The sequence below is a fragment of the Crotalus tigris genome, unplaced genomic scaffold (assembly GCF_016545835.1).
Source record: "Crotalus tigris isolate CLP2741 ecotype Arizona unplaced genomic scaffold, ASM1654583v1 scf7180000018491.14276545383:2951260, whole genome shotgun sequence".
In the NCBI taxonomy this organism is placed as follows: Eukaryota; Metazoa; Chordata; class Lepidosauria; order Squamata; family Viperidae; genus Crotalus; species Crotalus tigris.
The window spans coordinates 1544067-1614574 of NW_024097037.1; the positions used below are offsets into that span (position 1 = coordinate 1544067).

At 39.0% G+C, this 70508-nt stretch overlaps 2 protein-coding genes across 4 annotated transcripts; both read left to right on the plus strand.

The window, feature by feature from the left end:
• Positions 1-18848: 18848 nt before the first annotated feature.
• Positions 18849-28707, plus strand: HMOX1 (heme oxygenase 1). Its single transcript, XM_039353068.1, has 5 exons — positions 18849-19077; positions 19505-19625; positions 24354-24845; positions 26317-26425; positions 28055-28707. Exons 1-5 carry the CDS (start codon positions 19058-19060, stop codon positions 28168-28170), a joined length of 858 nt encoding a protein of 285 aa, XP_039209002.1. The 5' UTR covers positions 18849-19057; the 3' UTR covers positions 28171-28707.
• A 3430-nt stretch (positions 28708-32137) lies between these two features.
• Positions 32138-49150, plus strand: MCM5 (minichromosome maintenance complex component 5). Of its 3 annotated transcripts, none has more exons than XM_039353069.1 (17): positions 32138-32293; positions 33249-33421; positions 33612-33738; positions 34190-34318; positions 35801-35973; positions 37119-37274; positions 37626-37792; positions 38156-38327; positions 39761-39872; positions 40691-40834; positions 41438-41503; positions 42725-42901; positions 43631-43743; positions 44528-44656; positions 46144-46286; positions 46740-46867; positions 48047-49150. In XM_039353069.1, the coding sequence occupies exons 2-17, from the start codon at positions 33255-33257 to the stop codon at positions 48146-48148; spliced, it is 2205 nt and encodes a 734-aa protein (XP_039209003.1). In that variant the 5' UTR covers positions 32138-32293; positions 33249-33254; the 3' UTR covers positions 48149-49150. The 3 variants fall into 3 exon arrangements, with proteins under 3 accessions (XP_039209003.1, XP_039209005.1, XP_039209004.1); XM_039353071.1 differs by having other exon boundaries at positions 32141-32289; XM_039353070.1 differs by lacking the exon at positions 32138-32293 and adding an exon at positions 32739-32891.
• The last annotated feature ends 21358 nt before the right edge of the window (positions 49151-70508 follow it).

Sequence of the window (70508 nt, forward strand, 5' to 3'; positions counted from 1 at the left end):
AAACAAATTATCTTAAGAGTTTTTATGATATATAAATTAGATCATAGAAATGTTGAAGAGTGACTCCGAGTTTATTATGAATAAGGCTATCCCAACCAGGTGGTTGTTAGATAGTGTTTTGAATATAATAACAGGTTTTTCTCCACCTGCGCTTAACTCACAGCATAAATGTGTCTTCACAATATTTTTCCTGCTGTGTTCCCATGTCCTTATTTTCATCTCAACACAAGCCCATAAATGAGAAAAAAATTAAGCCACTCTTAACTGCACTAATGTTAAAGTGATGTTAGGGTCCCAACACCATCCTTGAAATCTGGACAATCAGGTTTTATTGCCCATTACTATGAATAGAAGTCAGAAGATTTCAGTGATCTGAAACAGACATGTGACAAATGTTATTTTAGTTCTGTTTTTTGCTAATTCAAGCTCAGTAGGGAGGAGCACAAGGAATGATACTAGCTAGCATCGGTCAGATATTGTCTGACCATGGGAGCAAAATGTTAGAAAGTAGTTAGAAAGTAGTCCTACGCTAGGATGTTGCTGGCTTGGTAAACTGTAAGAATTCCAGCCAATGTTTTTAGTTTACAGTGCAGCACATGATGCACACTCAGGCAACTGAGTTAATTCTGTAAATTTGAATACCATGTTATGAATTTTGATTCTTACCTCTGTATTAATCAGCACAGAGAGGAAAGATATTAGGAGGGTAGATCTGGAACAAAAGGAATTAAATCTCTTTTTTGAGATTTGAGGCAGGCAGAGCTATCTGTGATCAGTAGGAACATGTTGCTTCATATCCCCACCAAAGTCTGGTGGTATTTCTCACAGCTCAAGTGTGGACACACATAAACAAAAACGGTCATACATTCAACTTCGCAGGGGCCGAAGTCATTGCCCATGATCCAACGAAGGGTGGCCACCTACTGAAAGAAGCCTGGCTGTCTAACCAGCACTCTATCAACCGGCACAGAACTATTACCAGCATATCAAGCGCTGAAATAACAGTCACGCAGAGGATCGGAATGAACAAACTATCGACCATCTCTCTCCTGTGTAAATAGGAGGATGAAAGATCCTGGTCGTACATCTGTAGAACAGCAGGGACCTATAGGGAATGGAAACATGGAAGTACGAATTGGACCCATCATGAGATCAAGGAGGGGAAAACAGACCAACGCAACCGGTGTGACAAACAACAGCAAGAAAATTACCAACCATGATAACTACATGGCAGGTTGACAGCACGGCCAAACATGACAGCGGGGGGGGGGGGGAGTGATCCAGCAATGACATTGGACAACTGTACGTTGCAGGACGGATATGACCGACAGACGGGGCAAGGAGAGGGGGAGGCAGAACAGCAAAATTGAAGTGGATGCTGGCCAGCGCAGCCAAACCAGGATCAATACAGTTAATTATGGAAGAGCAGGGGGTGGGTAGACGTATAACACGCTCAGTGACTAGATCATTAACATCTGAAGAGCTATAAAAATGAGAGCCTCCAGATACTAGCTTACACTTTGATAACGTCAACAGTGGTTTGATGAAAGCTTAGTATTTAATAAAGTTTTTCTTGTCCCAGAGATCAGTGGTTTTAGCAGTTTTTAGAATACATATTTACATATACACATACACACACACACACACACACACACACACACACACACATACACATATGCATACATATATATCCTCTGCAGGATGAATGCCTCTTCTGCATGTTTCCAACTGTGTGTGTGTGTGTGTGTGTGTGTGTGTGTGTGTATGTGTGTGTGTACATGTATATACACATACACTTTGCTTATTAGATTTAATATCTCTATTTTCATTTATGAAATTATGGTTGTGGGTAGTAGAGAAAATAGACTAAATCGAATGATTGATCAAAGCCATGAAGGGTTGTATTTGAAATACTATAGAGTCACTAACATTGATTGTTGAATGGGACTGTTTCTGTACTGTCGTTTGATCAACAACTAACAGTCTTCAGGTCTGTGTTTCAAGTAGAGGACCATACTAAGATATATATGTGACCTTGCATTCCCAAAGATTATTAAAAATACATTCAACAGTATCCATTTCTGGAAACTGTTATTTTTAATCAGAAACCGGATATTTTAAATCCTGGTTAGAAATTAAACATACTTGTATTCACTGATCACATACTTATTACTACTATAATGAAATATAACTTTGATACAGTTTACAATGAATACTGTAATGTAAAAGTTGTGTGTGATGATTTGTCTCCAGGGATCTTTTCTGAGTTAGGATTCTTTCCAACCACAAATGAGCTCTTTTGCTTGCACAAAAAAGCCCTTTGTTTGAATAATGCTGACTAATCTGCTGGGGAGGGGGGAGTCCCAAGCCATGTGCCTATTTCTAATTCTGCTGTGTCATGGTAGATCTTGTTTGTGTCTTGACATTGCTGAGTAAAGGTTTCAATCTCTATTTTTGCTGAGTCACAGATGCACGTGTTTTCCTGTTAGCTGTTCTGAGATTGCAGCTGTTTGAGTTGGCTCACATCCTGATTGGGAAAACAGTTCTTTGAATAAACTGCAAGCAATTTTCTCATAAAAATGAGGTTCAAGTTCGTTTAACAGTTTCTGACCCAACTAACAGCTAACGCAGGGAAAAAGAAATACATTTGTAACATACTTAAAAAGATCACACTGACTGAACTATCAGTTACAGAAGAAACTTTTTGTTTAGTTTTGTTTTTCTTTGGCTTGATTAATTGTTTTGAAAATAATCTTTTTTGAGAAAAAAATCCTGCCACAACGGCAACTGTATAAAGAGCAAATATTGCAAAGCAATAAAAATAGTAACCATTTCTTTGAAGCAGACTGTGAACTGTTATTAAAAATATCTATATATTTATTAAAGAAAGCTATGGATTGGGAGATGGGCTTTTGGTAATAAAGTATTAAGTCCTTGACAGTACAATTTATTTATTCTAACCTTGTTGCTGCTAGACTGATAAAGGGACTTCTTATGTGCTACAATTTTGTTTTTCTTGGGGGGGGGGAATTATAATCATCATAGTAGGTAGCAATGACACTTTTCTTTAAAAAAATCACCATGACATCCTCAAAGAAGGGGTCAGAACATCTGTTTTGCTACCATTACAAGAAAAATATAGGGAAAACAGAGAGTAAAGAAACAAATCAGAGTTGAACCATGAAAGAAATATCCATTAATTGCATGAAAAAATGTGATTTTAACAAGTGAGAAGCAAACTCAGAAATCCAAACATTTTTTTAATAAGTGTTATACTTCCTTCATGTGAATTAAATCCATGCAAAGCTTTTATTGTTCCATTTCCCTGCCTGATTCTTTCCAAATGTCCTTCACATTGCCTGTCTTTTTCTCTCACATGCAAAAGAATTCCAGTGCTTCCATGAGGGGAAGCTAAAAAGATATCAAGTTATTTTTCTGTAGAGTCCTTGGTACTTCCTGAGCTTGGTTGTTTTCTTGAAGATGTTTCATTACCCAACTAAGTAAAACAATCGGTGCCCTGAAAACAACCAAGCTCAGAGAGCATCAAAGACCTCATAGTTCAACCCTGAACTTCACATCTTCTCTTCTATTATGTATTTTTCTATTTGAAAGGCCTGAAGTCCAGGAACTGAGAGACAGATGCAATAGGAATTTTTGCATGTCCCAAGACACAGCACATCATTTCTTTCATTGTGATTTCAAATACACCAGAATCAAAGTTTCTCAATTGTTGAACATAGCTGATACTACGATATCAAAGAGTAACAGAGCCATTTGCAAACTGGCACCGTCTTTAAACCAAAGGGCCTCATTATCCTAAAGAACAAAGTGTATTCTCTCTTCAGATTACAGTTGACAGTTTTCTGGATTGCTCATATTGCTTCTATTTCATTTGTTCATATTATGAATCACTGGGTAAGGGTGTGTGTTTCAGCAGTGCACAATCTAATTCTATTGTGCATTTCTGTCACACCTAAGCCATTAAACTCACTTAAACCAATATTAACATAACGTGATAAAGTAATTAGCATCAAGTTCATTGAGCATTTTATAAGTGATTATGCTGATGACTGATTCAGGACACAGCGCCTGATTTTACAGGAATAAGCAGTAGATTAAGGGCACACAGCTTTATTTATAAAGTTATTTGCAACCCCTAGAATTTTCTCACTCCAGGGACTGCCTGATGTGTAAAATAAGACTGGTCAGCTATAAAAGTTGTGGTTGTCCAGAAAAGTATCAGAGGTTAGGAAGGTTGTCTTTAAAATATTTCACACTCTATCCCGTGTGCTTGATGCTGTTCATCCCACATGTGAGGTTAAAATGAGCTCTGCCTATCTTTGCTTCATAATCCAATGACTTAGTGAAAATGTTGCACTTGGCATTCTTATGCACTGTGACTCCAGAAGAAGCACGTATGCCTTCCTATTTAATTTGCAATATGTGCATGTATTTCTGAATCATGCCCACAAAGCCTATAGCACTGGTTAATACCAAAAACAATAATGACATAATGTACAAGCCAAATGACAGCAATGCATTGAGAAAAAAAGATCAGAAGACTCAACTAACAAGTGCTGACATGAAAACTTGCTGATGTGCAAGTCAAGAGTCAAAACTGTATTCTCCTTTTCTTTAATACCAAAGATTGCAGAGACCCAGCCTTCTATTTCTTGACCTAACTGTAGCTTGATTGATTTGTAAACACTATCTGTTATTTTATTCCCAGACATATATTTTCTCTATTGGGTTTGCTGTTTTATAATTGAATATTGTTTGTATGTTTCTAATATAAACAAGAAAGCAAGTATCCAATATGCAGCTGCCATTAATAATTTTGCTTTGTCAATCTAAGACATAAGATTTATCCATTGTCATGATGCCTGGGAGAAGCAACAGTTTTCAATACAAATAGCTGTTTCTTTAAAATTGCTCTTCACTGTTGTTATGTCCTGAGCCTGCTGAAGCATTCAGCAGGCTCAGAAATGTTGCAAAGGGCCCCAGGCAGACCAAAAGCTGCCCGGAACCAGGCTGGCTGTCTCCAGCCTTGCACTCATGCACAAGGTGGGAAACAGCCTCAGCAATCATTGGTTGACGTTGTCTGGGAATAGGACACTATAAAAGGCCTGCGAGCCATTTTGCAGTTGTTGGTTGTGGATGAGAACAATAAAGAAAGGCTTGTTGTTACACGACGCGTCTCCTCTTAATGCCTCCAACCTGCTAACATAACAGTGGCAACGAGGATGGGATCACTGTAAGCCACATTTAACAACGAAGAAGAGAGGACTTACCTTGAAGTCCTGGGAAGTTCGGCATCCAGCACAGTGACTCTGCCTGCCAGTACAGCATCGCTGGAGGTGAGCTTGGCCAAGGGACCCCTTCCCCAGATAATAGGCTTGCAGCGAAGGCATTAATGAGGGTTACAGAAGATGTCTAAGATTGGCTGCTTGTCAGAGTTTGAGATGGACACCCGGAGCGCTGGAATTTGTACGTGGCACAGGTGGAAAATATTTCAGGGTCAATCAGATAAGGAAAGACAGCTTAAAGTGACTACCCTGCTGTGTGTCTGCGGACAGGAAACGTTTGACATAGCAGAGAATATGGTGGCCCCAGCACTTTTGGAGTCAGTGACTTATGCAGACTTGAAGAAAATGCTGAAAGGACATTTCCAAACTTTCTGTGATTGCTTGGCGACACGCATTCAAGCAGAGGGACCAGAGGCCTGGTGAGTCTGCTGTGGATTTTATTGCTGCCTTAAGGCAAGCAGCGAGACCTTGTGAATTCAAGGACTTAGAAGAGAGGCTGCGGGATCATTTTGTTTGTGGCCTAAGGAGTCGTGAGCTGCATCAGAAGATCTTCGCCAAGGAAGATGTTTTGTTCCAAGATGCCTTGAAAGAGGTTGCAGCTGAAGAAGCAGCAGGTGGCACTGTGAAGGCTTTGTGGCTCGCCAGAAACCCTCCAGCCACCATGATCGTCCATCAAGAGGTCGCTCGAGAAGATCCAGAACAGGATCCTGAAGAGGAGGTGGACCAGCTGCACCAGCCAGCAGAGAGAAGGCCGAGCAAATGTCCAGACAAGGCCCCAGCATCTCCTCAGTGTTTTGGGTGCAGAGGACGTCACAAGCGAGCTGACTGCAAGTTCCGCTCTGCCATTTGCCGGGCATGTGGCAAGCAAGGCCACATTGCCTCTGTCTGTTTGGGTCGCCAGAAGGTTCAACCTCAGGAAAAATTGCTTCAGAAAGGTACCAGGGTCCCCAGCCAACACAGAGTGGGTTTCTGCATGTTGCGCAGGAGCATTTTGAAGACAGGGACACACAAGCCCCTTAAGAAAAAGCTTCACAATGGAGTTGGACACAGGGTCCGCTCTATCGATCATTTCACAAGACACCTTCAAAAGGATTTGCAGCAGTAGTGGCCTTCGAGTCAAACTCAGGCCATCAAACTTAATTCTCACTGACTTCCAGAATTCCAGAGTCAGTGTGAAGGGGGAGGCTACACTCAAAGTGCAGCGTAAGGCTTTTGAGGGCCTACTAGATGTGGTGATAGTTGGGGGTGATCGCACAAGTCTCATTGGACTCGATTGGTTCGAGGCCCTTGGGATCCAAGTAACTGGGCTTCACAGCCTGCAAACTTTAGGCCTTGCAGAAGTCTGCAAGGAGTTTGCTGATGTGTTTAGCACAGAGCTCGGTTCATACAAGGGGCCTCCCATTGCCCTACGCTTAGACCCAGCTATCACACCTATTAGGATTAAGCCTAGAAGGGTGCCTTTTGCTCTCAAAAGCAAAATAGATGCAGATCTGGACTGTCAGACCCAGCGTGATACTTACCTTCCGAACTCCGGAATGTTCCAGTTAACCATGTGTTCCAGCTGAGTCCGGTATCTTCGTGAGCTACATCGCCAACAGCGGCGGCCAAACGGGTCACGTGAACATCCTATGTTGCCAGCATGCAACCGGACGGAGGCTACGTAGAAATGGAATATGGAGAAGCCGAATGCTGTTAAAGCTGTTATGGCTTATGTTGCTGGAACCGTGACTCTGTGAATGATGGGAACTGAGACGCTGGGTCTGACAACACTTGGATACCGGGAGGGGGTATTATAGGAAGAGATTGAGTGGGACATTAGGAATGAGAATGGCGTGAACGGAACGCATGGACTCAATATAAGTTTTGTACATAAGTACTAGCTGGATCGGGGTGTCGGTGGGGTGGAGGACTATCACGAGGCAAGTATGGGGAGGGGGACAGGTGGATTCTGGATGACCAATTAACCATCAATTGGGGTGTGTACTCTGGGTGTGGTTGGAGGAATGTATTTAGGGCAATGAATGGAGCTTCGTTCCAGTGCTAACTTAGTTTCAACTTAGTGAATAAAGCTTGTTGAATACTGCAACGTTCCTGTTTCCTGGCTTTCGCGAAGCGCGGTTAGGACGTTCTGTTAGTAAGTTAGCACTCACCCAAAGCCATCTAGCTTACAGCATAATGGCGGAGGGGACACAGGGAGTGGAGCCGTTGGAGGAGGAGCAGTTAGAAGCTGCTGAGCAGATGGAGGTGCCGGTAGCCAGGGATACAGAGGCTCCTCAACTGGGGGTTCGACCAAAGGAGAAGCTGCAGGTTCCCGAGGCTACGGAGCATGCAGGGAAAACACGAATAACCACAGCGTCAGACGGAGAGTGGTGGCTGAGTCCTGCATTGCGGCATCCGGAGGAGCGCGGAGACAGGGGATTGGCGCCAAGTTTGAGCGGATGGAGGGAACGGCGGGTCACTGGAGACGACGAAGATGAGTGGAGCTATTCCACGGCTCCGGGGCAATACACCTTGGACGTTCTTAGAGACCAGTTTGGGGAGAAGGGTTATTCAGTTCCCACTAGTATCCCTCCCCAGTCTAGGGCTGCCCCAGGGGCGCGTATAACATCCGAATCCTCCCGTTTCCAGTTAGCAAGTCTGAGGCTCAAATTACAGCCAGCCGCTTTCCCTTGCAGAATACCATGGGGAGGCAGGGCACAGCTGAACGTTCCCAATACCGGCAGGAGGCACGAGGGGCCGGAGTTCCGCCGGTGGATTCAGGTAGGCAAGGGGCGGGCCCAGTAGGCTCAAATGACCGACCCATGTTACTTCCAGAAAATATCCCATATGGAGGCCAGATACCAGCTCCTTGGCCACAAGCCATGATGTGGAATCCACCTCCCATTACCCTTACTTTTGATGGCAATCCAGATCATTTGGCTGTATTCTTAAGCCATGTGCTCAGCCACTTGGATCGTTTTACTACCCTATATCAGTCTAATTGGGCGATGGTGGTTGCAGTGACAGTCAGCCTACAAGGGGAAGCTGCTGCTTGGGCCGCTGACCTGTATAGCGACCATGCCAGAGAGCTGTCAGATATAGGACTATTCTTGGACGCCCTGAAAACGAGATTTGAGGATCCACCCCGACTACAACGGGCGGAAGCACAGTTAGTAGGTCTGCAACAGGGGGGCAGGCCGATACAAGATGATATACGGGACTTCCAAAAAGTGGCAGGAAGGCTTAGATTGTGGCCAGATCGTTTACTGGTCCATCATTTCCGCATGGGACTAGATATTAACCTACGCCGGGCATGTGTGGTTAGAGGGATCGTAGGACGCCTTTCTGAATGGTTCAAGGCGGCGGTGGAGTTAGATGTTGGGCTAAGGGAATTGACTGGAGCATGTGAAGTACGGTTGCAGCCTCATAGGGGCCAGGATCAATCCAAGGACAGTACCAATCAGATGCCAAGTAGTAATGCACGTCCTAAAACGGTTTTCCGGTGTTTCCGTTGTAACTGGCCGGGTCACCGTGCGGCGGAGTGCACATTCCCCAAGTCAACTAACATACCAACAGCCGTGGGCAGACCTGGTACTATGCCAAAGAAGATGACGGAGAAATCACGAGTCGCCCATCAAGTAGGACAAACAGGTGATATTTCTCCGGCATTGGAAGAATATGAAGAAGAAGGCCCAGTGGAGGATCCGATGGTGAGTGATCCCATAGTTTCATTCACCATCCCAATAACATTAACGAGTCCGGTAACCGGGGAGTCAGGGTCATTTCAGGCATTGCTTGATACCGGGTGCACTAGGTGTCTGATTAGTAAGGAGGTGGCCCGGCAGATGAGTATTAGGGTGACCCGGTTAAAGTCTCCGATACGTTTCGAACAAGTAGATGGCTCCCTCTTGGGGGGAGCTCCGACCAACTGGGTGACGGAGCCTGTGAGGATGGAGATAGGTATTCACTGGGAGGTGATACGGTTTATAGTAGTGCCTTCTATGTCCGAATCCATCATCCTTGGTCTAGCGTGGTTGGATAAATGGACCCCGAACATGTGGTGGGCGGATGGGTCCCGGCATTTAAGGCTTGCAGTAGGTCCCCAGCCACCCCATCCGGGTGAGCATAGTGAGGATAGGGTGGTTGAAGACTCGAAATCAGGGCTGATTGGGAGTGATCCTGGATATCCGGCGGTGTATAGTGATCTGGCAGCAGTTTTTAGCGAGCAAGAATGTAATAGTTTACCACCCCATCGGTCAACGGATTGCGCAATAGAAATTGTTCCTGGTGCGAGGTTGCCAAAACCCAGGATGTATCCGATGACATCTTTGGAGCTACAGGAAATGAGGAAATACATAGATGAAAATCTGGCCAGAGGCTTTATAGAACCAGCACGTTCCCGGATAGCGGCCCCGGTATTATTCCAAGGGAAAAAGGATGGAGGATTAAGGTTATGTGTGGATTTTAGGGGTCTTAACGCTGTATGCATAGAACAGACATATCCTCTGCCATTGATGAAAGACCTCCTTGCCCATCTAGTTGCTGGGAAAATCTTCACGAAATTAGACCTTCGTGAAGCGTACTATAGGGTGAGGATTAAGAAAGGGGATGAGTGGAAGACAGCGTTTAATTGCCCGCTGGGCAGCTATCAATTTAAAGTGATGCCTTTCGGGTTGCAAGGGGCCCCAGCTGTATTCATGCAGCTTATTAACGAAGTTTTGCACGAACATCTGTACCGGGGTGTGCTGGTATATCTGGACGATATACTCATCTATTCCCAAACATTGGAGGAGCATGTGAAGTTGGTGTGCACTGTGCTGAAAAAATTGTTAGACGCTCGGCTATATTGTAAGCTATCAAAGTGCGAATTTCACAAGGAGCGCATTGAATACCTAGGATTCCGAGTTTCAGCAGCCGGTATAGAGATGGATCCCAGTAAAGTATGAACTGTATTAGAGTGGCAAGCCCCAAAGACCCGCCGTCAATTACAACGGTTCTTGGGGTTTGCTAATTTCTACCGGCAATTTATTCCCTCTTTTGCTGATGTGGCACTTCCATTGACCCAGTTATTGCGTACCAAGCATATTGCAGGGAAACCCCGCCCGGGACAATCCTTGAACTGGACTGTTGCTTGTCAAAGAGCATTCGAGTCCTTAAAGACATTATTCGCTCAAGAACCTGTATTAGTACATCCTGATCCGGGCCAGCCGTTTGTTGTACAGGCCGATGCGAGCGATGTAGCAGTCGGAGCGGTATTATTGCAGCGTAATGACCAAGGTACTCTACAACCTTGCGCCTATACCTCCAAGAAGTTCACTGATACAGAAAGACGCTGGGCGGTATGGGAAAAGGAAGCGTTTGCCATGAAATGGGCCCTGTCCACGTGGTGCCATTTGTTGGAGGGCGCACAGCATCCCTTCGAGGTGTGGACAGACCACAAGAATCTAACGGTCCTCCAGACACCGAGGAGATTAGCTCCCAAACATGTCCGTTGGGCGCAATATTTCCAACGTTTTAGGTTCCATTTTAAAGTTGTTCCAGGAGGGAAGAATTTCTTAGCGGACGCACTCTCACGTCTACCACAATACGACAGCAAAAAGAAAGAGGTGATCCAAGCTATTATGCCTTCTGGCAGTGTTGAAGTCATACGAGCAGATGCCTGCGAAAAAACGACAGCATTCGAGGATGAAGTAAAGTCTGCTTTGTTAAATGACTCTTGGTCACTAGCTAATCCTGGATTGTTGACCTACCGAGATGGTTTAGCCTGGTACGGTGATAGGTTATACATTCCACAGGGGTTGCGGGACCAAGTGTACCACCGGTGCCATGATTCCAAATTAGCAGGCCATTTTGGTTTTTTGAAAACATTACATTTGGCGAGACGGCAGTTCTGGTGGCCGAGTTTGCGGAAGGACATTGAAAGCTATGTGAAAAGGTGTCATATTTGTGCACAGGCGAAGGTAATTCCTAAAAAACCAATGGAATTACTCCAGTCAGTGTCTAATCCAACTCGGCCATGGCAGGATATTGGGATGGACTTTATAGTAGATTTACCAAATGTAAAAGGATATACAGTTATATGGACGGTGGTTGATTTATTTTCAAAGCAGGCCCATTTCATACCGTGTAAGGGACTACCATCGGCGAGGAAATTGGCTAAAATGTTTGTACACCAAGTGTTCCGGCTGCATGGGGCGCCTCGCCGGATTATTTCGGACCGAGGTGTCCAATTTACAGCCCATTTCTGGCGGCAATTTCTGAAGTTTATTGGTACCACACAAGGGCTGAGTTCTGCATATCACCCTTGTACTAATGGGGCGGCGGAGTGGGCCAATGCGGCTATAGAGAGATATCTTCGATGTTACGTGTCCTACCAACAAACCAATTGGGTAGATTTGGTACCATTTGCGGAGATTGCGTATAACAATGCGGTCTAACCCCATTCCAAGTGGTATATGGACATGATATTGCTCCACTACCGGAAAGTAGAAACCGGGAAACCCAGGTCGGTCAACCAAATGAGTGGTTGTCGCGAGAAGGTAAGGTTTGGAGTACAGTACGACACGCTCTGCAGCGGGCAGCTCAGACATCAAAGTATCAGGCAGATAAAGGTCGCAGAATGCCATTTCAATTGCGGGTAGGCGACCTGTATATTTGTCAACCAAGTATATTAAGTTGCAGGTGCCTTGCAGGAAATTAGCACCAAAATACATCGGACCATTTCGTATACTCCAGATCCTCAATCCTGTGACGGTGAAGCTCCACTTACCGAAACTACTTGGTAAGATACACCCGGTTTTCCATGTAAGTTTGTTGAAACCCATGGGAGGACCATTCCATGAGACACCCCCAGGACCTGTTACGCCAGGATGATATGAAATACAGGACATAATTGATTCGCGAGTAAGGGGGGGTAGACTCTATTATCTGATATTGTGGAAGGGATACCCTCTGTCCGAAGCCTCTTGGGTAGAAAAACACGATATATCCGCCCCTGATCTAATCCATCGGTATCACAGAGCGCTACCACACAAACCAGGGGGTGACTAGAAAGGTTATTGTATCAGAACATTGGCATGATTAATCAATTTCCCATTTCTCACCTTCAGGGGGCCCTGTGGTGAGGGGGGCCGAATGTCAGACCCAGCGTGATACTTACCTTCCGAAGTCTGGAATGTTCCAGTTAACCATGTGTTCCAGCCGAGTCCGGTATCTTCGTGAGCTACATCGCCAATAGCGGCGGCCAAACGGGTCACGTGAACATCCTATGTTGCCAGCACGCAACCGGACGGAGGCTACGTAGAAATGGAATATGGAGAAGCCGAATGCTGTTAAAGCTGTTATGGCTTATGTTGCTGGAACTGTGACTCTGTGAATGATGGGAACTGAGATGCTGGGTCTGACAACACTTGGATACCGGGAGGGGGTATTATAGGAAGAGATTGAGTGGGACATTAGGAATGAGAATGGCGTGAATGGAATGCATGGACTCAATATAAGTTTTGTACATAAGTACTAGCTGGATCGGGGTGTCGGTGGGGTGGAGGACTATCACGAGGCAAGTATGGGGAGGGGGACAGGTGGATTCTGGATGACCAATTAACCGTCAGTTGGGGTGTGTACTCTGGGTGTGGTTGGAGGAATGTATTTAGGGCAATGAATGGAGCTTCGTTCCAGTGCTAACTTAGTTTCAACTTAGTGAATAAAGCTTGTTGAATACTGCAACGTTCCTGTTTCCTGGCTTTCGCAAAGCGCGGTTAGGACGTTCTGTTATGGACAAGCTGCTCCAGCTGGGCATCTTAGAATCTGTGGACTCTAGTCCAGTGGTTCTCAACCTTTTTAATGCCGCGACCCTCCAACCGGTCGTAAGTCGAGGACTACTCAACTGGTGCAGCACCGCCTGCAGAATGGGACTTTTGGAGGGCTCAGCAGGGCAGAGACAGCCTGGACAATTCCTATTGGCTTTTGAAAGCCAATAGAATTAGACTCTATTCAAGAGAGTCTATTCTATTGGCTTTCAAAAGCCAATAGAATAAAAGGAAGTAGCACAGCTAAGGAAAAGGGGGAAAAAATGGCGGACTGCGTTGTTTGGCGACCCCCGTGAAATGGTCGTTTGATCCCAAATGGGGTCCTGACCCACAGGTTGAGAACCACTGCTCTAGTCCATGGGAAACCGCCATTGCAATGCCTCTAAAGGCTAATGGAGAAGTCCAAATTTGCACGGACTATAAATGTACATTGAACAAAGCGCTGCAACAGGATGCATATCCAGTGCCTGTGGTAAGCCACATTCTGGCCTCCCTCAAGGGGGGGCGAAATTTGCAAAGCTTGATTTGGCACTGGCCTACCAACAGTTACCTGTTGATGAGGCAACAGCTGAGGCTCAAACAATCGTAACGCACAGGGGAGCCTTTAAGGTCAAAAGACTGCAGTTTGGGGTTAATGTAGTCCCTGGCATCTTCCAAAGTGTAATGGAGTGCATGCTCCATGGTATTTCTGGAGTCTGTCCCTACTTCGATAACATCCTCATTGCTGGGGAGTCATCTCTAAACTTAGCTGAAAGATTAAGGGCTGTCTTGCTTCGTTTCCGCCAAGCGGGTCTGAAACTGAAGCAAGATAAATGCAAAATTGAAGTCACTTCCACTGAATTATTAGGCTTCAGAATTGATGCTCAAGGCATCCATCCTGCTGAATCCAAGCTTCAAGCAATTCATCAGGCCCCAAGTCTCAAAGCTAGCTTCAGGCTTTCCTGGGACTCTTAAATTTCTGTCACGCATTCCTTCCCCACAAGGCTGCAGTGGCTGAGCCGTTATACCGGCTTTGGATAAGCAGGCTCCATGGCAGTGGACTTAGGTCCATGAAAGGAGTTTCAATGAGGTTAAGGCCTTGCTCTCTTCAAATACAGTCTTAGCGCATTTCAATGAGCAATTACCAGTGTGCATCGCATGTGATGCATCCCCTTATGGGGTGGGAGCAGTACTTAGTCACCTGAAGGCTGATGGGACACAAGTCCCTGTAGCCTACTATTCAAGGACTTTGTCATCTGCAGAGCGTAATTATGCTCAGATTGACAGGGAGGCCTTGGCCATAGTGGCTGGTATAAAGAAATTTCATGATTTCTTATATGGCCACCACTTCACGGTCTATACAGACCATAAGCCACTGCTGGGTTTGTTTACTACTAACAAACAAACCCCTCATATAATATCTCCCAGAATGCTGAGGTGGTCAATTTTCCTATCAGCATATGACTACACACTGATTCACAAAACTGGAAAAGAAATGGGCCATGCAGATGGCCTCAGCAGATTACCTCTAAAACAGATAGAGGCAAATCCTGCTCCTGCTATTAACATTCTCTCCATTCAGGAGTTGCCTGAATCTCCCCTCAATGCTAGGGACATGGCTGCAGAAACTGCCACTGATCACACGCTTACACGCGTGCTGACATGGGTGTTGTCAGGATGGCCTGACATGTGTCCAGATACTGAGTTTCAAAGCTTCTGGCAGAGGAAGCACGAGCTTTCCACATTCAAAGGGTGCCTGTTATGGGGTAGTAGGGTAGTCATCCCAGCCTCATTGAGGTCTAAAATCTTGATCTCTCTGCATGAGGGACATCCAGGGATAGTCCGGATGAAAGCACTTGCGTGCAGCCATCTCTGGTGGCCTGGGCTCGATAAAGCCATTGAGGCCCAGGTGCACAGATGTCAAGTGTGCCAACAGACAAGGCCTGAAATGTCTCAGGCCCCTGTACATAGGTGGAAGGAAACACAAGCCCCTTGGTCAAAGGTACATATAGATTATGCTCGGCCCTTTCAGGGGCAATTCTTCCTTCTCATTGACAGCCATTCCAAGTGGCTAGAGGTTGTGCCTGTTTCCTCCACTACAGTCTTCAGCAAGTGCTCCAAACAGGGAGTCTCCAGAAAGGGGGCTTGCCATGGAGGCGGCTCCTGACTCTGGCACCTCCGGCACATACATGGGGGCCATAGGTTACTGGGGCACATCAGCCACTCAGGTCACTCCAGCTGCTGGTCTTGGGCTCGAGGGACACTGCTCCCAAGAGGAGTCCCTTGTGGATTTGGGGAATTCCACCCCATCACTGGACTTGGGGAATTTCACCCCCCCCCCAAGGAGCTCTAGCTTGAATTCAGAGGATCCAGCCAGTCAGCAGCCAGGTGGGTCACCTGGGTCTTTGGGGCATCAAAGCCCTGGTCTGCCTAGCCTGGCAGGCGAGCTGGCAGGCCAGGCACACTCACCGGCCATCAGAAGGTCACAGCGAGCCAAGGGCCCACCCAAACATCTTGGGGACTATGTGAGGTTTCTGTCAAGTCAAAGGAACCTTACTAGTCCTTAAAAACAAATGCAGAACAAACATTCAATAGAAGGTGTTCTTCCCAGCATATTATGTTGTGAATTCAGGAACTGAGTTCACCCATTTTAAATTTGTCAAGGTTGAGAAACACTGAACTAGTTTATCTTGTCTGGGCTTGGAAAATTGCTAAGCAAATATGGGACTGATTAATACTTGGATGAGAGGATGGTTTTAGGTTGAATATGAAACTGAAATACTGTACATCTTAGAAGTAAACAGTAGCAAACCATCTTTGTATGTTGTCAAGAAAATTTCAAAAGATATATATTTCATTTAAACTAAACTGTACAATCAAAATAATTTATGAAATTAAAATTGCTCTCTTCTTAATTCCATTAGTTCATGGATTCTCCAGGCTATCTTCTCTTCCCCTAGCTAGGGAGTTTTTACAAAACAATTGCTAATTCCTCTCCCCACTCCATCCCTGGAACAGCTGTTGTTTCCTGTCCTATAGCATAACAATGTGCACCCTGAGTCAGTATTTCCTTCAGAGGTGCATAGAACATTTTGCTGTGTCATTGCTGAGTTTCCTTGCAATGAAGGCACTGTTATTGCTGAGTAATGTATCTGTCTTTCTCTAAGATTAGCTTCCTGAAGTGTTTCTTACCAAGAGAAGCAGCCATTACTGGTAGAAACTTAAGCATGATTTTACTTCACATTCATGTGCCAAATAACGGGCCGTTCAAAATTTCAGATATACTGTAAGTGCTAACGGTGAATAACTAATCTTGTAAGAAAGTTAAGAAGAGAGTAATTTTAGGAGGTTAAAAAGTTAGAAGGGTTTCTAAATAAAAATGATCTGTAACAATAACAAAAAATCCTCTTGTATAGTGCAGATTTCCCCAACCTAGCACACAGCAAATCAAATGGCAAGAAAGGAAGTTGTCTTTGCTTCTGTGCCAATAACTCTAAGGAAGGAAAGTTGTTTCTCCCTCTTTTTCCAATCTTCAAAGGTGGTTGTCCTTACTGATACTGCCAAAATGACATGACCCACATATACAAAAGAGAGGTTTCATCAGTTGCGGGGTATCCCAATAGTTCCTAAATACAAGTATTTCATAAAACATTGAATAGAGACTTAGTAGGTTGATCAAGCACCATTTTATAAATATTGGCAATATAACGAAGAAAATGTTTCTTTTCTCTTGCACATCTGGTATCATCTTCATTTATAAAAGGGTCTCTCAAACATTTTTCAAAAATTAAGTGCAATCACCATGGAAGGTGGTTGTACCCAGTATCTAACTGGAAATATTCCATCCAATTGAAAGAAGATAAAAGGCATAAATAATATGTCAAACTAGATGGCTTGGAACAGTGATTCTTTTTCTTCCTTTTTTTTTTCTTCCCCATGTTTGATTAAACAAGTAAGATCTAAAAATGGCTTTCTGAGAAACAGTTATTTGGGGTCTTGGCCTATAGTAGCCTTTTTGTAAATAGGTTAAGTCCCATGATCCCAAAAATCCTATCCCTGTCCAAAGATCGTCTTGACAGTAATAAATTGGTCTTTATTGGTTTATATGTAGAGTTTTATGACAGCACAGGCTTACATAACAGTTTCCTATAATGCTGCTTTTCTGACCTACTCAATGAACTAGTGTAGCCACTATGATACCAAAGAATTTGAGAAAATAATGATAATTAAATAGACATTAGCAAAAGGTTATCTCAGTAAAGGATGCTTACTGGTACCTAAAACTGCCCACTCGGTGATTCTAATGGCCTGTGGCGAGAATTATCACTTAGATATTTCTAGTTATTTTCCTTTCTTAGACTGGACTTTCTTCAGAATCTCTGCTACAAGGTCCAAATAGCACATATCACAAGAGACAATTAACAGTTAAATAACAATTAATCATCCTGTGTAATGTCTCATTATATCATCTCACAAGAAGCCTCACCAGGCTGATAGATAATCTGTATTGTTATATAATTATTTTATGTTACATGTGAGAATAAAATCAGTGATGATATAGCCAGATAGGGAAAAAAGTGACAGTCATTTGTCACCATGGTCTGGAATAATCTGACTAATGATATTTTGAAGAAGATGAGCTGAGTCAAATGACATATCAGCACAAGTAGGTCCTCTTTCTTGGATTCTGTATGTCTGCCTCCAAGTTAAAACAAATGAAAATGGATTCCTTTTACACTGATCATTTTCTAAAGCACCCAAGGACTCAGCGTTCCTCTAAAATTGCTACAGTAAATCAATCACAGAAACATTTTTCTGCTTCTTCATGGGTAATTGTTAAATGCCATCTGCAAGGATGGCAGACAAAGCCAAAACCTGACAGTCATCCATTATTCAATGTTTCTAGACCTTTTTCTTTATAATATTTTCTTTCTTTCTCCATCCAAAGTGTTGACAAAAGAGAAAAGGTTCAATTTTTGCCAGAAGGCAGAACTGATCACTTGCAAAGGATTTGAGGGGTGCAGCTAGGCTAGCTCTGTCACAGATAAACAAGTTTATTTTAGTACACCATTAATAGAACTATTGATTTCAGTCTGGCAATTAATTTACCCGCCCAGAGTATTCCAATGAAACTGCCTCATAAATAAGAGTTTACTCCCAACATAATGCAAAAGGAGGATTATACATGCACTATAATCAAGAGAGGGGCATTATTTTTCTCTCTTGTTGACTATAGCAGGGAGAAAATTATCCTACAATAAGCTTACATATTTTGAGACCATGTGGGGGGAGGGAAACAAGGTGGATTTGGTTCTAGTGGGTCCACATTCAGTCACCAATAAGTATCTTTGGATTCCCCATGAAGATCTATCAAATCAGATCTACACTGGCAGAACTTTGTGCCAGCAGAGTGAGAGAAACCTCAACAACATAAGTTTCCCACTGCCACATGTAAATCAAAGATTCTAATAAGATTGTCCCCTAAATCAAGGAACAAAAATATGATATAAAGTATATTGCCTGCCTCTTTTGAATTTCTTGTATATCCAATATGTATAAAAATAAATATTATCAAGAGTCACTAACATCTGAAAAGAGGTTGGTTGGTTCTGGGGAAGGAAATGGTTAATGCCCAGCATTCTTTACAGAGAAGTCTCTTGACATCCTGTTGTGCTTAGCTGTCAATAAAGCCTCATGTGACTTCTCTTCCTCCCTCCCTACTCAGAGGAGAGAAAAAAAAGAAAGGGCTGAATTTCTCTGGTGATGGGGTGTGGCGAAAAAAGTGTACATGTTGCAAGAGAACTGTATGTTTTCTGAGGTCTGACGTTTTCTGGCTGAGCACGTGATCTCACAGTAAAAGTATAAAGAGAACGATGAAGGAGAAGGGCTGCTTCATTCAGAAACCTCTCAGCCTCTGGAAAGAAGAAAGCAAAAGGCCAACAGAAAGAAGAAAGGAAGGATAGCAAACAACAGAAAAAAGGAACAATGGCTCAGCATTCTGAAGGGTGAGTCTTAGTTTTAAGACGTTCATATATATATCCAGCATATACTTTTCTCACTCACAGATGTTCCACATTAGAATTCTTGGTATTTCTTTCACTAACATGTCTTTGTGATCCCCGAAAAGAAAACTTTGTATGATTAAATAGATTTTAATCCACCAGTCTGATTCCATTCTGTCAGCTTGATATGTGATCTTTTAGTCTTATATCTGTAACTTTTCCCAAACTCTTTTTTTTGTCCAAAGAAATGTAACTTTTTGTTTGAACTTATCTTGTCCTTTAAGAATAGAGAGGTCCTTTCTCAATTGTCCAGAAAGGATGCTCTCTTTCCAAAGATTGCCAATTTAACTTCTGTGTTAAAGGATTAATGAGAAATTCTTTAATATGAGTTCTACCCTAAACCACCCCCTTTCTTTCATATCTTCAATAGAAAGTTTCAAGACCTTTCAGAAGCCCTGAAGGAAAACACCAAAGATGTTCATGAAGAGGCAGAAAACACAGAATTCATGAAGATTTTCCAAAAGGGACAGGTGTCACCTCATGAATTTAAGGTACATGTTTTCTGGTTTTGGAGAAGTTGTGGTTTATGGATAAATTACAAATTAAGCTGTAGATGTAGTATAACATAACTTGATGTATAGGAAATTAAGCTATGCAAGTGCAGTATAATGTAAGTTGATTTATAGGAAAATTAAATCACCTTATTATTCTGGGCACAGGAAAGTGGACAATTCAGATTACATTAGAACCCCAGATCCTTCAAGGCCTTCCCATGGAAGACAAAGAACCAGGTAGAAAAAAAGAGGGGGTAGATTTGTGTGAAACCCCCCCCTATATTCCCAGGATAATTGTGTATTTTTAAATGTCTACTATTTATTAACCTCAATGGTACAGCCACTTCTGCCAACTACAAAGTGTGCATCTGGTTTGAATTTATGCACCTTAGTATTTTAATAAAATATAAAAAATGAAATAGAGACAGAAGCCTAATATCATCCTTCTTCTGAGTTTGACCTTTTTCTCCTTAATTATGATTGGTATAAGCAATTTTTGTTTCAGTTCCCTTGACTCAATTGTAACTGATTTAAGCAAATGCTTTAGCTTTCCCAAAGCATAAACAAAAGTTCTATACAATCTTAAATATGTTTATTCAGAAATAGTTTTCACTAGAACGTATTCCTCAGTACATTAAGGAGTATGTTTATTAAAGTTAAGGCATAATCCAAATACTGAGCTCAACATATTCCTAGGGTGTATATAGATTTTGTTTGAGAAGAGAAAATTTATCAGAATACACAACTTTATAAAAGTTGAAAATATAGAATAATTAACACATGCATTACACATTAACAAAAGGAAAACAAGGAACGAAAACAAATTCCCCATGATAAACCTGACAGACAAGTCTGTGCTAGTAAATATTGTTGTTTTGAAACAAAAATATTACATCATAGCAACATTACACCACATACGCCTAGAATGTATATTCAACAAGAAATCACATATTATATATGTTTATTATATTTGCATAATATATCTAAAGTGAATTGAGATACTCCTAAAGAAAAATAAACTGATAGTGTAAATCATAGTATACAGTTTTGTGTTGGAAGAACAGTATAGAAGATGGGAAGACACAATTCCCTGGTTCATTTTTAGGTGGGAATATATTATGCATGTTTGCAATGTACCAGTACTAGGTGACCAAAAAATTGCACAAATACTTGAGTATTCATTTTCCAGTAGAACCGCTAGACTATTTCAACTAGAAATAGTCATTAGATATAAGTGCTGAATGGATAATGGAATGCTAGGAAGCAGGAACATAATTAATAAAACCAACAGAGGGGAAAATGAACATTTTTTACTAAAGTAAAATGGAAGTGATGGCAGTACAAACAAAATTCTTAGATTAACCTCAATTGAGGTTAAAATGCTTCTAGTAAATAAGTGTTAGAACTTCTTCAGATTCTTTTTCTTTGTAGATTGGCTGATCTCTAGTAAACACTTAAATATGAGCCAGCGGTGTGCTGCAGCTGCCAAAAAAGCCAGCTCAGTGCTGGGCTGCATTAACAGAGGGATAGACTCAAGATCATGTGAAGTATTAATACCATTTTACAATGCCTTGGTAAGGCCACACTTGGAATACTGCATCCAGTTTTGGTTACCACGACGTAAAAAGGATGTTGAGACTCTAGAAAGAATGCAGAGAAGAGCAACAAAGATGATTAGGGGACTGGAGACTAAAACATATGAGGAACGGTTGCTGGAATTGGCTATGTCTAGTTTAACGAAGAGAAGGACGAGAGGGGACATGATAGCAGTGTTCCAATATCTCAGGGGCTGCCACAAAGAAGAGGGAGTCAAGCTATTCTCCAAAGCGCCTGAGGGCAGGACAAGAAGCAACGGGTGGAAACTAATCAAGGAGAGAAGTAACCTAGAACTAAGGAGAAACTTCCTAACAGTTAGAACAATTAACCAATAGAACTCCATTATTACCTAGAGAAAATGTAAATAAGTTTTGATGTGTGTGTATGGTTGTGTAAAATTAGGTCTAAATTATATACAGTGAAGTATATTATGATTGGATCTGTTGTTATTTTTAGGCGTAAGAACAAATAATGAGAAATCAAATAGAATCAGGACAGTATGTTCCATTTTCTTCAAATGAATGTTTGCCCAAAGTTGCTGATTACCAGCTAATGGGTTAGGGAAGTTTCAGTGATTCACTACAATTTGCCATTTCCACTCAAAAGAATTAAAAGTAATAGTAAATGACAAAAAAAAATATCTGGAAAAGGAATAATTATTATACTTTTAAAATTGGTTGGTTTTAGAAGTTCCAGAAAAAATAGCAATATATTAAATTCTCTTAAGGATAATCTCCTGAAGCTGACAGATTCACTACCCTTTCTAAAACTGATTAAGCAGCAACTTCAACCACAATGTTGCTCAGTTCTCCCTTTCCCTAATTCTCAGCTAGTTTCTTACTGCAACATTTCCCAAATGAGAGTCTTCAAGTTGTATCATACTATTACTTTTTCATCTTCTTCCAGCCATAGTAATTATGCAGGGTGGGAATTATAGGAGCTGAACCCTCACATTTGAGGAGTCATCCCATCTGGTTAGGGCTGTTTTACTGTTTAGGATGATGAGCACTTCATTCTGCTTTTGATAAGTGAGCAACTCACAATACAAAAACAAAATATAGTAAAAAAATAAAATAAATAAGAAGTGCAACAGAGGAAATTACAGATTAGCAATTTAGACATTAACCTCAAGACAAATACATTGGATTTCAGACACCTGATTAAAGGTTCCATCCATTAATCTGCATAATACTCCATGGTCTGCAAGTGTGAAATAGTGGCATCAAGGTGAGCCAAATGGAAAATGCTAGTGCAAGGGGCACCAACACTTGGATATAAAAAGGATCCTAATAGTTAAATTAAAAAAGAGATTTTTTCATATAAATTTAATAATATAAATAAATAAAATATTTTTATCACATTAGGTACTCGGGAGTATAAGAGAAAGCAGATGCTCCTAAAATGTGTGGAATGAAGCTCTAACACAGTGGTTCTCAACCTGTGGGTCAGGACCCCATTTGGGGTCGAACGACCATTTCACGGGGGTCGCCAAACAACGCAGTCCACCATTTTTTCCCCTTTTCCTTAGCTGTACTACTCCCTTTTATTCTATTGGCTTTTGAAAGCCAATAGAATAGACTCTCTTGAATAGAGTCTAATTCTATTGGCTTTCAAAAGCCAATAGGAATTGTCCAGGCTGTCTCTGCCCTGCTGAGCCCGCCAAAACTCCCATTCTGCAAACGGTGCTGCACTAGTTGAGTAGACCTCGACTTATGACCGGTTGGGGGTCGCGGCATTAAAAAGGTTGAGAACCACTGCTCTAACACACTATTGTTCTAAGTATGTATTCTATTATAGTCTGAGACTATCATATTGTACTGCTAGCTGATGGTAGACTTATAGATCATTAAATACAAAAACAATGGTTGGCAAACTCACAATCTATATTCTCTTGTTCTATCCATGTTTCTCCCATGAATATTCTCAAGCCACACAAGGGTCCAAAACCTGGGGTGAAAAACAGAAACAGCTAAACAGTGCTAAAATTTTAGCAAAATTAGAGGCCAATCTAAGACTCTAGGAAATTAGCATATGTGGATATGCTAATAGCACCAGGGTCTATCTTGGGACTGCATGACAATCTTGTAGCCAACTTCGTTCCCTTATTTGCAAATTTAAGCCATTTTCTAGTATTCATTTCTCTTATAACCTACAACCTACAACTCAAGTATTTTCTTCAATTGTTGTGAAACTAGCTCTTTTATCATATCTAAACAAATGTTTCATGGAATTTAGTTAATATTTAAAAGATATCTAGTTTTGTTTTTCAGATCAAATGTATTTAGACTCAATATTAAGCAAAAGTATTTTATCAAAAAACAAAATAATGGTAGTGGAAAGATAACACCTGGGTTTTTTTTCTGAAAAATATTCCTGTGAATTTTAAAAACTGGCCTCTATCTAGTCGTGATATTGCACTGTAGGAAAATAATGCTGGAATAAAGTGAGGGTCTAGTTTGTCTCTAATTTGTCTTATTCACTGTAGCATCCCAAAGTTCTCCCAATGCTAGCATACGGGGGTGGAGGGGACATTTGTAGCATTTCTTACATGGAAAGCAACAGTAGATTAGGAAAACCACTAGAAACTTTTTTCACTAGCTATAACCCACTGATTTTATCAGTAACATTGCCAGTGAATGTTGAGTCTTTCCCAATGCTGAAATCTGTTAGTATACGTGCAGTTTTAGGAAATCAATTATATTTTTATAGAATATCTATAATTGGGATTCAAATGGTTAACAAGTGAAGACCAATCAAATTTAATACATATGGTGTTCCATACCTTATCCTCACATCAGTGAGGTATTTAAACAATTTAAGAAAGATTTTGAAAACTACATACAAGTTAGATAAATGAATGCCAATATAAAATGTTACATGGCAACCTTCCAAATGACATGAAATGGTTGAACACAATTTGTAGATGATCAAATAAAATTGGCCAGACATCAAATGCTACCAAAACTGAATTGGTTCTTAGGAGCCTTTTCCACCAAAAAATGGAATCCAAAAATCATGAACACTATGGCTTTTTAATGGAAAGGTGAATCTAAATATCAAATCAAATAAATAATAAACATTTACAACTTAAGAGAGATTTAGTAACTGTTTTTCTTTTCTTTGTTTTAGCTGTATTTGGCTTCTCTTTATTACATCTATGTGGCCCTGGAGGAAGAGTCTGAAAGAAACAAGGACAACCCAGTCTATGCTCCTGTTTATTTCCCCAATGAATTGAATCGCACAGCTGCACTGGAAGATGACCTGGAATATTTCTATGGCCCCACATGGAAGAAAGACATCCAATGTCATGAGGCAACTCAGAAATATGTGGATAGAATACATCATGTGGGCCAGCATGAACCTGCACTTTTAGTAGCCCATGCTTACACTCGATACCTGGGTGATCTGTCTGGTGGCCAAATTCTGAAGAAGATTGCCCAGAAATCTCTCAGTTTGCCCAATACTGGAAAAGGGCTGTCTTTCTTCAATTTCTCTGGAATCACCAACATCAGCAAATTCAAACAGCTTTATAGAGCTCGGATGAACAGCATCCCCATGGATTCTTCTATTATTGAGAGAATTGTTGAAGAGGCCAGAAAATCTTTTCTTTTGAATATTGAAGTGAGTAATTAGTCACATCTATTTAATTTTTGCAAACCCAAGAAATAAGTAATTTTAAGAAATACATTGACCATGACAATTCTCCTTCATAAACGTTGATCGCTGTTTTATCTGGGATATTGAAATATTTCCTTCTTTATCAATAACAGTCAATAACAATGGGGTGACCAATGCTATGATTTTCATGGAACCTTTCCTCTAGCTTAATACTGAACAAAAACATAAGTAAAAGAGAAAGTTGATTATGATGCTGGAGCTTGGGTATGGTAGAAATAATTGTGCTGAATTTTAAAAGTTTAAAATGACCCACTCAAATAAAACAAACTACCTATTAGAATCAATCGGTCTTAACAATAACTAATTAACATATTACCATATTCTTAAAATGCTCCTGCAGGACCCCTACAAATTGATTTGGTTAATTTTTACAAAGGAGCACAGATTTCATGAAATAAGGAGAAAAAAAACCTTTGAAAATATAGATGGTGGTATTCAAATCTATCAAAATTCCTTGTTTCCTTACATCTGTTTATAGACAATTACATTTAAATTCAGCCTGGCTTTTTTCACTATATTTTTATACCATTTTATATCAATTGAATATTATTAAGATACTTAGACTATTATATCTCAAAGAACATTGTGGAAAAGGACAAAGGAGTTACAGCAGCTCCATGGAAAAAAAGTTACAGTGTAAGAGCCTCTTTATCTCAAAAGAAAAAAACTGAATAGAGAAAACCATAGTGCACCAATATTATAAAAATGTTTTATACCAGAACCTTAAGTCAGCCAACAAAGGTCAAATTTCGATGATTCAAGACATATTTTTAAAAATACATTCCCATATTATATATTGCTAACTGTTGAATTTCATTTTTATAAGATGTGGTCATGGCCAATAACATGAACATTTTAAAAAGGGAATTAGATTATTCATTATAGTTATTCATTATTTCAAAAAAATAGAGGCATTTAGCAGTACAGAATTTAAAATTAAAAGTATATGTAATTGATCAATGATCTCATGGGCCAATACTTTCTAAACTGAGGAAAGTCCAAATTCCATTTATACAAATGAAGTATTATGTATTTGATTAGGAGATATGAGCTGGAGCCCTCTTTCTTTTTCTCCTCCATGTTATCAGTATTGCAAACACATTTTCTTTACCTACAGATAGATAGAAACATAAAACACTAAATTTTCATATTTATCTATGCACTAGATTTGTAGTGTTTCATATTCAAATTATTCATTACTCATATTAATTAATGCAAAGTAGATGGCCATAGTTGAACATATTAAACATACGTTTTCTACATTGCTTCCCATATTAAAAGTTATGCTGAAGCAGGAGAACTGGAAGGAAGCTTTCTAAATTCCTTAAAATGGGTCTTGCAAAATCTAAATCCAGGAATAAAGAAAGAAAATACTTCCTGGCAATTAAACTACCGTGTGATTAATTTTTCCCAGGTGTTTCAGGAGCTGCAAAAGTTGGTGAATCAAGACAAGCCTCCACAGAACAATCATCTTGGGAAATCCAAGTTAGATTTTCACACAACAGGAAACAACAGAACACAGAGTAAGAAATTATTTTAACTTTCAGATTGTTCTTGCAACTGCAATGAAAAAATAACGATTCATTAATATTCACTATCTTTTGTAATTTATTTTCTTGTTAATTTTTATCCTGGATAATTGAAAAAATCAGTATATATTATAAAATATGCCCACTTAGAATCATTTTCACAGCTCCCATTCCCACCTACCTTCTCCTGGGCATCTAAAATATGTAAGTTTGGTAATGATTAATCATTATGTAGGCCATATGTTAAATATGGAACATTTTCAATTCACAATATGAAAACAGATAGAAAATTTAGTTATACTATAAATTACAAGTGATTACCAAAAAACTTTTTATCATGCATGTCCAAATATTTCATAAAATAATCCATAGGGAGGAGAATGATGGGGGCATCTTGACTGTTAGATGCCATGATGCAACTGAATAATTTCATCATTTCAGTGATGTCACAATGCACAGTGTTGACTCTTGTGGGGGAAAATATACCCCCTTCGGAGCGGGTTCGCAACTTGGGTGTCCTCCTTGATCCACAGCTGAATTTGGAACATCATTTGACGGCTGTGGCTGGGAGGACCTTTGCACAAGTTCGTCTGTTGCACCAGTTGCGACCCTACCTGGACCGGGAGGCTCTCCTTACAGTCACTCATGCCCTTGTCACCTCGCGTCTGGACTACTGCAACGCGCTCTACATGGGGCTACCCTTGAAAAGTATTCAGAGACTACAGTTGGTCCAGAATGCAGCCGCGCGAGTGATAGTGGGTGCTCCTCGATACACCCACGTTACACCTATCCTCCGTGAGCTGCACTGGTTGGTCTCCAGGTCCAATTCAAGGTGTTGGTTATTACCTTTAAAGCCCTATATGGCTCAGGGCCAGGCTATTTGCGAGACCGCCTACTACCTCATAGTTCCCTTCATCTGGTTAGATCCCACAGGCTGGGCCTCCTTCAGGTCCCGTCGGCCAAGCAGTGCCATTTGGTGGGGCCGCGGCGGAGGGCTTTCTCTGTGATGGCGCCTACGTCTTGGAACCAGCTCCCCCCAGAGATTAGGCCCGCTCCCACTCTGTTGGTTTTCCGTAAGCTGCTTAAGACCTGGCTTTTCCGGCAGGCCTGGGTTTATAAAATCTGACCCCTGGATGACTGTTATTGTACTGTTTGTTTCGTTATGTTTTATGGTGTTTTTATTGTTAGCCGCCCAGAGTCTTCTGGAAGTGGGGCAGCTTATAAATTAAAAAAAAATATTATCATGTTGATATCACTGAGGCTTGTTATGGATCTGCTGTTTAAAGATTTATGGTCATATATTTGAATGCATAACTATAAGACTATGCTTAACTTTTCATGATTGTTCTTATTTACAAGTTATGCATTCCCTCAACTTCCCCACCCCACATAGTTATACATTTGAAAGCTATAAACACCAAAAGGTTGCCTATCACGTAATTTAAATCCACATAATTGTGATATATTATATTGTCTCATAAACTTGCAGAACTAGTAGGCTCTATACTATGTTGAGGCATTTAGTGATGCTATGACTATTACTAGAACATTACTTAAAGATCTAGAGATACAGTCTTTCCAGCTGTTTATTCATTCTGAACAACTTTTGTTTTCTTAATACAGTTCCAAAGGAAAGTGGCCAAGCACAGATGAAGCTGTCCAGCATCCCACTCTTGCGTTGGACTCTTGCTCTTTTCTTGTTAGCAACAACAGTTGTTGTGGGCTTGTATGCTCTATGAACTGAAAAGAACTTAAAGCACTTTTACTACTACTTGCCTACTCCTAAACTAATGCATTTTTAAAAAATTGAGGGTGACAAATTTAGATTATCTCATGTATTAGAAGTGTTGAGCTTGACTATTTTTCCAGTTCTAGGTATTGTTGTTACCAACAGTTTTTTAAAGAAATTTTTGTCAAATACATTTCTCTAAAGAACCTGAAATGCCACTTTATGACACGCCATTAAACCAATAAAAAGCCAAGATGAGAAAAGAATAACTTGCCATCTGGAATACATGAGGAATAAATCAAGCTGTGATATTTTGTCCAGTGTTTGTGTACAAGATTTTCTACACAGTATATGTTGTATTGCCTGTCTTTCTTTGTCCTAAAACACAATAGTGTTAACTTCGTGCAATATATTTCTACTAGTTTAAAGCGGTAGTGAATTAGCAATGACCTTTCAGACACAGAATAAAATATTCTTGTATTTGTACTTTGTACTTTTAAGTTATACTGTATGTACTTTTATTAAAGCTCCTTGTAAGTTAACTCAACTTTTTATATATTTATCAGATTGTTTGTAGAATGTTTGCCTTTCCATACTGAGTTATATAACTGATAGAAATGGACTAATCAGTACACTGCCATAAAGCTAATGTATTCCTGTATTTGGGAAGATAATTAAATCATTCAGTACCACAACTATTATAAAATCCTTTAAACATTGAAAAGACGTTTATTGGAAGGATATAACATGTGATCTCTGTAATAGCTGTTTATGTTTTAAAGTCCAGCAGTACATGCATATCAAAGGTTTATTGCCTTAATGTTATTGGCTAATTTAGGATTACTTTATCATATTTTAGATTCTGGAAAAATGCATTTGTTATGACTTAATTTAAGTTTAAAATATATTTACTAAAAATATAATAAAGCTTAAAATATGTAAGATAGGTAGCAATAAATATATAAGTAGCAGATGTAATTAACACACAAGAATATTTTTATTTCCAAGAAAACTGACATTACTAAAATTTCATATAACCATATTGATCTTCTTCTAGATTAATTATAAATTGCCATCCAATTCACGCTCACATCCATGAAAAATAATTAAAATACCCTTATGGGTACAAACATGGCGTATACAGAAATAGAATACTATTTTTTAATTCTAGCTATTTTAGCTATTGAGTAATTTCTTGATTTCAGTGAATGTACGAGGACAATTCAGAAATAAATCTCCATTTGGTTATCAATGACAGACACTCATAGATACACCATTTTTATTATACACATTAGAAAACTACATCACTTTTTGACATAATCACTATTCAAATTGTCATAATGTGTTACAAGGTTTGAAATTCCTTAGTAGTAGTCGCTCAGTGCCAAATCTGGGGTATGGGGGAGGAATCAAAACTTCTTGGGTACATCTAGCGGTGTGCAGGCAAGCCTTTTCGTGAACCAACACCACATAGGAAGTGGTGCCATAGAAAATCCCGCCAAAGGAGTACTGCTAGTGAAGTTCATGGAACGTGGTTGGACCATCAATTCAGAAATCTACTCTGAAATGTTACAAAAACTTAGACGAGCCATCCATAACAAGCATCGGGCATGCTGACTTCCGGTGTGGTGTTAGTTCATGATAATGCTTGCCCGCACACCACTAGATGCACCCAAGAACTTTTGAAGCAGTTCCAAAATTATTATACAGAAAACTAAAAAAATCTCATGCTGCAAAAGACTGAAAAAAATGCCTTGCAATCTTCTAATGTGTTTTCCCATGTAAAATTCTACCTGAAAATGCTTCCAGGTTAATTCTTTAATTCAACAATTACTTGCGGCATCCTTGGAATTCTGTAGAGCAGTGATTCTCAACCTTTCTAATGCCGTGACCCCATAATACAGTTCCCCATGTTGCGGTGACCCCCAAGTGGGTGTGGCCACCAATAAGAGGGAGTAGGACAGCTAGAGAAAAGGGAAAAAAATGGCGGACAGCATGGTTTGGTGACCCCCATGAAATGGTCATTCGACCCCAAATGGGGTCCCGACCCACAGGTTGAGAACCACTGCTGTAGAGGTTCATTTGTCATTATCCTCTACTTGCTACCCTTCTTTCCCACCCTATCTTTCCCCCCCCCATTTTTATTTATTTCAAGATTTATAAGACTGCTCAACTCAAGAGAGTGTGACTCAAGTGATGTACAACATAAATACACAATACATACATATAAAACATCAATAAGGATTATTTATGAATTTAATATATGCAGAGTGTTGTCCAGTTAGACATAGTATGGTCCAGTCCTTACCTTCTTTCCTTAAGCTTGTCTTTAAATTGGACTGAGACAAGGTTTACATATAATGTGCTGTGATGTTTGTTTGGCTTCAACTTGCTTGCCATGCTTATTAAACAAATCACATTGTGTCTTAACACCATATGCAAATCTTAAATTCTTCAACAACCAAAAAGGTGGGAGGGGGAGCTGTTCCACGTGAAACAAAACAGGAACAATGCTTAGATTAGTCTAATACAGTGGTTCTCAACCTTTTTAATGCTGCAACCCCCAACCGGTCGTAAGTCGAGGACTACTCAACCGGTCGTAAGTCGAGGACTATTCAACTGGTGCAGCACGTTTGCAGAATGGGACTTTTGGCGGGCTCAGCAGGGCAGAGACAGCCTGGACAATTCCTATTGGCTTTTGAAAGCCAATAGAATTAGACTCTATTCAAGAGAGTCTATTCTATTGGCTTTCAAAAGCCAATAGAATAAAAGGGAGTAGCACAGCTAAGGAAAAGGGGGAAAAAATGGCGGACTGCGTTGTTTGGCGACCCCCGTGAAATGGTCGTTCGACCCCAAATGGGGTCCCGACCCACAGGTTGAGAACCACTGGTCTAATACAATGTTTCCTAAAGTTTTGTCCTCAGGACCATTTCCCACTTTTAAAAATTATGGAACAGCCTCCAGTGGAAATCCTGGAGAGAAAGAAAAAAGTAGGAAGAGAGTTGGAAAGTCTGTTTGTTATATTTTTTGCATAAAATAGAAAAAATAGACTTTATGCATAAAAGCTTATGGTTTATGGTTTTATTAGACTACAGAGACATCTCTTTTGACTTTAGAAAAAGAAGTGAATTTATCATTGTACTAATAACTGCTGTAAAGATCAGAAGACATTATGTATCATTCTGTTTATTTTTCTATTTGTTTTCTCCTTCTTGCATTTTAATCAATTTTATTTATGGTCAAGAAGACCCGAAATCAAGTTACAGTACAAATATAATTTAAACTTGCCATTAGTTTTAATAAAATATTTGATCTTACATAATACACTTAAAACCCCAATACACTGATTTACTAAAAAAAACTTATTTTTAAAAATAATTGTATTAAAAGTTTTTTAAAAAATTGTCTTGCACTTTTAGCTTACTTTGATATTTTTTTCTTCACTTTGCATTATTTTTATGTTTTTAAATAACATTGGCCTAACATATGTGTAACGGGAAGATAGATCTCTCCAATTCTGCTTTCCATCTTTCACACACACAAACACACACCTCCCTCCCCCATCTTTTGCTTTAGGGCAGTGACAACACAAAATCAACAGATGCATCTTCTCATACTTTCTGGCTTGGAAAAAGCAAGTTTTATTTGCAGGACTACCTTCTTCCATAACTATCAAGGGCGACAAACGTACACAAAAAAACGACGACAAATTTCGCAAAAAACGAAGAGCCGAATCCCTCCCGTTTCAAGCCACACCCGCCATTTTAAACCTCCCTTTCCTTTTTTCGCTCCAAGAAATAAGTTTGGCGCCAAAAATACTTCCTCTAGCGAACGGCTGACCAATTCGATAAAGGAAAAGTTGAGAAAGAGGCGGGCCCAAGTTTGGGTCGCCTCCAGTCGCTTTTGGCCCTTACCGCCGCGATTGTCTTGCGCCCTTAAAGGGCAGGGTTTTTAGCTAATCGTTACATATCCTGCTGCCTTTGAGCCAATGACAGCGCGCAAAGAGTAGCGCGTGACTGCCGGCGAATCCAGAACACTTTTTTTTATTACTTTTTGCCGCGAAAACTTCTTCCAGAGTTCTAGCGAGCGACAGAGTCGTTTTACAAGGTGCTTCTCTACGGCTTCGGAGGCAGGTGAGGGGCGTTGGGGTCAGGGGCGCGCGTAAGAGCTATACCTGCTTGTATGCGTTTGAGTCGATCTTGGGATGCTGCTTAACCAGAGTTCAGGAGAGGCGATATTCATTAGTGACCTGTCATTTCTGAAACAATGTTCCTCCAAGCATTTTTTGTATATCCCCAAAATCAGCTTTTGCACAACTCCCATCCTCCCCCACTATGACGGTAACTTTTATAAGTATCACAGATGGCTGAGTCGATTGAATCAAAGTTAGCTGGTTATAATGGGCCATCGAAAAAGGAACAATTCCTGCCTACAGTTTTGCAGCTTAAAAACACAGATTTCCCGTTATCAGCTATTAGGGAACTCGAGGCCTTCGTCCTATTGCTGAATTAAATCTCCCTTCATTTCATTTCATTATTTCATTTCATTTCAATTTATTTATTTATTTAGTCACTCATCTCGCTGCAAGACAACTCATTCTTCATGTGGCTCTAATTATAATTGGGAATTATTGCTTTGCAACAAAATCATAAACTACCCACCTCTGCCATAGAGAAAGGGGAAAATGATACAGAAGAAGATGCTGTCTTGTATAAGAGCTGTAGGGTAAAGGTAATACACTTTGCACATGCTCAGAAGTGTTTTTCCTAATACTTTAAACTGGATATAATTATAATTATTAAATGCTACCCAACTTTCAGCTACGCTAGACTTAATATAAGTTATGAAACCTATATTTATAATGTATCTTATTGGTATATTTCAGCAGTGATTAATATTTGTATGCTACTTATATGTAAGGGTGTAAGTCTATACATATGTTATATATAGTATGTTTAAATGTGTGTTATGTATATGTACACTTTGGGAGCAAGCAACAAAATTTCATTTTTAATGTGTGCCATTGTGCCCACAGTAAAAAAATGATAATAAAGGTTATCTATCTATTTTGCTTTTTTTTTTTCCCAGAGAATCATGTCTGGTTTTGATGACCCTGGCATTTTCTATAGTGATAGCTTTGGTGGAGACCCAGTTACAGATGAAGGACAAATTCGAAAGTCCCAGCTGCAGAAACGCTTCAAAGAGTTTTTAAGGCAGTATCGCATTGGAACAGACCGGACTGGCTTTTCTTTCAAATACAGGTGCCCTTTCTCTTTTGGTAAACTTAAACAGTTGCTTATAACATTTTAGGTTGAAATACCTTTAGAGTGTTGGTAAGTATATCAGAATAAGATAACTTGCCCTAGAGTTCTGCAGCTTTGTGCATAGTTGTGAATGTTATTCCAATAAATATATTCATGGGTCTCTTTTTTTCTCCCACTGTATTGAAAGAGATGAGCTCAAACGTCATTATAACGTTGGACAATATTGGATTGAGGTGGAGATAGAAGATTTGGCAAGCTTTGATGAAGATCTGGCGAACTATGTACACAAGCAACCTGTGGAGCATCTTCAGCTGGTATATACACTGCATGGGAGAAATATGAGGGAGATTGCAGTTAGATTATGGAATGATGCCTTGTAGAGTTTCAGACTGCTGGTCCGTCTAGCTTAACATTGATAACAGCAACACTTTTGGGTTTCATACTGGAATTTTTTATTGCCCAGCTAAAAATGTTGATGGCTAACCATGGGGCTTTCTGCCTGTAAAGGCTGAGTTATATTACTGAACTATCCCCTTTCTGAAATTTTTATGTATAATTATTCCACAGTATTATTAACTAGCTATGCCCTATTCCAGAATTCTCCATTATTTCCTTCTCACTCCAATTGTTACTTTTCTAACTGAAACTTAATATTCCATGATTAGACTATTTTTTAGCTATTTCTGTCCAATTGGGCCTTCTTTTCTTCTTTAAGAAAAAGAGAATGCCTGTCCTATATTTTAAACAATTGCATTTCTTTCTTAGCTGGAGGAAGCTGCAAAAGAGGTAGCTGATGAAGTAACACGTCCTCGGCCAACAGGAGAAGAGACTCTTCAGGATATTCAAGTTATGCTCCGATCAGATGCCAATCCATCCAACATCCGAAATCTCAAAGTGAGTTAGACCCTCAGCCTTATGAACTATGGCTGATTTCATAAACCTAAACAGGGTCACACCTGTTTAGTGTTTGAATAGAAAGCTCCCAGGAAACTGCAGATCTGTAGCCAGAGATATCTGCAGAGTATGGTGAAACAGAAATGAAAATAGCACCCATAAAGGTGTAATCAAAACTCTATCCGGTTTTTTTATGTGCATTGTACTTAAGGCCACCATCTTTAATTTTTTTACCACATCCTGCAGAAACTCTTGTTTATAGCTTAGTTTGAGACATAAAGGAAATCCTGGAAGAAACAAATAGCAAATCATTTCCATGCTGTTTCCAAGAAAAGTTGAAGTTAAGAAGCTCAATTTGAAATAGGCTATTTTTAAAAAAAAAATCACTAAAAATGAGGTTGGAGTTATAGTTTTGTAGAGCTAATGAAGGTTCCCTTTGCATTTGCCAGCATTGCTGTAGTATTGTAATAAAAATCTATTACCTTAATTTTTCCAGGAAGGTATAATAATTTGCCTTTCCAGTTTATTGTTGAGAATTTCTTTATATTGATTGCTGCCTTAAGGAATCTTTGTAGCTGTGATCTACTAAGTTTACTCTAAAATATATTTGAAAGAAAAGTTATATCAAAACTCTCCTTTATTTTTGTGGAGAGCCATTTTGATATAGTAGTTAAGATGCTGGCCTAGAAATCAGAAGTCTATGAATTCTAGTCCAGCCTTAGACATGAAAACCAGCTGGATGACTTTGGACTAGTCATTCTCTCTCAGCCCAACCCACCTCACAGAGCTGTGAGAAAAAAGAGGAGGAGGAAGGAGTGTTAAGTATGTTTGCTGCCTTGAATTTCTTTTAAAGGCAGGATAAAAATATAAAACTAGTTCAATGCCAACTTTCATCTCCTCAGATGCTTTGTACCACAAAAATGATATTTATTTTCTTTGTTGTACCTAGTTATTAATTGCAATAAAGTATGTACACATATTTCTTGTGATAGCTATTTAATTGCCTCAACGTGCCTCACAAACATTTGAAAAAATCAGAAGTAGCCAAAATAGTTAAGTGGAAATAATGGAAGAGGCCTTTATGCATGCATGGTATCTTCTGACTATTCCAGATGTTGGAGGACGTTTTTGCAGATGAAACCTTAGTGAAATATAAAGCAATGCAGATGTTTTACAATAAGAAAGAAAGGGACCTTCTGGCTTCAGAAAGCAGATTCAAATGAATACTTCATTCTGAAGTTCATTTAAATGTAGAACCTAAGAACCCTAGAGTCATAGGTTGCAATAAATAATATATGTATGAAATATTTTTTATGCCTCATTCTGTATTTTTGTATCCTAAAAATTGGAACATTACACTATGAACAACTTGTAGTGACTGTGGAAAAGAGATTTGGATTTCTGGATCTTTGGATGCTCTGGGTATATATTTTCTTTTGCAGTTTTCAGGATGGTTGTAATTTCTCCTTGTTTGATTTGAAGTCTGAACAGATGTCACATTTGGTGAAGATCCCAGGAATCATTATTGCTGCAACTCCTGTGAGAGCCAAAGCAACCAAGATCACCATCCAATGCCGCACTTGCCGGAATATAATACCTAACATAGCTTTGCGTCCAGGTCTGGAAGGATATGCTCTTCCTCGGAAGTGCAGCACGTAAGAGTTGCATTTCTTTTCAGATTTTAATGAAATTTACTTTAGGACACATATGATTATGACCTATATGATTATGTTGCTTTGTCTTTGTTTACAGAGGACTCCTGTATATACTTTCTCATTAGCATACCCTATTAAGCTTCATTAGAATTATTCTCAAATAATTGGCATAAGATTATAGCCTTTGTTACATGTTTCTTTTCATTTAAGGCAAAGTTGGGCAAATTTTATATCATCCAGATATTTGGATTAATTCCTATTAGCCACAAGCAACTTAGTAAAGGTTTGGGAGAGTTCTAGTAAAAAACATTTGGAGGATGATTGCTTCTTTAAGATTATGTGGAGCTTTGAAAAAAAAAATTCTTGGAGGAAACCTGTAATTTGAATTGAAGTCTGCATACCTCATAGTTTCCTTCGTCCAGTTAGATCCCACAGGCTGGGCCTCCTTCAGGTCCCGTCGGCCAAGCAGTGCCATTTGGCGGGGCCATGGAGGAGGGCTTTCTCTGTGATGGCGCCCATGTCTTGGAACCAGCTCCCCCCAGAGATTAGGACTGCTCCCACCCTGTTGGTTTTCCGTAAGCTGCTTAAGACCTGGCTTTTCCGGCAGGCCTGGGGTTTATAAAATCTGACCCCTGGATGACTGTTATTGTACTGTTTGTTTTGTTATGTTTTATGGTGTTTTTATTGTTAGCCGCCCAGAGTCCTCTGGGAGTGGGGCGGCTTATAAATTTTAAAAATAAATAAATTTAAAAGCAGTGTTCTCCTGTACCCAAAAAGATTAAAATGTATCAATAAAACTGAGTTCATAAAAAAAATGAACTCTGAATTCCCAAATGCTGTGTAGTAATGAAATGTGAGATTGAACACTACAACACTGGCAGTGAGATGGCTGGTATTGTTTAATTGGCCAACTCTTACTACAACTGCAGGAATTTAGGTTAAAGTTTAGTGGATATATGAATTCCATTTGCATCTAAGATGCACACATTCAAAGTTTATTTTAGATAACTCTAGACAAATTTTGTGCCCATAGTATTGGTATTTCCAAAATTTGTAACAATAAATTCTCACGAGAATGATTGAGACACATTATAAAATAGAAAAAGCTGTTCCCATTTTACCTGCCGTCTTTCTTTTCATTTCAGGGAACAGACTAACCTAGCAAAATGTCCTTTGGACCCATATTTCATTGTTCCAGACAAGTGTAAATGTGTGGATTTCCAGACATTGAAGCTGCAAGAGTCTCCTGATGCTGTTCCTCATGGAGAATTGCCTCGGCACATGCAGCTCTATTGTGACAGGTGATGCTTCTGGATTCTTCAGCAGGATTGGACTGGTGCAACAAGAGACTCAATCAAGTAGAAAAATCCAAACAATAAGTTGTATCCATGGTTAAAAAATTTAGATGCATGAATGACCATTTTCATGCTTAAAACAGAATTTGGTTATTTCAATACATAAAATGGGAAACTGAATTAGCTAAAAAATATATGGGAATAAATACAGTTGTTAGTGGTGCTTATCCATGTTACGTGATCCTCCAGGTCTTTGTAAACAATCCGAATGTACTGTTAGCAAGAAGCGTTCAAGAGTTACCCTTTTTGTTCCATTTTAAATTGCTTCTTCTTCCTTCCTTGCTCTTAATTTTCCAGATATCTGTGTGACAAAGTTGTCCCTGGGAACAGAGCTACTATCATAGGTGTTTACTCAATCAAAAAGGCAGGCCTCACAAAGATCAAGAGCCGGAACAATGCTGGAGTGGGCATCCGGAGCTCCTACATCCGTGTAGTGGGAATACAAGTAGACACCGAAGGCTCAGGTAAAGCTTTAATTTGGAAGCCTGAGTCTTATGTGAGATTTTGAGTCATGCCATATTTTTTTGCCCTCCTGTTCATTTGACTATGAAACATACTGGTCAAAAGAGAACTTGTGTTGTTTAGGCCTGAGAATTACTGACTCCAGCTCTTATCTATTCTGCCTTTCTAATGTAATCCATATCAGACTGAAACCAATATTAATCTGTGGACTTAAGACTATTTAATACAAATGATTAGTAGCATTTCTCAAAATAGTCATATGACTGATAAAGTATTACATAAGTTGTATTTTTTTTTTTCATTAGAATTGTATCAGAACAATCCTGCAGACCCCAACCTTTCAGTATTTGTCTGTTTTTCTCTAGGGCGCAGTGTCAGTGGCTCCGTGACACCTCAGGAAGAGGAGGAGTTTCGGCATTTGGTTTCCATGCCCAATATTTATGATATGGTTGCCAAAAGCATTGCTCCTTCCATCTATGGTAGTAATGATATCAAGAAGGCAATTGCATGCATGCTTTTTGGAGGCTCTCGAAAGAGGTAATTGGCAAGAGGCAAAGGGGAATCATAAGGAAAGAAAGTCATACAGGCTTATCTCTGTTTTACTATGAAGCAGCCTTTTTATATACTTAATATTTTCCTTACTTTTATCATAACTATTCCTGGGAAGGAAAATAATGCTGTTTACCCAGCAGTACATGAAAAGGAAAGAGCAGCTGTCTGTTACATGGTGTTTTCTTTTCTTGAACTAGAATGGAAGAGAAAAGGTATTGCTATCTCTGCCCCTTTTCCAATTCCCTTTGGGCTTTGATGTTCTGAATAACTACTCTTAGGCAGCTTCTAAAGGGAAAAATATCTCAAATAGCAAATTTGAGTGATTATTGTTGGCAAATGGAACCAAAATAGCATTGCAACAGCGTAATTGGATGAGCACCAGAATTTTTGCTTTTGTTTTTAACCACCGCTTCTGTAAGATTTTGGTCTCAGGATCCCTTAACTTTCAAAACTAATTTTTCAAAAATAGCTTTGGTTTATGTGGGTTATAACAATCAGTATATACTGTATTAGAAATAAAAATTGGGAAAAAAAATGAAATTTTATTTGACTTCGTAAACCACATGAAGGGTCTCGGAACTTCAGTGGTTCCCAGACCATCCTTTGAAAACCACTGAGTTAGACAATGAAAACTTAGTAGTTGGATAGAGTGATAAACATTATTCCCTAATACAGTGGTGGCGAACCTATGGCATGGGTGCCAGAGGTGGCACTCAGAGACCTCTCGGTGGGCACGCGCGCCGTCGCCCCAGTCCTAGGCCTTCAACTGGGTTTTATAAAACCTTTTCCCTTTAGGCCTCCGCCGCCATGTACAAAAAAAAAAAAAAAAGGTTCAATCAATCAGTCAACTTCAACTTCTTGCGAGAAAAAAAAGATCTTGCAAAGTTGAAATTGATTGATTGAACTTTTTAGTCCCACCCAGTCTGCTGTTACCACCGCAGCCACGCCCACCCAATAGGCCATACCCACCTGGCACCCGACGATGCATAAGTGGGTTTGGGGACTTGGTCTCTAAAAGGTTCGCCATCACTGCCCTAATATATAGGTAATTTAGTGATCTAGATGTTTCTGAAGTGAACCTCCTACTTCTCTCGCCATGAGTAAACATAGCAACAGCCAAAGGTTCAAAGTCTTCCCACCTCTGCAGTTACACCTTGTAGAGTTCTGGAAGCAAGCATACCTGGTTAGAATCAGATAAGAGAAGTTCTGTTGGAAAAGTCTCAGCCGATTCAATTTGTGATAAGACTTTTTTGATATTGGGGATTAATGAAATGTTAATCAGGAGTGCAGACTGCCTGTTTGTGAAGCTCCAACCAATCACCCCAGCTATCTATTTATTTCAGTGATAATAGGGAGTGGCTTTCTAACAAACAGTTCATATTGTCTCTAGTCTCTTACCAATTTCTTTCAATTTACAGACTTCCAGATGGGTTAACACGTAGAGGGGATATTAATTTACTCATGATGGGAGACCCTGGAACTGCCAAATCTCAGCTTTTAAAGTTTGTAGAAAGATGTTCACCCATAGGAGTAAGTAACTTGTAGGGCAGTTATGTACCTGATCTATAGGCTTATCATTTTAATTATTAAAATTATACATTGTCATTCTACTAGTTTAAAAGCTCATCTTCTGATTTTATTGCATAAACTGAATAATACTGATATTAGAGGCTGTCTTGTTTGTTGACCTGTACATGGAAAATTGGTATGATGTGAAGGTTGAAAAGATAAACAGACTGAGTTACTACTTATAGCTGAGTGATCAAAAAGGCTAACAATAATGCATGTCAGGTACCAGGGAATGAAGAGTTTAAGATAGAGTCTTTAATATAGTTATTTTTAAGTCAAGAATTTCAACTTGGCTAATGTGGGTGCTCAAGGCCTTTGTAATTGTATTGCCCTAAATAGTAAACAGTGAAGACAGAGGGGGATGTTATATAGAGAGAGCCAGTTTGGTGTAATGGTTAAGGGACTGCCAAGAAACCAGGAGATTTACATTCCAGCCCTGTTAGGTATGAAAATTGACTGGGGCCTATCACTCGTTCCAGCCCTCCTTATAGGGTTATTGTGGGGAAAGTAGGACACAGTGTATTAGTTATGTTCATCACCTTGAGTTATACATAAAAAGGCAGCTTGAACATAGAATAATCTACAATTTGTCACTTAGAAGAAAGTCAAGGTCTGAACTATGTTTTAGAGTACAAATTTAAGTCATAGACAGGCAATTCCAAATTAATGGAGCAATTTAAATGGGGAACCATTTCAGAAGTAGCAGGTTTTTTTCTCCTTTCACTATCAAGCAGAAGTTCTGACCTAGAATATTCGAATCTCCTTTTCCTCCCTTCCAGGTCTATACTTCAGGGAAAGGCAGCAGTGCAGCTGGTCTAACTGCCTCAGTGATCAAAGACCCAGCTACACGGAGCTTCTTTGTAGAAGGTGGAGCCATGGTCTTGGCTGATGGAGGAGTAGTATGCATTGACGAGTTTGACAAGGTACAGATGGAATGGTTGGCAAAAAATCTGTTGTAAGATTGGAATACAGGGGGTTCTTGCTTAACAACCAGTCACTTAGCAACAGTTTAAAGTTACAATGGATCTCCCCAATGCTACTTATAACCCAATTATGTCCACTGTATGTAATGGATTTGTTAATGACCATGGTGTTTGATTAACAACTGCTGAAAAATGATCGTAAAATCAGATGCGGTCACATGGTGAACAGTTTAACAATCACTATGACTTAACTGCATTTGAGGTCAGAATTATGATTATAAGTCAAGGACTATGCATAGTAAGTTCAAGTCATATTAAGAAGAGAGCTTTATATGCACTTACGCTTTCATTTTAAAGAAATTGAGAATAGTTAAACTTCCATAATTCAAAAAGAACCCCAAACAAACCAACTTAAGCAGAGCAATTTTCAAAATTGTATTCATTTAATTTGTGCTAAAAGTATGCTACCAGCTTTATTTCGTAAAATAGCACATAATTACTTTGAATATTATTTCAAAACATTTAAAATATTTTAACAAAGTGGTATTATTTTCTTCTATATATGGAAACTTGGCTTGTTGTTTCCCCCGTTCTTTGAAAAAGATGCGTGAAGATGATAGGGTGGCCATCCATGAAGCTATGGAGCAGCAGACCATCTCCATTGCCAAGGTGAATTTACCATAGCTGCTTCTGAGAATCCTCAGTTACTTTTTTCAGTCCATTTTTCTGTTCATTTACAAATGAATATGGCTTTAAACCAGGGACTATTTATTTCTCACCAAGGATGAAGTTGACTTTGGATAAATTGCAGGGGGGGAAGGATGCACTATGGCAAGTAGGTGACTTCAAAGCATGAAATGAACCATTCTGCTGACTTTATTTTATTTATTTATTTATGAGACTTATATACCGCTTTAAGTGCAAGCACTCTCTAAGCGGTGTACACCAGTAAGCAATGTATATATATATTTACATTGCCCCCAACAATCTGGGTCCTCATTTTACCTACCCCGGAAGGATGGAAGGCTGAGTCAACCTTGAGCCGGTGAGATTTGAACCGCTGACCTGCTGAACACAGTCAGCTAAAGTGGCCTGCAGTACTGCACTCTAACTGCTGCGCCACCTCGACTTACTTGCCTGAAGCCTTTTATGCATCTATATAAGCTTCTGGAAATCCATTGCATAGCAATTAGATTCTCATTTGAACTTGAAAGTTACTAAAACCTTGCAAATGAGAAATGCTCAAAGGAACTGCAGATTAAAAGTTTTTACCAGAAAAGGTAAGGGTTTAGAAGAGAAGCCAGTGGGTCATATCAATAAGTCTGAAAGCTTTATTTAGCTAAGAGGCTGAGGGCTGTTCAGGCCAGCCTTAAAATATCTAATGCCATCGAGTTCATTCTTCCTTATCAGGACTGAACAGCATTTTTGGAGCCAAGGGCTTTGTTTTTTCTTTGCACCCTGTCCAGGACCACAGTAAACATAATGGTAACATTATGCAGTCACAACTGGACTGGACAGAGAAGAAAATTTTGATTCTTTCTAGTATTGTAAAGTTTAAGGCAGGAAGTGGGTATTTTTAAAGTTTTACAAAGGCTTAAGATTCCCATTTGGTCCCTAACCCTGACAATAATTAAATTGGTTCAGCTTTTCTATAGAGGGTTAAGAGTGCCTCACTGTGGGTCTTGGAAAGCCAGTGGTTATATATTATTACACATTATTTTATAGGACATGATGGGGGAAGTGTTCCAGGCTGATTTGCATCTTACTCTGACTTTCCATTTTTCTAAACTGTAGGCCCAATACAGTAAAAACTTGCATAAGTCCCATCCTTTTAACTATACTACATGCTGGTTAATACAGTTTTTTTCCTTTCTCTGTGCAATCATGCAGGCTGGTATCACCACTACCCTAAATTCACGCTGCTCTGTATTAGCAGCTGCAAACTCCGTGTTCGGACGCTGGGATGAAACTAAAGGAGATGAAAATATAGACTTCATGCCCACCATTCTGTCCCGATTTGACATGATCTTCATTGTCAAAGATGAGCACAATGAGGAAAGAGACATGGTAGGTTCTTTGAATAGCCCAGTACAAAGTGGGGGGAGTTGTATGGGAAATTCAATTTTTTAAAACTGTAGAAACAATGGCACAAAGACTTGATTTTGTGAAGGCCTATATTCCATTTCTTTTATATAATGGCATACCTCTAAAAGAAGGGTTAGATAAGAAGTGTAATTCTATATTCTCTGCACCCATTATAGAGAATTTAGCCAATATTTTAATCTTCCTTATAAAACAAAGCATTCGGAAGACAGTAAGTATTCTGCAAATTTAGGTCCTGTTGTATTCAAACGTTATCTCTGCCTGGAAAGTATTGTAAAAGCATTTATAAATTCTGCAGGATTTATAGACTGTGCTTTCATATTACACTTACTCAACATTAGCATAACCGTAATCCATTTAATCAGATCTTCTCTGTTCACATGATATGACTATATATGAATGAGCTCAATAAAGTTTGATTGCCTGGCTTGTGACTCTATATGTTGCATAAACATACCCTAAATTGCTCTCCAAAGATTATATAAAAGGTGGAATAAGGTATAATAACCCTTTACTAAAAAGAGCAGTAAGTGCTTTTTTTAAAGGAATGATAATGGCAGATCTCTTGCAGCCTTAAAAGTTAGCATGCAGAAATAATAAAGCTTTGCTTTATTGCATTAATAGTAAATGCAGAAGGTCTTTTCAGTGGGTTTTTTCCCCCTTCTAGTTAATTTGTTCTTTGTTGTTCCCTAGACCCTGGCCAAGCATGTGATGTCACTACATGTAAGTGCCTTAACCCAGACACAGGCAGCTGAGGGTGAGATTGAGCTGCATAAACTGAAGAAGCTGATTGCCTATTGCAGAGCGTGAGTAAGACAATTGTAGCAATAATTACATGGAAAGTGTGGTGGAAACCTTTCAAGCATGCTTCAGATTAATAAAAGAAAAACTAAATGTTTTGCTTTGGTTCTAGAGCAGGCATGTCAAACTCACAACATCACGTGACGTCACACAACATATCGGGCCGGTTTTGCCATTGCCGGCAATGGGGTGGACGCGGCTTCCATGTGACGCATCTGGCCCACTGGCCAGCAGTTTGACACCCCTGTTCTAGAGATTCAAAAGGTCTTCAGCTCAGTGCTGAAGCAAAAGCAAAATTTACTTCATTCTGACTTGAGGGCCAGGGTGATATTTCAGCTCCAAAAATGCCTTCCTTCAAGTGTCTCTAAAGTAGTAGTCCACACTTTGTGTGTAGGAAAGACAGCCATTCAACTATGCTTAATAAGTTTCATGATGCTATAAGCATCCAAAAGATGCTAGAGAAGAAAAGGCATATCATTAAGAAATCACTAGAACATCCATTTTCATTTCATAAATTGAACAGCCTGGAGACTAAGTTCATATATTAAGGTGTTCTAACAGTAGTTTGTTTAATAAGCCACAGTGGATGTATTCACACAACATACTGAACTACATTATGACTTACTAAAGTGTACAAATTTGGTTTCAATCAATCAATCAATTTGACTGTGATTATGCCATAAGAATTAAAAATTCAAAATGATCTCGTATTTATGTGGTCTATGTGTACGTATGTATATATGTCTGTCTCTGTGTGTGTGCTGATAAAATTTTTATTTGTTCCCATAGGAAATGTGGTCCTCGCCTCTCTGCAGAAGCTGCAGAGAAATTGAAGAACCGCTACATTCTTATGCGCAGTGGTGCCCGTGAACATGAAAGAGAAAGCGACCGTCGCTCCAACATTCCCATTACAATAAGGTAAGGGGAAATAAACATCTGGGTTTCAGTTGAGGAACTAAATAATAGTTATTTAGTAGAGAAACTGTACAGAAAAGTTCCTCTGTACAGTTTCTGATTCTCTCAAGAGTGTTATTAGACACCTTTAAAGCCCTTCATGGCTTAGGACCAGGTTACTTACAGGACCACATACTGCCGCATAGTTCCCAGAGACCGGTGAGGTCCCACAGATTGGGCCTCCTTCAGGTCCCGTCAGCCAGACAATGTCGGCTGGCGGGCCCTCGGTGAAGGGCCTTTTCTGTGGTGGCTCCGACGTGGTGGAATCAACTTCCCCCCGAGATTCGAACTATTCCCACCTTGCCGGCCTTCAAGAAAGCTATTAAAACTCTCCTGTTCCGGCAGGCCTGGGGTTGATGTCCCCGGGGGGGGGGGCGGGCTTCGATTGGGGCATGCTGTGTGAATGTATTCATTTTTAATTGTTATATTTGTTGTTTTAATTTTGTACGCCGCCCTGAGTCCCTAGGGATTGGGCGGCAAATAAATAAATAAATAAAAGCTGGTTTGGCCTATACTGAACTGAAACCTGAATGTCTAGGGATAGATTGATCTATTGGATAAAAACTAGGACTGTTTTGATCTGTACATGAATGGTTTTGGTATATAGAGAGCAGAGTAAACTAAGAATGTTGGCAGCTGAGAGAATAAGGGAAAGATACTAGGAAGATGTGGGGGAGAGGCATGATGAGCTTATACTATAGTACATTAGAATTTTTCAGTGGGAATATTGGGGTGAATGGACCAGTGGGAATAGGTCACATTAAAATCTGCTGAGGGAAGACGGGTTTACACATAATAGCCTTGCTCTACTCATTTCTATTCTGTTTCATCTGAAATCTGGAATCACAACAGTTAATTCAGAACCATCAAAATGGGGACAGTTTGTTCTAGGTTCAAAACATTTTTGCCATTTCAGACATGCTCCTAGATACCCATAAATCAAAGTCAGGGTGTAACCTTTCAGACTAACAAATGTTATTAAAAGGCATAAACTTTTATGATCTTGAGCTCTCCCCATCAGATGCAGCCTAGATACACATGTTACCACTGGAAATTTGAAAACAGTGAGAATTTGAACTTCCATTAGGATCAATATTTTATTATAATTTTCAAAAAATAATCTTGTTTCAGCACTTTTGAGACCTTCATTGCACTGATGTCTTGTTAGTAGAAGTGCACATAAAATGCAGAGTAAACAGGATGTGTTTGCCTTGATTCAGGAAATTGGGATCATTTCCTAAAATGAAAAGAGAATAGAAAAACAATTATTTTGAATAGGCATGCTGAAATGATCCCTATTCAAATTTAATTTCCAGTTAATATTTTTATTGATTTAATGCTTCACTTTTTTTCTTTTTTAATTTTAAAGATTTCTACTTCTCTTAGTCATGATTCTTTCTTTCACTTCTTTTATATTATTTTAAAAGAGCTTTTTCATTCATCCCATGCAGGCAGCTGGAGGCCATTGTGCGAATAGCAGAATCCCTCAGTAAGATGAAGCTCCAACCTTTTGCTACTGAGGCAGACATTGAAGAAGCCTTGCGGCTCTTCCAGGTGTCGACCCTTGATGCTGCTTTGTCAGGAAACCTCTCAGGTGGGCTTCCTCAAGGAAATACATGTTGCTGTGTACTACTAGAGTTCATTGACCAAAGATTGCCTGGTATACATGTGTTGATAATCTGGCTCTCAAAGGTAATGGTAGATTGCTGATTTTTTTTTCTTCAGCTTTCCAGCTGGCTGGCCTTTGAAAAATTAAGATTATTAATTCAATTGGAGTATAGGAGTATAAGAATGATACATGAAGTATTTGCCTCAAATCTTCCTTCTGTTGTGATTTTTGTTGACTGCTGAGAGCCTATATACAATTGAGGCAGTATGTAAATGATATATAAATAAATATAAACTGGTGAAATCAAACAGAACAACACACGCTGATACAAAATGTACTGTTGTAAATTTTGGCTAGATTAGATATCAAACATTTGAACAATTTATTTCTGTAAAGAAATGTGTTTCTCATGTTAATTGTAATATGCCCTCTCTGTAGGAGTAGAAGGTTTCACTACTCAGGAAGACCAAGAGATGCTGTCTCGTATTGAGAAACAGCTCAAGCGTCGCTTTGCCATTGGCTCCCAAGTATCTGAACACAGCATTATCCAGGATTTTGTGAAACAAGTAAGTTACCTGAGAGAGGCAGCTGGAAGTGCTCTCTTGGCTATAGTCCAGTGAATGAATGAATGAAAAGGTTTATGAACAATATCAAGAATATACGGAACCCCTAGAATGTGTGCTATTGGTTGTCTGGCCAAGTTGCAAGATGTGCAGACCTAATTAATTTTAGTGGAAGGAAGTGTGCTTCAGTCCATCATAATATTTATTCATCCCTGTTCTAGAACAGCTTCTCCTGTCCTTTGGTCCAAGGATTGTGAGAATTAGACTTCCACAGATTTGGAGGATGCAGAAGGATCAGGGTATAGGTGGAGTGCAGAGAATTTTCACTTCCTCTCAGTAGCTGATTGCATACCATAGAGCAGTGCCCCCCCTGACCTTTTGGGCACCTGGGACTGGTTCTGTGGAGAGAGGTCTTTCTGTGGACCAGAAGGAGTGTGGTTTTGTGTGCTGCCCCGCTTCACTTTTTGCATGGCCTGATTTCTGGCATGCTGCGGACCGGTGCCGGTCCATGGACCGGAGGTTGGGGACGCCTACTATAGAGGGAGAAATAGGTATCCCTTTGCATAGAAGATGTACTTTCATGTTGGGAATGGTACAGATAGTCCTTGACTTCTAACTGGTTGCTTAGAGGCAATTTGCTGTTACGACAGATCCCCAAAAAGGTATTTATAACCAAGATTTAAACTTCTGGACCCCCTCTCCCCACTGCAGTCAAGTGATTGCATTTGGGTCCTTGGCAGACAAGTCCGTATTTGTGACTGGTTGCAGCATCTCACAGTCATGTGATCGTGATTTATGTTTTTGCTGGAAACCAGCATTTGCTTCCACTTTCCAGCAAAAAACACCCACTGCAGACAATTGTTTAATGACTACAACAAAAAATTAAAATTGGGTCGTCACGTGATGACCTGCTTAATGATCAGCACTCCTTACAACCATAATACCAGGCTCAATTAAGACCATAAATTGAGAAGTACCTGGAATATTCCCTAACAGACAAATCTATAGTGCTTAATACAAAATGTAGGTTAAAATGAAGCTGTCTTATTTAATACAGAAATTCAGTGTTAATTCTCCAGATTAGCACCATAAGTTGTCCATCATTCTCCTTCAAGTTTCATTGTTACTTTTAGGTGTGTTAGTTTTCACAAAATGTCTTTTTCCCTTTGCCTTCCCTCTCAGAAATATCCTGAGCACGCCATCTACAGGGTGCTGCAGCTTATGATGCGTCGTGGTGAGATCCAGCATCGCATGCAACGCAAAGTCCTTTATCGCATCAAATAAAATACTGTGCATCTCCTGGAATGTTAAAATGGATGCATTCTCCATATAATTGAAGCTAAATGTTTGCCACTGTTTTCTTATATCTAATATCTGCAATACATATTTTCAGTCCAAAGAAAAATAATCTGGAGTATTGTCCTATTCAGGGAGGTCAAAAGAGAGACAGTATAATAATAGCTCTTGCTTTTATTTGTTGCAATTTTCCTGTTAAAGTGTCACCTTGATATTTTATTACAATATTAAAAGTTTTATTTTATCAACACTAAAACTTAATAAGTAAAATGTCTGCAACAAATAGAAAGTGTTTTGTTAAGGGTGTGAGGAAAGAAAGCTGTTAAAGAATACAGAGCTAATTTTCTCTAACGAATTTCTGCTAACTGCTCCTTCTGAAAGCCTCATTGTTTAGTGTAGTAAAATTATATTGTGATCTCTTGTGACTGCCATTGAGGTCAACAGTAGAGAACCAGGGAAAAGAACATATGGAAAGCAAAGATCTTTCCCTTGAGAAGTTAGAGTTCCAAGACATGTTTACACAACATGGCTTTTGTGCTTAGTTGTGATACTTCAATGACAATTAGCTGAGCAACATTGGAGGAGACCAGAAAGCAAATACTGTATGTAGAAAGATCTGTCACCAAAATAAGTTACTTCCACCATCACTCTTTCCTTGAATGTGAGATAAGAATCTTACCTCAAGAATATAGCTGCATTTTTTTCTTTCTATGGCCTTTCAAAGTACAAGCAGGATTCCTTGGGGTAAGACAGTGGCCATACATAATTGCACCGTATAGTGGAAATATCCCTCCTGTAGTTCTGACCAAAAAACACCCCAGTTTCATTTTATTTTGATTTTATTATATGCTGATCATGCTTTCCACAAGAGTGCATAAAGCAATAAATACTTCATTGGAGAAATGGCATAAATATTTTTATAATGTTTGCTAATATTTAACAATGAAATAACTACTGCGTTCTAAAAATAAAATAATAAACCAGTGCAAAGATAGTTGACAAAAATTATTTGAATGCTTGATGCCTTAAAAATGTTTGTACCAATAATTTTCACTAATTGATGTAAACTGTTTCTGCCTGAAACCCTGTAGGAACGATCCATTTCATTCATGAATGTGACACTGCAAAGCCACATATTTTCTCTTGTTTTTGAACTAACACAGCCAGGTGTTACAGCTTGTAAAACTTGTTTTACTGTTCATTATACTTATTAGGCCTGGCAAAACCTGGGTAGGAGCACTTCAGAATCTCTGGAGAATATACCAAGTATCTATTCAACTCATTCAAGCAGCTCCAACTTTCCAACTTGGACTCTTGAACACTGTTTTGGAAAGTTCACACACAATAAACTTCCAAAGCAGTTGTCCCAAGGTTGGAACAAAGATGCAGGTGTTTAATAGTTCAAAATGGAGAGTTTTGTATGCCCCCTTTTTGAGGTTTTGTTTCTGTTTTGTTCACCTGGTTTTTGCAGGATGGGCAAGATAGGGAAATTCAGAGGTGAACCTTTATTTCCTTCTCTCATGCTTGTATTTTCTTGAAGTACAATGCCCATTTATACATAAGTCATTTTCACAGGTTGATGCTGTACAATTTATGTAGGGATGCTGTTTGATGGGAGAATAGCTAGAAAGGTGGTTTCCTCTAATTAAGATCTGCTGGCCTTTTGCTGTGCTACTTTAAAACCTTTCTCTCCCTAAATTCAGTAGCCAGTAGAGGGTGCTAGAAATCCAAAATCTGCTGGCTTGATAAAGTGAAGGTTCATTACTTTACCATTATAAAGGAAAGAATAAAGGCTGATGAAGAGACAGCTTGCTCTGAGCTTTTCCCCCCTCAATGAAATCATACTGAGCACCGCAGATAGAGCAGTCTTGTCCTGAAGCTACAGAACATACACAGTTAGGCTGATCTGTGATGGGTGTGGCAGTTTCTTAACAATGATACTTAACTGTTATTACCTCAGATTTTTGGATAAGGCATTCTGCCGCTGTGAGCACTTGTTCTAAAAGTTTATCTTATATTTTTTAATCAAATTAAAGGTTGTCTGACTCCATAGTGATTCTGAGCAACAGGCAATGCTAAAAATAGTACAAATATAAAGAAGAAATAATGCTGACATCCTGACAAGCAAGAGAATACTCAAACTACTTTATTCCCATAATAGGTCTGCCATAGCCCAGAGCCTGGAGAAATAAAAATACTTTCAAGTACTATTTGACAAAGTAGTGGCCATAAGTGCTGCAACAGAGAAGACCTACTTCCTGGGTCCCATCTGATGACACTTTCATTAGTGGAACCTGGAGCACACTATTCTACATGAAGGACAGAAACTCCTTCAGCCAAGCCTTATGCCACAAAGAACTTTATGTGATAATCAGCCCCTTGAATTGTACCCAGAAGCTAATAAGCAGTCTGCTTCATGAAACCAATGCATTCCCATTATTCCCTATGCTGCTACATTCTGAACCAGCTTCTGAGTGGTCTTCAAGGGCAACCCCATGTAGAACACTTTGCAATAGTCTGCATATAAGATGACCAAGCCATGAGTGACAGAATGGCCAAAGTCCAGGAACAAGAATGAGTTGGTGCACAAGATGAATCTCCTCCCTAGTTTCCAGCTATCACCTTTTCAAGCAGGTGCTTTAAGGACAGGGGAAAAAAGTCCAAATTGCCTCTCAGTTCCAAATGGGGAAATGCATCCCCATTCAGGAGTAAAGAAATCCTGCATGATGGCATGGTTCAAATATCCACAGCATATGGTCTAAATCAAAAAATAAAAGGGTTTAACTGGAGCAAATGCCCAAAGGGAAAATTTGTTCAGTGATGTATGTTGATAACTGTATCCTTCTGTTAAACATTTCATCTGTTATGTTCTAGCTAGACTGAGTGGCTATGGACATTTGGACCACCCGGTCCTGCAGTATTTCCATCCAGTTGTTTTATGGTAATACATTTATTAAGGCCAACCATGCAGGCACAAAAATATAGAGTTTACAGAATTCTCTAGAATATTGCAAGAGGCAAGTTGCTATAAAAAGCAGGGCTACATGGAAAAACTTGTTCCTCGTTTCCATTTCCACTATGATATTATATATAAAGCAGTGACAAGTTGTTGGGTTTAAAAAAAAAAAAAAAGCTTATGCAAAAAGAAATCAATCTCATGGGTACTGTTTAGCTGATACAGACCAGATCCAAACCAATACTTTGGAATAACAGCAACTCCCCCAGTGGCTTTTTTTTTTTACAACATACAGATAGTCCTCGATTTATGGTCATAACTGAGCCAAAAATTTGCATTGCTAAGCGAGATAGTTGTTAAGTAGTTTTGCCCCATTTTACTACCTTTTTTGTCATAGTTGTTAAGTGAATCATTGCAATTGTTAGTAACACTGTTGTTAAGTGAATCTGGCTTCCCCATTGGCTTTCCTAATCAGAAGGTGATCACATGACCCCAGGACACTGCAACCATCATAAATACATGCCAGTTGCCAAAAGTCTGAATTTTGATTCCGTGGCCTTGGCAATTCTGCAACATTCATAAGAAAACTAGTCATAACTCACTTTTTTCAATATTATAACTTCAAATGGTCACTAAACAAATGGTTGTAAGTCAAGAATTACCTGTAGTCGAGGTGAGAAAGTGTAGAGAGGAAGTAGGGCAGTGAGAGGAGAGGGGGAGGGGAAGAGAGTAGGATGGGAGGTGAGAAAGAGGAGGGAAGTAGGGAATGTTTTAAGAGAGGGTGGACGCGGCCTGGGGGGGGTGGGCAGGTCGTACCAATGGTTATGAATTTATCTTATTTCAAAATTGTATTATATTTTTTTTATATAATGTTTACATGGAAAAAATAAAAAACTTTTAATAATAATAAAAAAAAAGAATTACCTGTAGTCCTTGTGAAGGAACAGAGAGTGAATACCATGTATTGAACTGGGGACTTTGCATACAAAGAACACCACCAGTGTGTTTCAGCAGGATTTCTATCCCCTACCACCAAACCTTTCCTTAAATAAAAATGCAAAATGCAAATAGAAAGATAGCTTAACCTTTCCTAGCACTCAGTAATATTAGCATTCTTTTGTCCTTGAGCTGTTCTGTTAGTTATATTTTCATCTATGCATGTTCTTCTGAATATGTAAGCACATAGGGCAAGAGGAGAATACATGAAGTAATGGAAAAAAATGCCTTGTGTAAATCTAAATATCAACTTCAAATACGAAAAAAAATCACTCTTACTGGATGTAGTTAAGAAAAACTTGTGAGTGAATACCAATTAAAAACAACCTACATAGGTGGATAGCAATAGCCCTTGGACTTATATACAACTTTACAGTGCTTTACAACCCTCTCTAAGCGGTTTACAGAATCAGCATATTACACCAATAATGTGGGTCTTCATTTTACTGACTCAGAAGGATGGAAGGCTCAGTCAATCTTGAGCCAGTGAAAATTTAACTGCTGACAGCTGGTAGTCAGCAGAATTAGCTTGCAATAGTGCATTCTAACTACTGCTCCACCATGGCTCTGCAGTCATGAAAGTTAGGGGTTAAACAATGCAGCTTTGTTGTCTATAAACATGGAATAGTCTTTCTTACCCAATTGGTGCAGAGGTTTGGATCATTATTCATCTCTGTGTTGATTGATTGATTGATTGAATACCATCAAGTAAGCGATCACATAGATTTCTGTATCCATATGGTTTTCTTTGTAAAATACAAGAGTAGTTTACTATTGCCTTCTCCCACATAGTTTGAAATTGCCATTGTCACTTAAAATGATCTGACTTTAGCATCTTCCCTTATTGCTGTTCTCCAATATTAATGCCACCTTGCTTTAGCAGGTCAGCAGGGATGACCTTCATCCCTTGGGTGATCCTGCTGAGATCTTGGCATCTCTTGGCATATATTTCCAGGATTTGTTCATCTCCCCCACCCACCATTACAATGAGGTAGCACAGCAAGACTTGCGGGAGATCTATGTTGCTATTATCTGTGAGTTTTGTCATATTACTGGTCTTTTAATGGAGCCAAAATTAATTGTTGTACCATTTTCTTTCAGACTCTTGCCAAAAGAGGTTCCTGACAATCCATATTTGCAAACTTAGGAATATGCTTCACTAAAACTTTGAGCAAAAATATTCAGTGTTTTGAAAAATGTGTCTTAACTTCAATCTTATCTAGTCATTACATATTGTAGATGTTGCCAAGTACTTTTCTTGGCAAAAGTGCCCAATTGGTTTGTCATCCTCTTTTCTAGAATGAATTTAATTTTTTTTTATCTCAGTCTTTTTTATCTACAGCCCCTTTTTATTGACCTATCCAAGCACTAACTTTAGGCTTTTTAGACCAGACAAGATCAGTTAGGAGACAACCAACTGCTTCTTGGATGCTTTACATACATACCCACCATTTTATTTTACCTTTCTATTAACCAGTTTATGATCTTGAAATCTTTCCTGGGGAGGAAAAAATCTACCCAATATAATTTCCTCTCTGTATCCTCCCCACCACCTCCTCCATACAGGTGGGTATGAATCTGGACTTTAAATGAATTTAAATTGAGTGAATTAGCATTATGCTAGCTTTTAAAAAATATTCATTTATTATGTACAACAGAAACCTACAGAAATCTTTCTGGAATATATTCCAAGCAACCATAAGGGTTTTTTTTTTTTAATGAAAAATCAATACTTTCCCCAAACTAATAGAAGATGATCCAGCAGCATCCCCAGTCATTCATATCTATGAGATGAATCCACAGGAGGCAGAACTGAAAAGTATGCTTAAATTTATTACAGATTTCTCTTACATCCTTAAGCACAAACTGTGGCATATTTATTCTGCTGGAACACAAAATGTTTCCATCCGTTCACCTGCCTGCTCCCATCCTGATAGGCTAGGTGATGGCAGGCGTGCTGTTTCATCCAGGCCAACATGCTTGAGCCTGCTGACATTTCCTAAATGACAGGCTATGATTTTTGGCTCTTTGAAAGAGAAAGAAACATCACTAATTGGTCTGGCATTTGTGGAGCATGTGTGTAACTAATGCAATTAAAGAGTGCTTACTACTTCCTTTCTCTTGCTCTGCATGGGGACAGGAGGTCAAATGTAGTCAAGGTCTGAGCCTGGCTTACGCAGCTTGCCTCCCAAGAGAAATTATTACTTCAAACATGCTTATGGAAGAATGTGGCAGGAAAGAGATGGCACAACAGAGGCACAAAGAGTTAAGAATGTGATGATCAAGAAGGTGCTCAAAGAAAGAGATTCGATACCCTGACTTGTTTCAGACTTCAAACAGTATGTTTCAAATTATTCACATGAAATGTTGTACAGCTCTGTTCTCATTTTATTTTTAAAAATGGAAAGATTGCAAGGGTAGTCAAATTTTTCATCCTGTATAAGAATAGTATATTAGCAAGAAGTGTTTCCCTCCAGTGCATTGATTTTCTGTGTAAAAAAATGTAGGGTTTGGGGGTTTTTAACACATGGTCAGATTGGAATAACACAGTGGTCCCCAAACTTAGCAGCTTGGTGGCCCGGCTGGGGAGGAGAAAGAAGAACTGGGCATTGCGAGCAGTGGGCTGGTGCGCATGGGCGTGAGGGTCCGTCAGCCCACTGCTCATGGAAATTGAGCTGCGCACATGCACATTCTGGCCAGCCACTGACAAGGCCCAATTCCAAATAGACAGGGCCCAGGTGTTGGGGACCCCTGGAATAACATGCTTGACTATACAGATTCTGAAGGTTGTCATGGAGACCTGGAGGCCATTTTGCACTTCCATTTTTGCCTTTATCTTTTCAATTGTCAGGCTTTTGATACTGCTTGAGTCTTCTGAGCAGTTTGCTTTTAATTCTACACTTGTTCTGTACCATTCTTTTATGTTAAGAAACCAACTGGCTTTGACTTTTTAACAAAAGGATACAATCACAATGGGAGAAGGATGTTGTGTTTTAAAAGTGTTTAAATTGCATACCTTATGAATAAAGTCATTATGACCATTGTCCATAGAAAGGGAATAACCAGTTTATTCCTTCCTATCTTAACTTTTTTAATACAATGGAATGGCAGAGATGGAGAATGTATATTTTTGTGAATTTTATCTGTATGTGAAGGAATCACATTAAAGGAATAGAAAGGGATACTTTGAGTATCAGAATTATAGATTAGCAGTTGTTGGTTATAGCAAATCTATGGAATGAGCGCTTCTGAATTTCCAAAACAGAGACCAAATGAGATGTTTAGTACATACAAATGAATGAAGACAAATATATGTGTCCCAGAATAATGTTGCCGGATCCGGTCACCAGGAACAGAAGTTTAGTCTTCCAAGTTTCAGACTCATGCTGGAGCCCATCCTCATGCCCACTTTTCATGCTAAATATATTTAAATAGCAATTAGTATTTAAGACTCACTTTTAGAAGTAGTAACTGTAAAGTTCTCTAGATAATATTCCCCTACCAACCTGTTATTAACCAAATATTTTTTTCAACCAACCAATTTGGGAAAGAGAATCTGTTCCTGTAATTTATTTCAAAGCACATGAGAAATTCAGAGAAATAATCATGGATGACATTGCATTCTTGCACTTTAGCTATGAGTTAGATGAGTTGATGTCCTGCCTTTCATTGTGCCTTGGTAACTTCTTTGTACCACAAAAGCCTCTCCCCAGTGCCTTTCCTGGCATTCCATGCAATTAAATCCGTGACAAAAATACAAAGAAAGTCTTTCAATGGGACTTTCTCAAATTAGGAATTATGCTCCACCAATATGGCTTGGGAATGCATCATTGGAAGACTGAAAGACAAGGTTAGGAACAGATTGTCATGGAAAAATCTATCAACGTTGTTGCTAAGAGTTGATAATGACTTGATGGCACATAATCAATAAAAATGTGGGATGATAGTGATGGAAACTGGACAATAGAATAATATCATCCACTGTTAAATTCTTCACTCAACTCCAACAATAAAGTGCACCCAGAAGTATTGAGAAATTTGAAAGAAAATTTGAAGCATCTAGAAAAGGCAATAGAGGGGGAAGAAATTTTGTTGGGGAAGAAATTTTTTGAGTAATAGCAAGATTTCAATGGAGTAATGATGCATGATTATAATTGCACCAAAGATGGAAAGACTGGCCAAGTGTGCTGTCTGGGTGTTCTAGGTGGATGGGCAGTGCAGTTTCCTTTCCTGCTATCCAGGTACTCATGTTCCATAAGATGTCCAGATGTTCACTGTGAATGAACAAGAACCTTATCCTCCCTGTTTCTATTCTATATCCTTCAACCCCACTTGGGCAACCAGATGACTGTCTTCAAATATGAGGGATGAGGACACTCTAGAATCAGCTTGTAGTCACTGCTTGTAGTCACTGCTGAGATGGTTGACTTTTTTAACTATCATTACTTGGCCTAGTCTCTTTCTAAATACAGAGAGGGTAAAACAAAATCAAGAAGGCAATCATATCCATGTGTTTGAAATCTGATCTCTTTTTTTGCATGTGCACAACTGTACAATCCAAAAGGCCAGACTTTTGATTGTTTAGTTATGGTGTCTATCTTGATTTTCTTTCCCTACATTGGGCCAATATCTGGATAGCAGCTGAAGTGAAGTAAGAGAGATCTTCTGAGATTATGATTCTTAACTCAGTCCTAACTTTCAAATTCCACAAAAGCTTGATTGCAGTTACCTCAGGCTTAATAAATGATTCCTTAGCATATTATCATGTCTGTATATTAGGCCTCCTCTTACTTCTTTTATATTTATGCATTTATTCATTTGTATGGCCACACACTTGCCAAGCCACTCTGGGCAATTAAAAGGGGGGGGGGTTAAACCATTGATTAAAGGATTTTACTCCACTACTCATTGCCGACTATAAGGGGTGGTGCTCATCACTGTTTCAAGGCCATTGAGCCAGTGCTGTCCAAAGACATTTCTGCAGTCATGTGGCCAGCATGACATCATGGAGCACTGTTACCTTCCCACTGAAATTGTACTTATTTATCTACTCGCATTAGCATGCTTTTGAACTGTTAGATGGGCCAGAGTTGAGGCAAGGACAGGCGCAGCATCTTAACTGCTGAGCCACCATACTGCCTTAAACCACTGAAGTCATAATAGTATAAAATAATAAAATAAAAATATATTAGAGGCAGTAATTCATATCCCATCGACTGAAATGGGTTCCTTTAGAGCTTGGGGAAGAACAAAACTTTCAAGGCCTTCTTCAAGGCTGGCTACATTGGGGCGATCCAAATTTCAGTAGGGAAGAAATTCCACAGGGCAGGCTTGGTGACTGAAAAGGAAGGTGTATCTCCTGGATGCCACAAGATAACACTGTTACATTGATGGGACCTGGAGCATGCCATCCTTATTTAATCTTGTCAGATTAAAATCACAATAATCCAAACCTCAAAGATTAAGGGGCTGGAATGTGATCAAAGAGACCAAGTCCCCACCTACCTCAGTGGTTGAAATTTATCCAGTTAATACCCCAAGGTCCAAGTACCTCACAAAGTTGTTGCGAGGAGAAAATGACATGCACTCTTGAAATAACATCAGAAAGTGGACTATATAGGTAATTAAAATGTTCAGAAATATACTCCAGACACTTTGAGCACATTCATATTGTTATGAAGATAAAATGAAGTAGACATATCAAAAGGAAAAACTACATCTGGACCCTATGTTCAGTTCAACACTAATATAAAATATAAATTTGCATGGAAATCTAGGTCACAAGTTATAATAGGCAGTGATTTAAATATTGTGTGCATTTTTTTTTTTAAAAAAAGAATCATGACTTAATAAATGCTGTGAAATAAAGAAGGAAAGAAGAGAGACAATGCTAGCTGGGACCAGAATAGTCCCTCACTGTAGGATGCCTTTCTTGAATTTCAGAAAACTTTGCTCTTTTCAAAGATCCAAGTGTGGCTCTATTCATTATTGCAATCCCAGGGCAACTTGCAGTGTTTATCTGAGCAAGGAGATAGGAAGATTAGATGATAACAAAATGGCATACTGTCCTTTGTTCTACATAGAACAGCATTGTCCAATTCTAACCCAAAGAAACCCAGATCTCACATCTGGGTGATCTCAAGTCTTTTCCTTGTCCAAAGAGGAATTATGAAGAGCTGGTCTGCTCTTCATTCTTCACTGCAACTGTCATCTCTACTTTTGCAGAGATGTCTTCAGTCCACCTTTCTTTCCCCAGAAGTCCCAAGGGCTTGCTGGCTTTTGACACCTTAAAAACATCTTCTCAGGATTTGCTTTCAAGATGTCCTGTGACTGACCTGTATTTTTTCATTAACATCTGGAAGGGAGGTTGCTTAAATAAGCTAGCTCTTCCTATTTACTCTTGCAGTTGTGAGATAACAAGCTTTCTGCTTCTAACCCCAATTAGGTAATTATTTCCCTCTTTTGTCACAGCAGGTGCCCAATACCTGCTAGACACTTAATCCTCATGAATATGTAACCTTTCCTTGCTGATGTCTAAAACTAAGGAACTCCAGGGGGATGGAGGAGGAGGAGGAGGAGGAGGAGGAGGAGGAGGAGGAGGAGGAGGAGGAGGAGGAGGAGGAGGAGGAGGAGGAGGAGAGACAGAGACATTGAAGGGCTAATAAAAGCAATCCCTTTGTGAGTTGAATTCCATGGAATATCATCCTCACCACTGTGGGCTCACTGCCACAGCTTGGACAAGGAACTTGGCATTGCAAGAAATTAATGGGACAATTTTTAAATAAACATGACTTGATTTATTTCAGTCCTGACATCTTTTTAGCACCCTCCTACTTTGCTATCCATCCTGCAAATTCTAAATTAGATGGCAACCAAAAACACAGGGATAGATTATGGCCAGAAGTAAGAGATTTTGACTCCATCAGATGATTCTAATGAGGAGTAAATGTCTCCCTATAAAAATGTTCACCTTTTTTGCTCTTCTAAATTTTCAGTCACAGAACAATTACACTTAATGCATATGGAAAACCATCTATGTTATTATAATTTTTATCCCTATTCTCCACTCATTTTCAAGTCATATCACCCAACCCTTGTCTTTCTATTGTTGCAGCATCACAGCTTCAAATGAAGTCAAAGGCAGCTGGAGGGCACCAGACTGAGAATGACTACAAGTCATTTAATCTAGGTGTGCTTGTTAAATTTATACCCTTTTCTTCTTTGATGTGCTGAGCTAAGTCCTACCATGGTAAAGCAAAAGAAGTAAAAGAAAAAGCAGACAAGTATGACATGTGCTGTGTGATTGCTGACGTAGGTCTGTGGAATGTAATAGCATCACCTGTCTTGAAAAAGCTCTCTGGAGCCACAAAGGTAAAATAAGGAGGGAGAAATTGAAACATTGGATCACGTTGTTTTTGTGCTACTTTAACAAGTTAAATGATGAGCAGCAGTATATCCTGCCCCATGTAGCCAAGTATCTATTCTACTGATTCCCTTTATGGCACGCCTGGTGACGTTAGTACTGTCCAAAGAGGGAAAGGGAAGGGGGAGAGAATTCACATTCGACTGAGAAATAAATCTTGAAAGAAAAAAGCTGCAAACCAGTCTCTCCCTAGTAAGGCTTTTAGTGCTTCTAAAGCATTTGCTTTCCTCATAATTAACTGAAAGTGGAAATACCTGGGTGATTTTGCATGGCATGTATTACAGTGCTTTATTATCCATTTCCCTATGCTCAATTTGATCTATAATGCTCACTTAGAAGTACATCCCATTTAGCAAAGCTCCCCTGCAATGTTAATTAAAACTTTCCATCTTGCAAGTTCAGACCCTTTTGAATCCAACTTAATTTCTCACAGCTAGGGACTGATGATGAATTGTCCTCTACTTTCTCAGCATCTGCTTTCTATGGAGGCTTTCTTCACTACATTATTCTTCCCCAGTGCAGTACTGGCAGGTCTACATTTTCCTTTTCAAACTAAATTTGGGGAGATCCATTCATGAATTGCCTGCTGACTAGTCTACTTTAAACCAAAAGATAAAAGTGTACAATTCAGTGAAATGGCTAATCTTGCCTCCTGGGTTGGTTTCCTTTAAACATTTCTTGCATGTCAAAAACACAATAGCTTTTTTCTCCATCATTCAAAGCAATAAGGAGCCAGTCTTTTAGGTTCCCATATGAAGAGAATTCAAAATACAAATTCATACATCACTCAACTTTGAGACCCTTATGATTTATATTGCTACGTACTTCATTCCTTGGGTAATTACTAGGCTATTAAAATAAAGGTTACCCTAGCTGTCTGTACATAATTTGGGAGAGATTAATGGGAGAAAAAACAGAGTAATGTATCTAGATTGAATAACCTGAGATCCCATAGACTTTGCTGGTCTTCAGCCTCCATCAGCCACAACCAGCATAGCCAGTGCTTAGTAATGATAGAAGTTCTGGTCATTATCTGGAGGCCAGCATTCTCATTTCCAATGCCAAAAGTCCCAAGCCCAATGAGACTATTTGTCAACCTTCAAACTTTTCTGACCACAGCCATCTTTAATTTGTTTTGGGTTGCCACAGCAATGGGAGGGAAAAGATGCATTCTTCTAGTTTAGTCATAACAATAACTTTCTTGTGGGAACCAAGGTCAAGCTGCGTAAGTGTTTGGTGGGCTGAAGCTACCATTAGAAAGCCTGCCAAAGTAGTTAATTGGGGATTGTGATTCATGACACATACAGGGATGGGGGTTTCAACTTTTACTTTGTAACTTTTGGGGGGGACTTTCAGTCTTGGTTTCACCTTTGTTCATGCCAATATTATATAGCCATTAAAAATGTTCTTTGAGGAAAGCAAATGCCTCAGAGTTCTTATTTCTACTGGTCTCATCTATCAGAACCATGACACTACTATGCTGTCCCTCCAAGCCTATCCTTTTTATAATCCCCAGTATACAGTATTAGGAAAGTCCTTCTCTTTCCTGAGTGTTTGAGCTTTTAAAAGTAATATAGAAAATGAGCATCTGGATCCAAAAACAGATGGTGCTGCAAGGTAAAATTACGAATCCTTCCTTTGCTATGTGCTACTACTCTGATCCTGCTCAATTCCATCCCCCACTCACATGGCTGCTATTTTAAGAGTGGGGGCCAAAACCACATCAGTGGAGCAGATCTCCCCATTCAACATTGCTTCTTTTTGAATTCTTACATAAAATGTGTAATTCACTCCCAATTCTCAAGTGTGCAGAAGAACTAATTTCTCTCAGATATAAAATTTGAGGCTAGATTAACCTTTTGCTTTTCCAAAAACGTCCCAAATTCTTATGGGAGATTTTTTAAAATGATCTCATCACATTTCATGTCTTTTCTTTTTTGCTATCTTCCAAGCTTCCCTCCTTGCAATTCATTGTATGCCACTCATTCACCCACAAATGGCTTTTTCTGTATATTGGAAGAGATAATTCTAGTTTATTAAAATTTGAAGCAAGTACAACTTTTGTTTTTCAGACACGCATTGCAGTGACAAGAAAAGAGACTCAAAGTTTCATCAGAAAGTTGAGAAGTTCTAACACCACTATATATTGGCACAGGTTTCTGACAATTATAGAAGGCTGACATCTTCTGGCATTGTGGAATACATTGATTATATAGTATGTATTAGATTATGTAAGTAGGCACAAGACTAAAACATGCAGCTGAGCTGTATCCAAAGAAATTCTGGCACAATACCTAAAAAAAATGAAATGTCCTAGAAACAAGACTAGAAAATCCATTAATTTTTAAACTACAGATCTCAGGTTACCAAGAATATTGAAGATAGTTTGCTGTTACACAGTCAGCAGCATTTAACAGTCTGGATCATAGTAGACAGAAGCTGAACATAACTTAAATTAGCCTTTCTCAACCTGTTGTCATGCAGATATGTTGTGATTATAATTCTCAGAGTTTTCCAGCTAGCAGAGTCATTATATACACATCCCACATGAAGGGTAGAAGATTGTGGCGGAAGGAAGGAAGGAAGGAAGGAAGGAAGGAAGGAAGGAAGGAAGGAAGGAAGGAAGGAAGGAAGGAAGGAAGATTTTTTATCTGAATATTGAGTATTCAGAATGGCTCGGCTATCAGAGGAAGGTTACTTTATCAGCATCTTACTTAGTTTTGTAAATGAAAAGAGCTATCAAAACTCAGCTAAGTCATGAAGAAGTGGGGGGTGTTGGGTGCAACTAAATAATTCCTTTTCAAGAGACCTGAATGTGAAAGAAACTGCTCACTTTAGGGAAGGGAGGCCAGACAGGCCATACTCCCAGATTGCTTCAGCCAACAATAGCTGAAGAACAGGATGAGGACCCAATTTATTTATTGCAGTACTTGTCAGACTTCCTCTTCTGTCCATGGGGCTGCTGATCTCAAGTGCCCTCCGCTGGATACATCATTCCCATACATCCATTTGTTTCTTTCATAGTGCAGAATGGAGGAGAGAGAGCACCTGACATCTGGCTTTCCATCTCTATTTTGCTGCTGTTATGTTAAAAATGTTTTTTTTTTAAATGGAATAACCAAAAGCCATTCTATGCTAATTACCCACAATATTGTTTCCAATGACTCTAGAAGACTCTGTGCCCTTTTGAAAATGTAATGTAGATTGTTGATATTACGTCCTCTGCCCTTTTAATTTCTTCTCTGTTGTTCATGTCTCTTTGCCTGTCTCATGTCCCATTTTGCCACTTCACTGTTTTTGATGTTGCTGATATTTAATAAATAAACATTCAATTATATTTTTGTCAGCTGAACTGAATGGCATTTATGCTTGCTTTGATCTGGATATAGGGATTGGCTGGGAATGTGCTGGATAAAAACCAATCTGGAATTTACCCAGAATAATTTTCCAAAATCCAGGATGATGATGATGATGATGATGATGATGATGATGATAATAAATAAATAAATAAATAAATAAATAAATAAATAAAAAAGTTGGAAGGGACCTTGGAGGTCATCTAGTCCAACCCCCTGCTCAGGCAGGAAACTCTGTACCATTTTGGACAAATGGCTGTCCAGGCTCTTCTTAAAAACTTCCAGTGATGGAGCATTCACCGCTTCTGAAGGCAGGTTGTTCCACTGGTTAATTGTTCTAACTGTCAGGAAGTTTCTCCTTAGTTCTAGGTTGCTTCTCTCCTTGATTAGTTTCCACCCGTTGCTTCTTGTCCTGCCTTCAGGTGCTTTGGAGAATAGCTTGATTTCCTCTTCTTTGTGGCAGCCCTGAGATATTGGAACACTGCTATCATGTCCCCCCTCGTCCTCCTCTTTGTTAAACTAGACATGCCCAATTCCAGCAACCGTTCCTTATATGTTTTAGCCTCCAGTCCCCTAATCATCTTTGTTGCTCTTCTCTGTACTCTTTCCAGAGTATTAATACTTCATGTTGCCCTATCATTGGGTTGGAGCAGTTTCCTGCTCCCAATAGTCCATAACAGCTTATAGAGAAAGGCAGAGCAGTGTTTTTTCATGCAACACAAGAGTCTCTGTCTCTGTCTCTGTCTGTCTCTGTCTGTCTCTGTCTCTGTCTCTCTGTCTGTCTGTCTCTCTCTCTCTCTCACTCACTCACTCACTCACACACACACACACACACACACACACACACACACAGAAGTGGCACTCTAATCATGTGATCACAACCACTACCTTGACTCTTGATTTCCATCCCATAAACCCCTCCCTCCCAGGGAATCTTATACTGTAGCTTGAAGCAGATCATACTACATTTCCATTCAACTTTTCTTCCATAGTGCTTAAGATGCCATACATTTTCTTCCTAGTGTTATCTTGGCAAGATACTTCTCATCTCATCTGAAACTCTAACCCCTGCACCCCATCGATTTGTGGCTGAGGAGGAGAGCTTCTTACGTTACTTCTCTTTTCAAAATTACCTTCCCATATTTTTCCCTTTATGGTGGAAAATAAATATTTTCTGTCCTTCTCAGCAGTTAAAAAAAAAAAAAGCTTGAAAGGTTTTATTTTCAGCTGGAGAACAGTCCAAAAGATAAAAGGTTTAAAACATATCTTTGCTCACCACACAATGTTTTTTTTTGCTTCAAGCTGCAGCCTTGATTATAGCTTACTTTAAAACTGCACATAAAAGCCATTCTTGCAATGTACAAATGAAGACTGAACTGAATCCCAAAGTTACATATTTTCAACAGAGAAGGGAACAGAAATGGACATTTAAAAAAACACCATGTTGGGGAGAAGAGTAAGACACTTCATTAGTGTTTGTTGCCAGCAAAGGAGCTGGAAAGAAAACAAAGACACTTGGAAAAGATGAAATTGCCAATAGTTGGCCCTGAAACTACAAGCAGGGTCTAGAGAGCAAGCCTACTCAGCCTACATATATTTGTTATAAAATTAGGGTTGCTGTGGAAACCATAAAGGTAATTTTGTTTGAGTTCTCCTGCATGCGATTTCTGAATTCAAGAGTTCCAACCTCATAGTTTCCACAGCAACATTAGCATCAACGAGTGGTATCCTCTGGTAACCTAGTGTTCTACAAACAAAATACTAGTACAGTAAACTGTATATACTCAATTTCAATATTAAGTAATCTGCAATTGAGAATTTAAGGAGGAAAACTGAAGAGCCAAATGGGTTGAGCAGATCAAGAAGCTGAGAGCACTCTTGTGCATTAGAGGTAATTCTCCGGAGGAGGCAAATTACTTTGGTCTAGTGTCTTCCATATTTTCTGCCAAGATTTATAAAGTTGCTTCTTGAAGTTCAGTTAAGGTTGCTTTATCCAAACTGATAGAAAGAAATGTATTTTGTTCCAATGGTAGATACAAGTAGCTTTCAAGTGGGTAATTTTTCTGAATTTCTCCAGGGGAAGGAGAAACTCTACTCAATTTGAAAGAAACTTGTAGCTCACAAAGTATACTGGTGTTCTACTATGCTTTGATGAAACCCAATTTGATATAGTGGTTAAGGTATCAGGCTAGAACAAGAGACTCTGATTTCTCATTCAGTTTTAAACACAAAGCCAGCTGAATGACTTTGAGCCAGTCACATTCTCTTAGCCATAGGAAAGAATCAATGGCAAGCCATTTCCAAAAGTCCTTGCCAGGAAAACTGCAGAAATTAGTTCAGGCACTCACTAGGAGTCAGATACTGACCAAAGGCATAAAACTCAAATTAAAACACTATATTCTGATAAGTGACCTTGTGGTGTCACTTTTGAGAAGATGTCTCAAAATTAAGTCAATCAAACCCATAACTGATCTTTTGTCTTAATGTAGTATATTTTCCACTAGTAGGTGCTAGATTCTTTTCCCCAGCCAAAGGATTGTATACAGTATTATATTTCATTCAATATATTTTCTGATATTATATCAAAGTTCCTCAGTAGAATACAAAAAATGATCTAGAAATTGTTTTAGGAAAAAAGTGATATGCTTGGAGGAATTAGTTCTGCATATATTTTACTGACTAACAATGCCTGACTAGCATTAGACTGCTGCTTATCTAGCAGTTTACCAGTGCAGCAAAGCCCTGTTTTAAAATAGCAGGTTACTATTTTACTTGAGCTGGGGGAGAATCTTCCACTTTAGCAGGGCATATCTTACCAGAAAAAAAAACCCACCAACCAATGTCCTTCTATGACCTCACATACCCAAATTTAGTATACAAGTTTTAGATGGCCTTTTAGGGTCATCCTCCATCAAAAGTATCCTTCTATTCCAATTCACATCATTATCTGATAAGAAGCTTTCCCTTCTGCATTAATCATTGAAATTTCATGCACGTTTCTTGGGCCATATAGTAAGAATTGTGAGTGCTTATAACATCCTATATAGCTATCAGTTTCTAGATTTTCACTGGATTTTTGAAAGCAGGAGTTTTATCTCAACAATCATATACAGTCTATGATAGTATTTCTTAACCTTGGCAACTTTAAGATGGCTGACTTCAACTCCCAAAATTCACCAGAAACGATGATAACCGGAGAATTCTGGGAGTTGAAGTCCAGGCATTTTAAATTTGCCAAGGTGGAGAAATAGTGGTCTATGATAATAGCTCATGTTCAAGGGGTTATAAATGCCCATGATAAACTGCATTCAGTAATTGTTAAATATAACTTACATTTGTAATGATTTCCTAGTTAAAAGATATCCAACAACCATCATAGTTAAACCTACATCCTTCTTCCTTACTGCCTAAGTTTACATTAAACAATCCAAAGAAAACCAAGTATTCTTCATATCCTCAAATTCCTCGTACATCTTTCTGAGTGGCAAGTTAAGGTCCTCCATTTTTATAAAATATTACTGCTTTTGGATGGATATATATATACACATTTGTATAAAAATCTTTTGACAAAGTAATTTAGAAGACTAGTTCTGCCTTGTACCATCATATGTCCTAATGTAGACTATACACATTATTCATTTGCAATGAATTTATTCCTGCCTTTAATATTTCCAAGTTCCATATCTGAGATTATAACAAATGTCTATCGTTTTTCTTCAGGAAGAATTTTCATAAAGACATAATTTAGAAATGTAAAACCTCTTCATTCTTATCCGTATAGACAAAATACAATTGCAGGGATCCCCCAAGACAAAATAAAACAGAACCAGAAGACATTAAAGACCACTGCTTTCTAAGTAGGTGTTTTGCTTGCAATGATTTTTTTTTCTAACAGATTTACTCTCACTGAAAACCAGCTTAGCATTTGGTTTAGAAAGAATGATGGTTTTTTTCCCTTAAAAATTCAAACAGAAAAAAAATTCAAGTCTATTTAAATGGAAACTAAAATTTCAGGGAGAGGATGAAAAGGAAACACTTTTTTTTCCCTTTAACCTAATGTAATTAAACAACATTAAATAGTCAAGATTAGAGAACTTTATGTACTAAAGATACACAAAATTATGTATTTACACATTTAGTCTTTTTTTAATCTTTAAAACATGATCATGGTACAATCATATATGCAAAAGAGATCACAGGTTTTAGTTTTTAAAAAAAACAAAAGCAGAAGTAAATCATTTGCAAATGTTAATTCAGGGTAGAGTTTAAGGTCATCCTAAATACTTAGATATCTGCTGTCATTCTCAAATTCAGAAATACATCCCTAGTATGTGAACTTAATATTTTGAAGAGGCATCTACCAAAATCCTTTGCTTGGGCTAGTTGTCTCCAGATGATGCAGAAGTAACTTGTTCTCATGGATTACACAGTATATCTCTATGAGGAAGAATTCCTCCTGCTTAAAAAAAAAGAGTCTCTTTAGTTTAGATCCATGTCTGATGAGAAAGAAAGCTCACATCGCTGGCTCACATTGCATGGGGGAGTCTGGATAACTGACTCCTAACCCCTTTATTCCTTAGAGAATAAGTATCTCTTCCTGTTTATATAGGGGACAGCAGCAGCTGCTGCTTTCCTTGGCTGGTAATGTTGTTACTGGATCCCATGTAATAACTAGAGCTTTTGTTTCCTCTATTCTTTTTAGGCTTAATTGGTCTGATTAGATCAGATTAGTCATTCTCAGGATTTAAAATTCTGTAGCACCACTATGAAAACTTACCCTGGGAAAATGTGTCTCCACATTAAACATTTTCTAGAATTCCTACCATGTTTTAGTTGTAATTGTGAGAAAACACATCATAGCATCTGCTCAGGATTCTAACTTGCATAGAATAGTTTGAGCATTTGGGGGATAAAATTGAATCTTAGGTGCTCATGCTGGCTAAATAGCAATAGCCATAGCACTTAGACTTATATACAGTTTCACAGTGCTTTACAGCCCTCTCTAAGCAGTTTACAGAATCAGCATATTGCCCCAAAAATATGACTCCTCATTTTACTGACCTTGGCAGGATGGCTGAGTGACCAAACTGATTGTGCTGTCCTTGGCATTGACAGGGAATGTTACTCTTCTATTTTACTAAAAAGCATTATATGAAAGCATTCATTGATGAACATCATGATGGCTTCATATAGATATTAACTTTGACCATCCATCTAATGATGTCCTCAATAATAGAATATTGAAATTTGGATTGTAATAGAGTAAAGGGTAAAGGAGACAAATTAAGGGAAAGAAAGAAGGAAGGAAGGGAGAAAGAAAGAAAGAAAGAAAGAAAGAAAGAAAGAAAGAAAGAAAGAAAGAAAGAAAGAAAGAAATTGTATTTATTTATTTATTTGTATCCTGTCTTTATTGTTTTTACAAATAGCTCAAGATGGCAAATATCCAACACACCTTCTTCCTCCTCTTTTCCTCATGTTATATGTTTCTCAAACATAGAGAAAGGAGAAGGATGCAAAACTATAATTGGAGGTATTGCACAGAAAAGCTGATGAATGCATGCATGAAGATGAAAGTACATTGAGGAGGAAACTAGCAAGTCAGGAAACAGAATATTTGGGAACAGAGAGGGCTGTTTTGAAAACAATTTGCATGTGGTCCTAATAGGCTACCTAGGAGCTGATTATGATCTGGAATCATCAAAATGGTTGTAAGTAGGCTTCCGGTTCTGGTTCGCAGCAGTGCAGTCGAGTAAAGTGAGTCGTCCCTTTGCCGATCGAGTTTCCCTTACCGGTAGACCCCTTAGACTGAGGGTCAAAAAGATGCTCTGGAGGAGTGTCTACCATTGAGAAGGCTTCTCAGGTAGTTGCAGAGGAACGGCAGCCTCCTCTGGGCCCTGAGTATCTCCTTTGGACTGACAGGGTAAAGATCGGCCAGTAAAATGGTCGATCATTTAGCTGCACCAACCGTAAGCCATAAGATCATCTAAGCAAGCAGACCCACCATGGAAGATTTGGTGAGCCTTTTTTTTTAACCTCTATTTTCTTTTTTTCCTGTGAAAAGTTTTTTTTTTTTTTGAATTATTTCCCTTTTTGTTGAAGCAGTGTTTTAAATAGGGGAAGAGAAGCTTAAGAAAAGGATGAAATCCATTTTTGTTTTAATGTCTGATTTTGTTTTTTGATACTTGGGAGCCCCAAGAAAATTCTTTAGAGAGATTTAAGATCCTATGTATTTGGAGAGTATTGTTTTCTTTTATTTTTTATGGCATCCGAAAAGACTGATTATTTGATTAACTTTGATTATTCATTGGGGGACATCTTCTGTTGAAACTAGGTATTATTCTTGCTATTTTCTTTTTTTTTTCTTTTTTCTTTTTTCTTTTTTTTTTTGAATTTGTACAAAGGAAAAAGACTAAGAAACTTGGGAGGAGATGGATATTAATTGATTGTCATTAAAAACAGTCTCCCCAAAAAAGATAATGTCTTCAAATATAATAAAAATGGAGGAAACCTGCTCAGATTCTATCTATAAATATATTTTGGACAAAATTTTAGAAAACACAGAGATGATAATTGCCTGCAAAAAGGAGATTTCTTTACATCGACAAAGTCAAGCATAAGGTTTAAGTGAAACTGTAGTTTATATTCAAGAGACTAGCTCCCAGTCCACTGAGATGGAAGAAGCAAATGTACAGTTGGACTATCAATTGATACTGGGAAAAAGCCTTGATATAAATGGACAGATGTAATAAGGAAATGGAGGAGTTTACTTCAAAAGGACAAGCTGATTTGCAGACTCCATTTGACTCTCTGATAGAGGATAAACTATTGGAAGAAGACCAAAGCTTGATTAAAGAGGACTATACTAAAAAAATGATTTCAACTAAAGTTTATGCAACCTTAAAAAAGACAGGAAATGACGTTTTGGCACGAGCTCTTCAGAATGACTACAACTCTTATATCACCCTAATCAAATGGAGAATGAGAGACCTCTTGTTGCTGTATACGATGTGGCAGGAGACAATGGGAGAGCTATTTGCAGAGCTAGAGACTCGACTATGGAAACCTATTTGGAACAGAAAGAAGCCCAAAATAAGATATAAATATTAAATTTGAGATGATACTTATGGATGGTAAAGGTTTTATAGCAATTCGAACTGTCTTGGATTTGGTTTTTGCTAAAAGGGAGGTTATTATGAAATGATTTAGAACTTAATATTGAAGTATAGTAAAAATATGTGTTTTTTTTCTTTTGTGTATGTTTGTTTTCTCTCTTTTGTGTTTTCTTTTTGGAATGAGATGGAATTAATAATTGGAGAATTATTGAAAAAGAATAAAAATATAGCTGAGAAATATAAGAACTTAGTTTTGGAGCTAATATGTTTAAATAAGAGAAATTTGGGGTCCTGGAATAATAAAATAAATAGGTTAGTTTAAATTCAAATATTTGAAAAATTAATAAAGTTTAAAACAAGATCTTTGGGATAGATAAGGAGCTTTTGTAAACATTTATTGATTAATGAAATTCATATCTAGTTATATATTTAATGAAAACTTGTGTTAGAAATGTAATAATGAGATTACAATAATTTAAACAGATAGAGAGCGTTAGTTTTGATT

What these genes read in the sequence shown, in the direction of transcription:
- HMOX1 (XM_039353068.1), top strand. Translation starts at nt 19,058, where the DNA reads ATGGCTCAGCATTCTGAAGG. An exon ending in ATGGCTCAGCATTCTGAAGG is followed by an intron (nt 19,078 to 19,504) that starts GTGAGTCTTAGT and finishes TATCTTCAATAG; the next exon opens with AAAGTTTCAAGACCTTTCAG. An exon ending in TGTCACCTCATGAATTTAAG is followed by an intron (nt 19,626 to 24,353) that starts GTACATGTTTTC and finishes TCTTTGTTTTAG; the next exon opens with CTGTATTTGGCTTCTCTTTA.
- MCM5 (XM_039353069.1), top strand. Translation starts at nt 33,255, where the DNA reads ATGTCTGGTTTTGATGACCCTGGCATTTTCTATAGTGATAGCTTTGGT. An exon ending in ACAATGAGGAAAGAGACATG is followed by an intron (nt 42,902 to 43,630) that starts GTAGGTTCTTTG and finishes GTTGTTCCCTAG; the next exon opens with ACCCTGGCCAAGCATGTGAT. An exon ending in AACATTCCCATTACAATAAG is followed by an intron (nt 44,657 to 46,143) that starts GTAAGGGGAAAT and finishes CATCCCATGCAG; the next exon opens with GCAGCTGGAGGCCATTGTGC.